Source organism: Xenopus tropicalis, chromosome 2 (assembly GCF_000004195.4).
Source record: "Xenopus tropicalis strain Nigerian chromosome 2, UCB_Xtro_10.0, whole genome shotgun sequence".
Taxonomy (NCBI): domain Eukaryota; kingdom Metazoa; phylum Chordata; class Amphibia; order Anura; family Pipidae; genus Xenopus; species Xenopus tropicalis.
The window spans coordinates 72,630,307-72,702,395 of NC_030678.2; the positions used below are offsets into that span (position 1 = coordinate 72,630,307).

The 72,089-nt window shown below is 38.1% G+C and overlaps 4 protein-coding genes across 9 annotated transcripts; 2 read left to right on the forward strand and 2 right to left on the reverse strand.

The window, feature by feature from the left end:
- The first annotated feature begins 4,580 nt into the window (after positions 1–4,580).
- On the forward strand, positions 4,581–23,311 carry LOC100493594 (receptor-type tyrosine-protein phosphatase V-like). 2 transcript variants are annotated; one of them, XM_002933001.5, is made up of 10 exons: positions 4,581–4,742; positions 6,094–6,187; positions 8,624–8,714; positions 13,387–13,463; positions 14,502–14,636; positions 14,811–14,933; positions 16,881–17,041; positions 17,669–17,804; positions 21,519–21,584; positions 22,970–23,311. In XM_002933001.5, exons 1-10 carry the CDS (start codon positions 4,732–4,734, stop codon positions 22,979–22,981), a joined length of 906 nt encoding a protein of 301 aa, XP_002933047.2. In that variant the 5' UTR covers positions 4,581–4,731; the 3' UTR covers positions 22,982–23,311. The 2 variants fall into 2 exon arrangements, with proteins under 2 accessions (XP_002933047.2, XP_004910712.1); XM_004910655.4 differs by lacking the exon at positions 21,519–21,584.
- ube2t (ubiquitin conjugating enzyme E2T) lies at positions 21,496–36,640 on the reverse strand. 4 transcript variants are annotated; one of them, XM_004910659.2, is made up of 7 exons: positions 36,384–36,544; positions 32,024–32,136; positions 24,154–24,223; positions 23,179–23,284; positions 22,738–22,836; positions 22,294–22,377; positions 21,496–22,195 (listed from the first exon to the last, which is right to left on the reverse strand). In XM_004910659.2, exons 2-7 carry the CDS (start codon positions 32,130–32,132, stop codon positions 22,106–22,108), a joined length of 558 nt encoding a protein of 185 aa, XP_004910716.1. In that variant the 5' UTR covers positions 32,133–32,136; positions 36,384–36,544; the 3' UTR covers positions 21,496–22,105. The 4 variants fall into 4 exon arrangements, with proteins under 4 accessions (XP_004910716.1, XP_031752729.1, XP_004910714.1 ...); XM_031896869.1 differs by having other exon boundaries at positions 36,452–36,531; XM_004910657.4 differs by lacking the exon at positions 36,384–36,544 and adding an exon at positions 34,245–34,293.
- Positions 36,641–36,941: 301 nt separating this feature from the next.
- rbbp5 (retinoblastoma binding protein 5) lies at positions 36,942–53,253 on the forward strand. Of its 2 annotated transcripts, none has more exon segments than NM_001030509.1 (14): positions 36,942–37,208; positions 39,357–39,382; positions 39,936–40,108; positions 40,377–40,517; positions 41,096–41,258; positions 41,385–41,494; positions 44,450–44,569; positions 44,760–44,913; positions 45,480–45,551; positions 46,649–46,766; positions 46,922–46,991; positions 49,121–49,350; positions 50,847–50,924; positions 52,530–53,253. In NM_001030509.1, coding segments are annotated over 14 exon segments (1,506 nt in total). In that variant the 5' UTR covers positions 36,942–37,189; the 3' UTR covers positions 52,562–53,253.
- An 8,003-nt stretch (positions 53,254–61,256) lies between these two features.
- gpr37l1 (G protein-coupled receptor 37 like 1) lies at positions 61,257–65,261 on the reverse strand. Its single transcript, NM_001079055.1, has 2 exons — positions 64,547–65,261; positions 61,257–63,912 (listed from the first exon to the last, which is right to left on the reverse strand). The coding sequence occupies exons 1-2, from the start codon at positions 65,123–65,125 to the stop codon at positions 63,136–63,138; spliced, it is 1,356 nt and encodes a 451-aa protein (NP_001072523.1). The 5' UTR covers positions 65,126–65,261; the 3' UTR covers positions 61,257–63,135.
- Between the last annotated feature and the right edge of the window lie 6,828 nt (positions 65,262–72,089).

Consider the following 72,089-nt stretch of genomic DNA (forward strand, 5'->3'; position numbering starts at 1 on the left):
GAAAAGGTAATATAAATTAAGTAAGTCTAAAGGCATTCTTTTTAAGTACTTACTGCATATCTAAATTCCCAGATCCCTGCTTGCTTCTCTGAGATATGGTGCTGGCAGCCTACAGCAGTGTGAAGACTACAGTTACATCAGTGTTGGACTGGCCCACCAGGATACCAGGAAAACTCCCAGTGGGCCCAGGTGTAAGTGGGCCCTCCTGCTTCTGACCATTTGGCCTGTTTTCTAGCCATTCCCTATTTCTGAATGGGAAGAAAGAGGAGAAATAGATGGAAGAATGGATGTTAGCATGTAAATAAAAGAGACTAGGAGAATAAAGAGGTTGGGTGAGGAAAGGAGGAATAATAATTTGGACTGTGGGCCTATGGTCTAAGATAGTGGTTCTCAGCCTTCCTAATGCCACAACCCTGTCATACAGTTCCTCATGTTGTGGTAACCCCCAACCATAAAATTATTCCTAAAACCATCGGAAATGGTCTTAGGTGACCCACAGGTTGAGAACCGCTGCTCTAAGGTTTTCTGGTGGGCCCCTGGGGTCCCAGTCCCACACTGAAATCTCTCTCCCCTTCCTGTTCTGAGCTACACATGACCACCAGCCAATCAGAAACGGATCTGCCGGGGGGGGGGGGGGGGAGGGAATGAAACACATGAGCAGTATGAAGCAAGGAGGGAAAGGAAGGGAAAATACCTTTTTAAAGATGGCTGCCTGTTCAAGAAAACAGATAGAAAATGTGAAGTAAGTGTGACTGAGTAAATATTTGATTAGGTGAGCCAAAAGTGTGGTGTTTTTACTAAACAATAGGAGGACTATTGGGCAGTATGCTTTTTAAATTTTGACTTGCATTCTCCTTTAAGAAATTGTTCTAATCTGCAGTTGTTTTGGGAACAAGACATGGATCAGGGGGGTTGTTTTAAAGCAAGGTAATAGCCTTAGATCATTCTTAAGCTTTATACACTCTTAAGTAACAACTCCTCAATACCAAGTATAAGAAAACAGTAGTATCACACGGTTAAAGTTTGTATTTACCACAAAATGTTGTGATTAATGGGCCGACTTTCAAGGAAAACTGGCTAAACACCAGTGTAGGACTGACCCACCAGGATACCAGGAAAACTCCCGGTGGGCCCAGGTGTCAGTGGGCTCTCCTGCTCCTGACCTTTTGGCCCACTTCATGGTCATTCCCTATTTCTGAATGGGAACAAAGAGGAGAAATAGGTGAAGGGATAGATGCTGGCATGTTAATAAAAAAAGACTAGGATAATAAAGTGATTGAGTGAGGAAAAAAAATTTGGAGAGTGGGCCCATTTTAAGGTTTTCTCATGGGCCCCTGGTGTCCCAGTCCGACACTAATCAGACAAGTTTAAAAATTCCATTGGTACTAGGACCGCATCAGCTTGTTGATGTGGTTCTTGCCCTGATGGTTTACATTCTTGTAATAGTGATGCAACCTTTTGCCCCTAGTGCGAAATTATCAGATCAGCCCAATAACACCCACCTCAAGGTGTGATTATAGGGGAAGTATCTGCTTGTTTGGTGACCTTGCCAAATGAGCAAATCTTTTTTGAATTCCTTTCAAATCTGTACTTATTGAACAATACCTTGCAGACCCATCCTGCTGCTAAATCACATTGCTTGTTTCTGCTAAATGTAGCATGCATAAGTACCATTAGGTCCTTCTTTATGACGGACATGTGTAACATAAATTGTGGCTTGCATATTTTTGTCTTTCAATCTTGATAAATATAAGGTTTTGCATTTGAATCTCATCTGCCTCTTAGCTGTCCATTCTACCAATCTGTCCAGATAGCCTTACAAGAATTTCACATGCAGAATTCAATTAATTGTCCTACATAGTCTACATGTCTATGGCAAAAATAGATTAATGTATCCCCAAATTAATTACGTTAAAGTAAATGGCTTAAAGTTAATGGCTATCTATATAAACTGTATTAGCATTTATGAAACAAATAAACCAGTTTTATCAGTGCAGGAAAACAGTACATTGTATTTTAATCACTTTAAAATGCTTTCATTTTTTAATGTTACTGTTCCTTAAGAAACTTTCAAATAGCTTGCTCAGATGTCAGACATTCAGGGCTGTAATTGTCAGGCTGAGATCCCAGTCCCTTTTCTAATTAATGGTATTACGTTGGCTTTCCTCCAATCCATTCTCAGCAGGTATGACATTTATTTATTTCCTGTTATATATATAGCGTTGACACATTTTCCCAGCGCTTTACAGAGATTATTTATCCTGGTACCTACGAAAAATCAGAAAAAGTAGCCTGGCTAAAGCATCCCTTGGAGAAGGAAAGGTAAAAACTAAGTAAGCTTTATCAGAAAGGTCTATGTAAATACAGCTAAACACACTCACAGAGAGTCCTCTATCAAAAGAAACACAGGATTACTTGTCTCCTTTTTTTAAACATGTTCTTGGGTATCTGACTTCCTCTCTCAGAAAAATTCTTCATTCCCGGGGCCAGAGTCTGTGCAGTTCTCTCCTCTCTCTCCTCTCCTGTTCCCCCCTCCCATAAGAATTCATAAAACTCACGCCCACCACCCTTAGGAATGTTTAATCTGAGCTATAACGGCTAGAGTTGCAAGCAGGAAGCTATGAAGACCAAGCTAAAATAGCAGCTGCTATCTTAAACAAACAGCTACAGCTTCTAGGGCTTTTTACTCAGGTATGGTAAAGCTTTCTGCAGAATAAATATATTGTTCTTGGTGGCACTTATGTGGTGAATCTATTAGCAGTAAAATGCCAAAATGACTTTCCTTCTCCTTTAAGTCCTTATTTTACATTTTTGCCTTCCTGATTACAGCTTAAAATAATTGGAGTATTTATTAGTCCTAAATACTGCTTACAATAATTGTAGTATTTATGGGTCCTGACTTTTTAGCTAAAAACCTCCTGTCCCAATCCACCCACTGAAGTAATGTTTTTAGGGTGCCAAAGTTTTCTTTCCTAGAATTAAGGTTAGTGGCACACAGGGTTGACAATTGTTTTTCTTAGGCTACAGGTTCTTTGCCAGGGATGGGTTGCACCTCAATGCAAAAACACAGACATACCATTGGCATAATAATAGAGGAAGCAGACCCCACGGTGGCAGGGGATGGTGGTCTTGATCACGGGGTCTGCTTCCTCCAGTGTTGCCTAGAAATCTCTGCTCCCTGTAAGTCTCAGGTAGGACAGCTGGTGGGGAGCAGGGATTTTATGCAAGTGGGTTGGGGGAATGCATTAGGGCAGGGCCAGGTGGATTTGCTAACGCTGTGCTGGGTCCAGGCACACTGGCAGACTGTATGCAGTCACATGGAGTGGATTTTGGTGCAACGCTGTCAGATGAAAACAAAGATGGGAAATTGTTTTAAATGGCCGACATACACTGCTACTCAGGAAATCGATTTTACAGAATTGGCCCATAATCCGCACTAATCCTGAGTTATCATGATTGATCAATGGAGGAACATCCTTTGGATGAAGACAAAAAAACTTGACATTGAAATTATACACTGATGTTAGTAAATAAAAGTATTTCTTTCAAAAACATAAAAATGTGGAACACTATTTTTATACACATGAATGCATGCATGCGCACCTTTTGAACATCATTTTGATGGGGGAATTACTTGTGGTGGTAGGATGAGGCATACCAACCATTGGGATTTTTGCCCTGAGCTAACCACTGCCTTAAAGCAGCCCTGGAAAAAAAAGAGAGCGGAAGGTGAATTGATGTAATAAATACTGAATAGCAATTATAGGATTTGTGGGGGGAGGGAAAACCTGTTTGTCCAGACACCCAATACTGTCACCTAGTAGTTCTAATCTCTATTAACCTATAAGGTGCCAGTCTCTTATTCACATTTTTTTTATTAAAAATCTGGAAAAGTGTCCTGTTATTACAGCTACATAATTTTGAAAAACCTTTGGGCAGATTGTACATTAGCTAAGTATCCTATAGAAAGTATTAGCTAAGTATCCTATAAAAAGGAAGCATGCTTTAACTTGTGTTTATTACAGTAATCTTTCTTTTTTTCCAGAATTGCATGAATAGCAAAGAGATCTGAATGATGGTATTCAAATTTGTATCTAAATTGGGTGCAATGTAGGTACATTTAAGAAAGTTATTTGTTATTTTGTGTTATGGATTAAGTTAAGAGCATGGTACAAGATATTTTAGGTGTTTACTTGCCTTTTTAGAATTCCAAAAATAAAAAACCAAATCACCCTCCACTGGCCCATAGAAATGTTTGAAGGAGAAAGGTTATCAGATTGTGGATACAGCATTCACCAATAAGCTAGTATAAATGAGTTGTCATTGTATTAATACTCCTGGTAGAATTTCTAAGAAGTGTCACAGTTAAGATCTACTTCTATGGATGCTCCAAAAGGCACCTAAAGCTCTAGGTAGCACTAGCACCTTCTCAAAGACACACAATGAGTTAACATGCTTGCTACTGACGAATAGCCCCAGGGGTACTGGCTGGAAAAAATATTTACCTTTGAATAAGGTGACTGGGAATAATTATGGGTTAGTCTGGGTTTTGCATAAGATAACCACACCCCAAAGAATGATCACAGTTTTCTTTCAGTGTAGTGTACCTTTTGGTATATAGATGAAGTGCTGATGGCATTGTACTATGGAATTGGAATTTTATAAATAATTTAGCATTTTTAAAAGAACCAGTTTTATTTAAGTGAAAGGACAAATAAATCAAAGGCATTAATGGAGTCAAGGTAAGTTGTTGTAAACAAGCCATAGTAACTGTAGATAATTATCTTGCTACTGTGCTATACTCTATGCTATGATTACTGTGCTGTGATTCACTACATATCCCTCTGCTTCATATATAAATGTATAAAATGTTTGAATTTTAGCAAGAAAAATACAAGAAAAATAATTTTACATTACAATAATTCTTCAAAACCCTGTACAATCCACTGTGACTGAAAAATGTATTGCACATACCTACCAAAGTAAAGTACTGTAACAAGGCTGTATAAGCAACCAAAAATTCTAGTGAATTGATTTGAACATGTAACTATATAGTTCAGTGGAACAGTAGGTAGGTTCTGAACTTTGACCTTCAGCCCAGAAGTTTCCCATCAATTCATTGCATCAGTCACAGATCTCAGTCACAGGTATGGATGTTTTAATAAACAAAAGAAATTGAGTTTTATTTTTAATTTAAAAACGACTTTTATTACATGGCTATTTATGTCTGGATGACAGATCCCCTTCAATGTAAATCATTGGTGGGAAACATTTGTTGTGAGGCAACTTTAGGTGGCAGAAAATTCAAGCAAAAGTTTGGGTGACAAAACATTGCTAAGTTGACCAATTCTACCACAATATATTGAAATTGCTAATAAATTAGGGCCCACCTTCTTCCCCTGTAGTTATGCCCAGCAGATGTTTGTGCTACAACAACATTAAACTTAGGCTTGGATTTGCATATAGGGCGCCCGTAAGCCCCCATCTTGCTGCATCGCCTTGCCCCCTCCTCTGCTTGTACATGCACGTGCAAATTTCTTTTGACGGATACAGAGCACAGGGGATCAGTGTGCAGGTCACTTGCACTTCCCCAGTGATCAAAACCCAAGTTACAGGCATCTGGGCAGACTGCTGCCCTAGGTCTGGGCCTTTGTGTCCTCACCACAAATCCGGTTTGATTAAACCATTGTGTTTGCTTTTATTGAAATATACACTGAAACATCACCATTACAATACACACAGGGACATATTTATTATAGTGTGTAAGCCAACATCACCAGTGATATTGCCCATAGCAACCAATCAGCAATTAGATTTAAACGGTCACCTACAAGTTAGAAAACAAAAGCAAAGATCTGATTGGTTGCTATAGGCAACATCACCGGTGATGTTGGTTTACACACTACATGCAGACACTGGAAGAACCTAAAAACCTCCTTGCAGTGCACAAGTCAGACTTAAACTCTGCACCCCAGTGCAACAAAACAAAAGTGCTACCAAAGGAGCCAATGTGCCATCTAGTGATATTTGTTTTTGTTCATTAAATTCTGTTCATTTGTTTACCAAAAGTTACAGTATGTTTTTTTCTTACAGAGATTTCTCTCGTGCAATGCCAGTGTGCAGTTTTCAAGAAATGTTTTATATGAAACAAAAAGATGAAAATAATATATTTATAAAAGAATTTAAGGTAAGAGCATGTCCTTAGATACCTAATTATTAGGTATGAAAAATATACAATACTGTAAATATAATAACTTCTGAAAATATCAACATGGCATTTAGGATACTTGTATTTGGTGCAACACAGCATTGCAAATCAATGTTCCTTCTAAGCTGTGCGCTCATGTGAAAACACTACATTTTGTATCCATTCTGACCTAAGTACACTATTTTTAAAAATGCACACACAAAAGAATTTCTTTGTACAAATAGTCAAAATGAATTGTACAATGTATGATAACATACATAGCGGGTTATGCAATAAAAGGCACTAAGTTTGCCCAGGTGCATTAACTCATAGCAACCAATCAGCAGGTACTATTTAGTGGTCACCTGTTTAAATGCTAAAATCTTATTGGCTGCTATGAGTTACTGCTCCAGGTTAAACTTAGGGCCTTATAATACTTATTGGGCATAGTAGACAAGTTGAAATTCAGCTCAACACCACAGGACTGATTTACTGATGGTAGGGCTAGGTGCATAGTGCACAAAACAGGCACAAGCACCATGACTTGCAGTCTGTGGCTGTCTCAGTGGGAATAGATAATAGAAAAACACATCAAACACAAAATATAGTGTAGTAATTAATGATAAACACACAAAAAATGCAAAGACCTGGCTAATTTTGGCCTATGATGTGAAGTGCCACAACTTTCAAAAAACATCTTCCATGTTCAGGAAGTGGAACTTACAGTCTTATAGCCCATACCCCTGCCAGTATGTTTTTGAAGTGTGGAAAGAAATTGGAGTACCCCAAGGAAACACATGCAGACACCTGTAGAACATTTAAACAGAAATGAAATCCGACTGTCACTGTGCACACAGGAAAGGTTGTGGACCAGAAACACTCAAATTGATATTTCTGGGGCAAAAACTATCCCTTGTGCACAGAAAATTGCATTCCTGTGATTGCACATAAAATAAGAGACATATTTACTAACAACACACAACACATCTCATATTTACTAAAAAATAATTAGTATACAGTTTTGAGAGAAATGTGGCTAAGTTTCTCTTGAATTTTCATAAAGAATTAACTCCACCAGTGTGATACCAGCATAATACAGTGTTAGTGGTAAAAATTCACCATCAAGAAATGACGTATACGTAATATCATCAAGGAGAAGAGATGCAAAAATGAGTGCTCTATCTTTATAAAGGTAGTTTACCAGTCTGAACCTGGAAAAAAAGTTCATTTGTATGCATTTTGTAAACTGAGAAATTCCACCTATTTAAAGGGGTTGGTCTTCATTTTTTATTATTTGTAGTTTTTAAGTTATTTCATTTTCAGTTCAGGAGCTCTCCAGTTTGGAGCTAATTGGTTGCTAGGGTGCAAGTCAGGGAGTGGTTTAGATGAAAAACTAAAATATGAATCGAGAATCTGAATAGAAAAATAAGTTATAAATATTAACAGTAACAATAAATCTATAGCCTACTGGAGCAATAGTTTTTTGGCTTCCAGGGTCAGTGACCCCCATCTGAAAGCTGCAAAGAGTTAGAATAAGCCAGCAAATAATTCAAAAACTATAAAAAAATAAAATGAAGACCAACTGAAAAGTTGCTTGGAATAGGACATTCTATAAAAGACTAAAAGTTAACTTAAAGATGGACCACCCCTTTAAAAATAATTGGTGACCAAAGATCATGGCTATACAGATGGAATCCTGTGGTTCAATTGAAGCTGTATTAAATATATTTGGTTATTCAGGTAAAAAAGCGTCTATACAGTAGTGACTGCCATTGGCCTGAAAGGGACTCACAGATCACATGGGTTCAGGCTGACTAACTGGCCCCAGAGGTGGGTCGCAGGCCAAATTCTCACTACTCAGCTTTACCAGCGGGATTTCTTCTGCACCATGCCAACCCCCAAATGTGACAGGGTGTTAATATACTAATGCCCTCCCCACCAATTATATCAGAGAAGAGGCAGGTTGGCATATACTGTATAATATATAAATTGGCTATTCACAATGGTACTTGCCTTTTTGCAATCACAGAAAGTAAAATGCAGTAAAAACATGCAGCAAGAACTTTCATGCATTTTGCCATAGTGGGTGCTAATTTGTATTTATATTGATGCCTTGCATGTACATGAAGCTATCTAATGGGCACCCACTGTTGTGCTAGACTTTTGGGGAAAATAATGCTGCAATTTGGTAAAATGTAGTAATGAATGAACATGTGGCGTCTTGTTTTTTGCATAAAAGTTTGCTTTGGAAAATGTTTTGGAATTGGTCTGGAAAGCATGCAATCAATAAGTAGAAATATTAGCTGGTTAAAAGCAAACACAGCACCTTATTGGATGATAAGGTTTGATAGACATGGACAAGTTTTTTCACATTTTATTATGTTGATTGTAAACTAGAAGGCACATATAACTTGAATTATATTTTAAATTCTCCAGGAGCTGACAGATGTTGGGAATGATCAGTCAAAGGAGGCAGCAGAGACACCAGCTAATGCAATGAAGAATAGATATGCACACATCTTACCGTGTAAGTTGCACTCTGAAATACTTAATAACAGTGACATTTTCATCGTTTATCCATACTAAAAGATTCATTACAAGAATAACTGTGCGAAAGTCCTAACCCTCTTATGTTGTTGCTGGTTGCTTGCAAAGCATTACTATCCCTAATTATGTAATAAAAATATTATGTATACCCATATACCTTGAATTTAAAATTAACTCTACAATAACAGCCTCCTAGGTTGGAGCTAAATGCCATCTATTTGTTCTTAAAAGAGGGCTAAAGCTTAACTAAAGACATAGGCTAGAAATGTTTTAAATTGTTTTGTGCCTCTGTACCAGCCCAAGGCAACCACAGCCATTTAACAATGATGTGCCCCCAAACATGCCCCCAGTAGCTTCCTATCTAATTGCTAATTCCCTGCACATGCTCTGTGCTTCTGTCAGTTACTGTCAGTTTAGGGACCGACTCACAATACATTGTATATATAGGACACAAATGTCACAAAAGGCTAATTAGTAATTAATACAGCTGATTACTGCACGGCAGCTCTGAAACCAGTGCCATTAGCATCAGACCATCAGCCTGTTAAGATCAGCTTATATGACAGACAAACATAATTTTCTTTGTGTGATCATTTCCAATGACCCCTAAAGGGAGAGTGGTGGTATCACTCCAACTTGCAGCTCAGCAGTAAAGAGTGACTAATGTTTACCAGAGCACAAGTCACATGGCTGTGGCACCCTGGGAAATGAAGAATATGGCTAGCCCCATGTGAAATTTCAAAATTAAATATTAAAAAAATCTGTTTGTGCTTTTTAAAAACAGATTTCAATGCAGGATTCTGCTGAAGAAGCTCTGTTAACTGATGTGTTTTGAAAACACAGCTGAATTTTTTATAGGAAGAAAGAACATCTCCTATCTGTCTATAACCACCTCTAATATACTTGTAATCATGTCCCTCGCAAGCGCGTTTATCCAGAGAAAACAAGCTCAGCTATGGCAGTCTAACCTAATAGTTTAAATCTTCCATCCCTATTTTAGTTGCACATCTCTGCACTCTCTCCAGCTCATTAATATCCTTCTTAAGGACTGGAGCCCAAAACTGCACTGCATACTCAAGGTGAGGCCTTTTTTTTACACTGCGTATTTTCTAATTCTCTCGGCGGCTGAAAAACGCATGATATCATCATCCATAGAAATAACTTGAAAAGACTCGAAGCAAACCACACAATGCGTAAATACGCTAGAAAACACCTTACCACGGATTTTTCAAGCATTTGCCAAAATACGCCAGTATTTGCACAGCAACCTATTCCTATGTATACACAAAGGCAGCTGCCAGACCTAGTGGAAATACGCTGCGTTTTTTACTATTTCGCACTATTAGCACCATGGAAACGGAATTTGTTATGTCACCAGTACTAGGCTGAAAAACGCCATAGTCAGGGGCTGTGTGGCTTGTGCTGCGTTTTTAGGCTGAGAAAATACGCAGCGTAAAAACGCCATGTGTGGCATCAGCCTTACCAGAGACATATAAAGAGGCAAAATTATGTTTTCATCCCTTGAGTCAATGCCCTTTTTTATACAAGACAGCACTTTATTTGCTTTAGTAGCCACAGAATGACACTGCCTGGAATCAGACAACTTATCTACAAAAATCCCCAGATCCTTCTCAATTAAGGCTACCCCCAATAAGTACATCATATTTTAATTATCTTTGTTGATGAAAGATAGCTTTGAAGTTGTAGAACCCTGTTCTTCAGGTTGTTGTATTGGTAGGTTTTAAGAATAGGCTGGATGCCTTTTTTAGAATGTGAGAAAATACAAAGAAACTGAAAGTTGATTCAGGGACTGGTTCTATTGCCCTTTTTTGAACCCTCTCAAGCTTAAATTTCTTTTCTGAACTTGATGCACATGGTTTTTTTTAACCTCAACCACATTGATGTTCTTTAAGCATTGATCCTTTGTCCAGTACATTTTGTTACATGGACTGACATCTCTGCCTGTGGAAACAGCATGCTCTTCTTTCACCCTAGACACATGCTGTATGCTTTAGGCTTGCAGAACACTGGCATTCTCCTAGTTCCATATTCGAGTCCCATTACAATGGGGGAAAGAGAAGATGGTCTATTTTATGGATCAAAAAAGGGGAAAAGGTCTACAGAGATATGGGTAGGGTTTGATGATTGTGCATAAAGGGGTATGTTTAGGCAGATCGGACACGTGGAGTGGTGTATTCTATTTAGTTATTAATTGGACAGGACCCAGCTCCCAGGAAGTACTAGTATATATGTCTCATAAATATATATTACAGAATATATTATATAAACAAAAATATTATAAAAACATTTCTAGTAATAGCAAGATATAGTGAATTTACTGTTAATGCTGGTGGGCATCATTAAAATATTAACTTCATTTTGTGGTGTAATGCATTGAATGTGCTTGGACAAAATTCTAATGGTGGAACTCATGGGGGTAGTTCAGTTCAGAGTACAGGGTAAAGGTAGGCCCCTGTCTAGCATAAGAAATTTCAGAGACCCAGACCACCCTGAGTTAGTGGGGCCTGTAGGATCCGCCTGCATAGGCATGTGTGTTCCCTAAACAATATAGAATCTCGACTGTGTCTAGGTGGATAAGCCAGTCTTTGTAGCAAACAGGGAATTATGAAAGATTATTCAGGTGTCTATTAGGAAAGCACCAAATCTAGGATTCGATTCAGTATTCAGAAAAGACTCTGCATTTTTTTTAACAGGATTTGGCTTTGGCTGAACTGAATCCTCAAAATAATGTGACTTTTCCTCACATAAATATGAAAGTTGAAATTTTTAATCGCACGTGCAGTTCTCTTTAACCCCTCTGTAGCCTAATTTGGATAAGCAAGGATTTGGGGTTCAGTCGAATCCCAAAATAGTGGTTTTGTTGCATCCCTAGGGTCTATAAATATTGACTCCAAGGTACCTTGTATCAACCCATTGGAGTTGGGCTCCAGAGGTTAAATGAAGTCTGTCCATTGATAATATAGCAGATTTATCTGCAGTCCAGATAACTTGCCCTCACGCTGCTTTGGTGTACCTGAATGACTGTGTATGCAGACAGAAACCTTTTCAACTAAGTTGCCCGGTTGCAAGCACTTAATTTGGCATGATGTCTTAATCATAAGTAGCTTAATGGCCAGCACAGGGGAGAGGGCAGCCCTGTCTCATTCTCCTACCCATGTTAAATTGTCCTGACAGTGTAGCCCTTACTCATACAGTATGCTAGCTGTGCATAAAGGCTACCCTAATACAGAGAAGCAAGCTCTGTCTTATCTGCATATGCACCTCTAGGAGACAGCTTGACTCAGTGGTGCGGAAGGCTGTGCTGTATACACAGCTGTATATAACTAGTTGCCTTCTTTTGTTACTATGAATTGCCAGCATATCTGTATAAAGCTCCCTAAGATTGAAATTGGTGTCTCTCTTGTGTATATACCTGGACTGGCTGGTTTGAATAGACTCTTCCACCACCTCCTAGAATTTACCTGCTAAAACTTGTTTAGCATTTTAAGATCCACATTTAAGAGGGAAATTGTCCTCTTATATAAGGGTTTTCCCATTTTTTAAGATTTATGAGATGTGCCTATAAATCTGGAATTAGGTTGCCAGTAAGAATGATACATTTTGCAGAGGACAGGTTCAAAGACATTAACAATTTCTTTTGACCTATTCAGCAGCCTTTCTCTTTGCATAGCTGGTAATTTAATTTTTGACATCATGCGCCAGGGGGGATGTTAATTGGTTTACGACTTGTAATTTTAATTAATTTTAGGATAACTGTATATATGTATTGGTACAAAACTAATGTAGCCGGTTGTTTGCCATTCTTATACCCTCTTGAGTACCAAGTGGCTCTCTGGTAGTGGACTTTTTGTATTTTTCTATATGTAATATATATGTAATATGTCTACTGTTCTTTAGGCATGGTTGACCTGGGTTTTACTTTTTACTTACATCCTTTTATGCTCCATACAAGTATCCTTCACTTGTAGAAATCTATATTCAAAGGAAGACTGAACTTTAGTTATTTACATATTTATAACAGTGTACCTGTGTAGGAGAGCAGGGAACGGCCAGAGCAATTTAGATCTATAATGAAAGTGGTAGTTGACTTTAAAATTAAATTTTAGAATGATGGAGAGGGCTTAATTCCCCTTGCAACCAGTCAGAAATATGGAAACTGGAAGGGAAGATGAATAAGAGAGCTTGAACAGTGGCCTTAAAAATCAGACAGCACTTTCAGGTGCATGCTGGAAAGAAGCAAAGTAGAAGAGAATAAAAAAACATGCAAAATTAAAAACTGGAAAGTTGCTTGGAGAGGTCCATATCCAGCATAATAAAATGTATTTAAAAGTGAACATCTCTTTCAAGAAAAATAAGAAAAATAAAAAGAGGATACGTGAAAACCATTGTGTTTTATAAATTTGTGCAAGGGAACCTTTAGGAATCGGAGTAATTTATTTAAAAGGAACTGGCATTACCAGCCTCATCAGCAAATAAACAATTTTATAATATACTAGTGCCCTGTGTGATGGAATAGAGGGAATTCTTTTGGTCTACAAGGTTACATGTCTATTTTACATCTCTGCATATCTGTTATTTTGCCATTTGGCAAGTTGCTTCCTGACTAATCATGCATGTTTTTTAAATCTCAGATGATCACACCCAAGTCAAGTTAAGCCTAATTGATGGGAATCTTGATTCTGGATACATCAACGCAAATTACATTCCGGTAAAAATATATAATGGGGCTTATGCATGGCAACAAAAATGGACACAGTTGTTATACAAATCAACACTGCCTTAAAGTGATACTGACACTAAAAAACGACTCCTCAAAATATGAATGTACATAAAAAAGTTGCCTATAGGTCATGTTGATTGATTTGCTTTTGTAAATAATTGTTACTTGAAGTTCCTAAACCTGACTGTTTTGCCAACCTGACTGTCCCTTCTCAGCCTGTCAGTTATAGCTTCCAATGCTAACAGCCTCCTGCTGGACAAATATGGCAGCCCCCTTATAGGGGAACATGGGGGATCAGACAGGTAATATAAAAGCATTGGGCAAATATTTTTATGGCAAAAATAAAGGTCATGCAAAGACAATGTTATGATATATGTAAAAAAATTTCTGGTGTCAGTATCACTTTAAGGGTGGTCTGAGCTCGATACAACTCACTAGATGCAGCGTACCATGTGCTTTAAGAATGACGAGCAGGCATCATTTTGACTTAAAAATGTCACCTCAGTTGTGTCCTATCCACATTAAAGTGCATCTTTATGCAGGCCCGGATTTGTGGCGAGGCCACAAAGGCCCGGGCCTAGGGTGGCATAAACATAGGGGCGGCATGCCGCCCCGCCGCACGCAAATTTTTTAAATTTTGCTCCCATACGGAGCAATGGGGACCTCTCCCCACTGCTCCGTATGGGAGTTTTAACTTTGGCGCATGCGTGTCAGGCAGGGGAGGAGGAGGTGGTTTGCGCATGCGCGCTCGCACGGCGGGTGGGGGCGGTAGGGGGCGCTGAATGGGGGCGGCCTCGGGGCGCGTCATTTAGAAATCCGGCGCTGTCTTTATGGCTCAGATGCAATTACATCTGAAGAAACTCAGACACAAATATGGGGAAGAATGCTTGCACCCAAAATTGCACTTTGCACACTGCACTGGCGCTCTTAAATTCATCCTAATGCCTCTTAATGCAAAAAGTCCAGTAAATGTATACTGAAAGTGCTGAATAATATTGAGAATGATATAGTAAATTGTTACCACAGGGTTTCGGTGACGGTAAAGAGTATATAGCAACACAGGCCCCCTTGCCTGCAACATTTGTTGATTTCTGGCGCATGATCTGGGAGCAGCGAGTAAGAATTATAGTGATGCTAACTGTGTGTGAAGAACAAGGGAAGGTAGGTGATTTAACATCACTTTTTCATTTTCACCAGATATACCTGAGCCTTTTAGCTCTCTTGCAATCATTTTAATATTTGCTAGCATCACTGATTTGCATATTATTCTGTATTGTATTAGGGCCTTTTAGGATTTCTGTCATATTTTTGTAATGGTGTGTTTTTATTTTATAGGTCCTGTGTGATCAGTACTGGCCTGCAGACACTGTTTCATATGGGCTCATTGCTGTGCACAAAGTTTCTGAGCTACACAGTAAAGACTGGACCATAAGACACTTCACAATACAAAAAATAAATGTAAGAAGAATGCACACATGTACTATGTTCTGTTTCTGTTCTGCCAACCCAGGATTGCACGCATGTACATCATACGGAGCAATGGGGACAGGACGTGCTGAAGTTTTTTGCACGTCATGTCCCTTGTGCTCCGTATTTGTGGTGCGGCTGCAAAATTTATGCAGCCCTAGGCCCTGGCTTTTGTGGCATCGCCACAAATCCGGCCTTTCTGCTCAGGGACTAAAAAAGGACAGCTATACCAGCAACTTCTTTAGGACCCTCGTTCTAGAAAGCTCTGTGTAGGCTGTGGCTGATGCTTTGTGTCAAATTTACCTTAGGGTTCTACTCACCAAGAACTGTTTTAAGAAAAAAAATTGTTTTAATGAGTTGCTATCTGATAACTTAATGCAAAAATATTTCTGCCACTTTTGAAAAATTTTCATAGAAAACTGTAAAATGTATGCTAATATATTGTCATATACAGTTGTTGTTTCAGGAAATTTCTGACTTTTATGGGTCCCAGTAGCACAGAACCCAATTTTCAAAGCTGCACCAGAAATCAGCGTTCCTTAGATTTCAACAGAAATTTCACTAAACTCAGGTTTACCCCAACAAATCATATCCAAGATATCTTTCTACTCCAAATAATCAACTGCAGTCCTTCAAAGCTTCACATCAAAGCTTACATTTTGCAGCATCTTCTCTCCCACATCTCATTAGATACCAAGATAAAACATCCTAAGGTCTACTAAACAGTTTTTACAAATTATGTGGTGTGAAAATATCACACATCATTTGTCATTTCTTGCACTTCAGATACTATAAAACAACACATTTACTGCCCTTTTTGTGGGGTAAATCCAAAAAAAGCCTAAAGCTGCATTTATCTTTTCTAACATACAAAGACAAAATATGGTAAAGGGTCTGCTTAACAAATTGATGTCCAATATGCATTTACCAAAGTATGTGGCAGTGGCACAAATTTATGTTATGCTAAACAGATTATGCTGACTGGAGCAACATTCCAGGGTATTTATTACAGGAAGATCTTTGTACAAGTCATTCACAATGGAGAAAGCCAGTTGGATGACTGGCAAAAGTCTTCAAGAAAAAAAAAACACACACAGCAAGTCCATTTGATTTGACTTATTACTACAGACCTACTGTATGGACACTTATGCTCCAAATAATGAATAGCCTAAGGGCTACCTTACAACCCCTATCATGAATCAGTGTTTCAAACTGGACCTGAGTATACTTCTAAATAAAATAATTATACAGATTTTCTTTATAATACAAACTTTAAAATACTAAACTCTTAGGCTTAGGAGGGGTACTTGAAATAAGTCAACAATTTAGTCTAACAATATTGATATTCATAAGAAAAGGGAACCTTAAAGCGGACCTGTCACCCTAAGAAATAAGTCCAAATTATTTTCTATATTGTTAGTTGAGCAAAATAAACTTTACTTACTCTATATAAATAATATAAATCTTGTTTCCTTCCGTCTTGGAATTACTCAATCAAAGCAAGCAGGCAGGCACCATTTTGTGGACACTGTTATTAAGGCAAGCTTTGTATCATGCCAAAATCTTGTTTATGTGATAGAATGGGGGGCCTGATGCCCAGGCCCATGCACTGGCTACACAGTTAGATAAGGAGGAGGGAGGGGAGAAGTGAGATGTGCAGTGACATCTAGGAAGTGCTGAATGGAAAGCTAAAGTTACTGTCTGCCCCGCCTCTATGCCTAAGGCATAGAGGCGGGGCAAGCAATATATGATTGACAGCTGTGATTTTTAAATGCCTTTATAATGGGTTTGGATGTGTTAATATAAAAATGAATTTGGGTTTCATGTTTAATTTGAACAGAACTTTTATTATACAGATTTTCATGTCTGGGTGACAGGTCCACTTTAACATAAAGAGCAGAAAGAGCATCAATTTATGTGGTTTTCTATTTCTTGCAGAACGCAGATACCTCAGCTAGATCTATTTATCAACTGCATTACACAACTTGGCCTGATCGAGGTGTCCCTATAAACCCAGTTTCACTGGTTACATTTGTGGAATTTGTACGAGAGCATGTGCAAGCTGTGAAGGATTCTGGACCCACAGTGCTGCACTGCAGGTTAGAAAATAATATAGCCATGCTCATTGGCTGATTATATGACACTAGTATACATGCCTAGTAGTGCAATACCATGATTTGTATTCATTCACTTGCTATTATTAAAAATATTACCCTCTGGGATTTAAGAACACTAACTTAGCTATCATCAAAAAATATGACCTTTTTTTATGTGTGCCATAAGCAACGTGATTCCTCTTAACCAGCGATGGCTGACAATCAAAATATCAGGCGCCCATGTGACCTGACTATATAAAAGAGTATATCATGTTTATGTGTTTAATAATAATGTACTTACATTTTATTTTGTGTAGCTAGCATTGGTGCCATAGCTGACTACAGAATGATTGCATGTTGGACATTAGTGCTCTAAACTATACTAAAAAGGTATTAGAGACAACAGCTGACATATTGTCTTCAGTGATTTACTGCAAATTGGCCAAAAAGTGGCATAACTGGAGCTGGTCAGTTTAAGAGTTGGGTGGGTAGTTTTGAGATGTAGTCTGGACACACATTTTTCATCCCAGCTGCAATGGTTTGTCTTTAAATGGCCCCTTCCTTTCCAAACACATAACCCACTGTTCTCACTGATGTTTTCTCTTTTGTATTTACTTTATCTTTCCTCAGTGCTGGTGTTGGACGCACAGGGACGTTCATTGCTCTAGATGTGGCCCTACAGCAGTTAAATGCTGGACAATGCATAGATATCTTTCAAACAGTGCATAAAATGCGTCTTAGCCGGTACCTTATGCTGCAGACTGAGGTAAGGAGAACAGAAGACTTGAAATTTAAACACACATTTTAAAATAATATTCTTCCATTTTAAGTGAACTAAAATGTTCTATTTTGTTGAAGACTTTTGGAATTTACATTCTCCAACTGCCTTTCTGCACTCTTGTGAAAATCAGTTGGCAGTGAGTTCTAGATACTTAAAATAATATCTATATTGTTATACTGATTTTTTTTTTAATGTACAATGCAGGAACCCCTTAGTCGCACGCCTATATATGTAAATGTCATAAGGTTGTGCTGTCCTTAACAGACATCCCTAGGGGTTATCTCTAATACAGTCTGTTTATAGATATGTATGTATGCATATCTTTATTTATAAAGCGCTACTTATGTACGCAGCGCTGTACAGTAGAATACATTAATACAAACAGGGTGTTAATAAGATAATAGATAAATACAAAGTATAATAATAAATACAGATAAATACAGCTGCAATAAGTTAAAAGTAGAGGACACAAGAGGAAGGAGGTCCCTGCCCCGTAGAGCTTACAATCTATATGGGAGGGTAACTTACAGACACAAATAGGCAAATATAAGTGCTGTAGGTCACAGTGGGTGACACTACAATATAAGTGCCAGTTCCCAGATTAGGTGCTGGGCGAGTGCTCCAAAAGGTAGTCTTTAACCTTAGTTTTAAAAAGACTGGGGGAGGATTATCTCCGGAGGAAATCAGGGAAGGCATTCCAAATGTAAGGGGCAGCAAGGCAGAAAGGTTTAAGGTGGGAAACCGCAGTAGTAGTGGGGGGTGCAACCAAACGATTGCTCTGCGAGGAACGAAGGAGTCGGCCGGGAACATACGGAGACACAAGGGACGAGATGTAGTGAGGAGCAGAGGAATGGAGGGCTTTGAAGGTTAGGAGAAGGAGTTTGTAAGATATTCTTTGTTTAATAGGAAGCCACGATAAGGACTTTAGCAGGGGGAAGGGCCTGAACTCTCCTGGATGAGAGGAGAATTCTGGCAGCAGTGTTTAATATAGACTGTAGGGGGGAAAGATGGGAGTTAGGGAGGCCGGTTAATAGCAGGTTGCAGTAGTCCAGTCGTGACAGGATGAGAGCATGCATAAGCAGCTTAGCTGTTGCAGTAGAAAGAAAGGGACGAATTTTGGCAATATTGCATAAGAAAAAGTGACAGGTTTTGACAGTGGTGTTAATGTGGTTAGAAAAGGAGAGACTGGAGTCAAAGATCACCCCCAAACAACGCGCCGAATTGACGGGGTTGATGAGGGTGCCATCAATAGAGATAGAAAAGGGTGGGGGGGTAGGACCAGGCTTAGGCGGAAAGATCATTAGTTCAGTTTTTGTTAGGTTGAGTTTAAGGTGGCGTTGGTTCATCCAGTTAGAGATGGCCAGGAGGCAGTTAGAGATTTGAGTCTCAGTTTCAACTATTAACGAAGGGGTCGACAGATAAATTTGGATATCATCAGCATACAGATGGTATTTGAAGCCAAATGAACGGATAAGATCTCCCAAAGACAGCGTGTAGAGGGAGAACAACAACGGCCCAAGTACAGAGCCTTGAGGTACCCCCACAGTAAGAGGAACTGGAGATGAGGTTTTATTAGCATAGGAGACAGTGAAAGAACGGTTAGAGAGATAAGAAGAGATCCAGGATGCAGCCTGACTACGGAGACCAATCGAATGCAGAATTTGCATCAGGAGGGAGTGGTCAACCGTATCAAACGCAGCCGATAGATCTAGGAGAATTAGTATGGAAAAGTGACCTTTGGCTTTGGCAACCTGAAGATCGTTTGTAACTCTGCACAAGGCTGTTTCAGTAGATATGGTATTTTGCAGTTACATCTGTAGTGTCATAGGTAGAAGTCTCCTTTCTGTGCCATGTGATCTACTTTAATATAAGTTGTAGTCCATCAAGTTCATGCCTAACTTATCCAGAAGGATAGAAAAAAAATAGCTGAATATTCTTTTTACCATAGCTTGCCCCCTGACTCCTAAAGGGGGCAATTACACCAGTGCCTGGATCAAAATTAATTTTACTAACTTCTGGAAACTATCTAATGTATCTGTTGCTGACTGGATTTATTATCCACAATTGCCCCTCGGTCCTCCTTGATGAGATGTCAACCTTTATCCCATTAAGGGTATAAGTGACAATGCATATTATTGTATCCCGAACACCTAACCTTACATTTATCGACGTTAAATCAATCAGTTTGCGAGACCCCCTGTAAGGATGTCACATACTGTTCTATTAACAACCTTAGCTTAAAAGTTAAGTCTTTTTATTTTACTATGCCAAAAACTACTCTAAACGCCCCAAAATGGCATTCCTCTGTCCCCTGGTATATTGAGCCTTCCTTCTCCTTTAAATAAGAAGCCAGTCAAAAAACAGTCTACTGTGCATTCCTGGCAGATTTCCATTGGAGCAGGAGGCAGCAAGCATGAGCAGTAGATAGCCCTTTGACTGGCTTCCTATTCAACGGCAAAAGGAAGGCTCAGTATAGACAAGAACATCAGACTCCATGTGGGTAGAGAAGTATGTCATTTTTGGGGGCTGTTTAAAGTGATTTAAAATAAAAGATTTACTTATCCTTTAAAAAACAAAAAAATAAACACAAACATTTATGTGCCACCGTACAAAAGATTTGCAAAAATTTGAGTAAACCACATCTACTGGAACCCCACTGTCCAACTTCCTATTTAATCATAAAAAGCTATTTTGTCTGGCATGATCTGTGTTTCTCAAAGTCATGCTAATTACTAATAATAATAGCATTATCTACTAGAAATTCATTTTAAACCTTCCAATTGCTTGGCCACTCCAGATGTCAAAACCTCCAGGTCTATAAATAACTATTACTTTTTATGTATTAGTATTTCACCAGCTTTCCTCCAATCCGTAGGTACCATGCCATATGAAAAAGTGGAAAACGATCAGAAAAAGTCACCTTGCTAAACTTTGTTCTTCCACCAGGCCCTGTGCCTTCATTTACATCAATATTTAAACAATATTAAAGTACCAAATTCTGCACCAGCCACTGACAGTTTCTATGAGTGGCGCCTGGAGCACCATAGAGCAGGTCCTCAACCCTCTTTTAAATTTCTTCCTTAACGAATACATTGAGAACAGTAATATTTTAATATTATTTTAAATTGCAACAATTTATGTTCTATGTTTAGCTAAACACCTTCTGCTCCAATCCATCCACAGAAGTGATGTTTTAATGGCGCTAAAGTATGCTTTCCTGAAAATCTTGTGCTGTTAGTATTATTGCTCCGGTCAATATCTAGTTAATTAAAATCCCCCATTTGTAAGATTTTTCCCAACCTTGCAGCACTTTATTTGCAACAGGAGCTGAGCCTCTTCCTCTACAATTACTTGTCCCCTTACAACCTATAAAATTTTCCCCATAAGGCCTTAACAGTCTCATTCCCCTCCTCTCTTAATAATGACTTTTAAATTGTGCTTAACATACCAACATACTCTTCTTTTTATACTTTCCCTATAGCTCTGAAACAAGGTACAGCCCTCTTATTTACTGCCCAATCTTGTGGCTTCATCCATGTTTTTACAATGCTTTAAATAATAATAAAAAGAAATGCATTGAGATAGACAAAAGCAGAATTCTGTGTGTATGTTAACATATCTTAAGAAGCTTTTTTTACATTACAGATTTTTTTTCGAATGTTCTGATAAAAGAATGACATTTTATTTTTAATGTTGCAGGAACAATATATATTTGTGCATTACTGTATCCTTGAAAAAATAGTACAGAAGGTAGAACCTCACACAGTAAGTAATAACTAGCATTAATATAACCTTATAAGCAAATGGTGTGGGATAGAAATATAAGGGTGAATATATACATATCTACAAGTACCACTGGAAATGAGGAGAAAGTCACACAGGTTCACATTCTGCCACATTTATTGGAGGGTAAACTTCTCAATTACAGATAGCTCTGAAATTGGCCCTCCAGAATACGTAATTAAAAAGATAGGTATAGAGGTGGGGCAGGCAACATATGATTGACAGCCCAGATTTTTAAATACATTTATAACAGGTACAGATTTATTAATGAGCAAGAAAAAAAAGAATTTGGGTTTAATTTGCAAAGGACTTTTATTATACAACTTTGTATGTGTGGGCAACAGGTCTCATTTAACATAAATGCCTAATATTTTATTTAAAAAGGTATTGCACAGTAAGCTTTCTAAAAAAAAAAAAAAAAAACTAAGTATATACAAATATAGATTAACTGGAAAAATATATGCACTTAAGGAACAAAAAAACACAAACAAACCATAAATATATTAGGTTTCTCTGGCAAATTTTTTTGCTTCTTCAGGGATTTCCGCACTTTTGCGTTTGTGTGTAGTTTCTTGTGATTCTTTATTTAGGCCCTACAAAAAGGAAAGCAAAAGGAATCTGAAATTTGAAGAGTGAACTTTTCAAATGTTAAGCAAAAAAGAAAAGTCCTATGGATGTCAGTTTATTTCACCTGTGCCTGCGGCATAGCGTGTTTTTCTGTCCACTTCCTGGCATTGGAAAAGAATACTGCCCTGTTGTACTTGAACTCTGATGACTGAAACAAAAGTTTGAAAAATAAATAACTGTATTGTAACATAGAAAATTGTATAGAATACTCACTTTTGTGCATGGAAAAATATAACAATAAAACTATAAAACAAAGTAAACTGTGGATACATAAAAGAGCAAAGGAACATTAAGCCACGTTTTCAGATTACAGATCCAAAAACAGTACTGTTTTACTGAATCAGAAACCAAACACTAAAATTTATTGTGCATAAAAGTTTCAGTCGATCATTTCTCCACCAACTGGGACTCAGCTGCAGACAGCTACTTGCCTATACTGCCCAAGCAGACCCACACCATATCCACCCAGGCAAATATGAACCCTAAGCATAACTCAAGTTGCACTTACAATATCGGCCATAAGAGGGTCATCAGGGTTAGGTTCACTCATCAGAAGCTGGATGGAAGTAAGAACAGTTGATATATTGAGAGCTGGTCTCCATGCGCCCTGAAGACAATAGAAAGTTGTCACATAAAAAAATTAAAAACGGTACATTCTACAAAATGAGCACAAGTAAAATGGCTTTTTACTTTTTTTTGTCTAAAAAAAGACATTTAATTGGTGTATGTTTTAATTGCAGGCTGTACAATGACATTCCCTCAGATGTATAAAAAATGGATTGTTAATCCACTGTGACTAAGAAGAATACAAAAGTTAAATGAAGCAAAATAATGTCATACTCAGATGCCGAATTTGTATGATACATAAAACAAAGAGCAAATACAAGGCTCCAACTAAAAGCTGGAGTACAGACATTGCTGTGATATTTTAATGTTCCATTCATCTCACCTTTGGAGGCAATTTCAGAATGTCCAGACAGATTCTACCTGCAGAATCAATGTTGGGATGATAGATAGGAGTAAGGAATCTAATCTTTGGTGGTTCAAATGGATATCTATAAAATAAAACAAAATTAATTATATATTATTTGTGTTTTCTTTAGTAGTCCCTGTTCTAATTCTAGCATTGCAGATTCACGGCAGATTAAAACCATATTATCTATTTGCTTGAGTGGTTCTGAAAGCTGAATTCTGCCACTAAGCAATATTATATGTCCAGTGGCTGAGGGTACACGCTCCATTTCCTCTTTGTATCTATAAAGCAGTCATTGTATTGCCTCACTCAGCAAAGCATATAGAAAACAACTTGGCAATAATAAATAATAATAAACAGACGTATGCAGGGTAAATATTCATTTATGTGACAGAAATAAAAAAAAACACTGACAACATTAAGGGAAACAAGAACCTGAAGGAAAGAATGATTATTCTAATGCCTCTTACAGTATATCACTTCTCAGTAGTTTCCCACAGTCTGTGGGAAACTTCTTTTTTTCAATCAGTTTATGAAATGGAACTAAAATAATACGGACATTAGTTGCATTATAAATACAGTTACAGAAATACTATAGGGGATTTATATATCCCCCTAGGTAGAAGTGCAATTCCTCATTCCAGAAACACTTCTGCCTAGGGGAATAGTTGTGCTGAGCACCACGTTCTGTCTAAAAATTCAGGGGTCATCCCTGTCCATACTACCTGCATCATCTCCTGTTAGGGGATGAATATGGGCGGTAGTGGGATGCTTAAATGCCTGCCCACCTCATGAATATAGTGCTAACAAAAGCATTTAGTGGTATACTGTTCAGGCAGCCACAGGTCTTTGCACTCTGAATTGAAGCTCAGACCCGTGCCTATTTGTCACAAACGGGTACATTAGACACTGCCATGGTCATAAATGGCCCTGTATCTCTCATATCCATACCTCTCTGGGACAATGATTTCCAGGTTGAAGATGCCACCCTCATACGGAGACCCTGATCCACCAATAATCTCTAAAGAAGATATTTTATAAAATTATTATTTAGTTACTTGTATCTATATTAAAAATTTGCAAACTTGTATCAAAAGCAAAACTTAGTCAAATGCAAATAACTCCTTCACTATACAAGTACTGCAAACACTAAGCAATAAAAATATCTCCTGTGTATACCAAACCAGGATCATTCTTAAAGGGAAACGAAAGGTAAAGTCACTTGGGGGTGCCAAAATGTTAGGCACCCCCAAGTGACTTTAACCGCTTACCTCGTACCCCGGGCTGGTGCCCCTGTTGGGAGAAAACAGCACCAGCCCGGGGCACCTGGAGCGCAGCGCTTCCGTGTTCTGGCTTCCTCTTCCTGAATGCCAGCGGTGGGCGCATGCGCAGTAGAGTGAAAAGCCGACTTTTCGGCTTTTCTCTCTACTGCGCATGCGCGCGCAGCGAAACAAGAGGAAGGAAGCGCCGGCAGCTACCCCGGGCTGGTGCTGTTCCCTCCTCACAGGGGCACCAGCCCGGGGTAAAAGGTAGGTGGTCAAAGTCACTTGGGGGTGCCTAACATTTTGGCACCCCCAAGTGACTTTGACTTTCTTTTCCCTTTAAATGGCATCTTTCTATGCTCATTGCTGCTGGTTCAATGCCACATGTATGCAGTTGTGGAACAACAGTTCCAAAGTGCATACCTCTGTTGTGGTTGTGAGGGAATTGCCACTTTAGAGGCTCGTGTTAGAGCCCTAGAGGAACAAGTTGCAACACTGCGTTCGATTGACAATCTTGAGAGAAGTCTCTCGCTAACTGAGCAGGAGCTAGCGGGGTCAGATAGTTTTGGGGGGAGGGGAGCAGCGAAAGGATGATAAGGCAGTAAGCCGGGTGACAGACAATCTAGCATGGGGAAAAGGAAGAGGGAGGCTGAGCCAGGGTTAGCGCATCCCAACAGATTTGCCAGATTGTGTGAAGAAGATGGAAACGTGAACACTGGACTGTCGGTTCTAGATGAGGCTGATCTCTCTAACAGCCGGAAGACCAGTTTATCTAGTAGTGGTGGGGAGGAGAGCAGAGCTAGGCCTGTTCGGCACGTGGTTGACAAATTATTGGGTGGGGTTGGGCATGACCCGGCTGTCTTGGTACATATCAGTACTAACGACAAAATGAACGGTAGATGGAGGACCTTAAAGAGTGAGTTCAGGGTTCTAGGCTCTAAGATTAAGCAAAGGTCCTCCAATGTCATTTTTTCGGAAATTGTGCCGGTGCTTAGGGAGCTAAATGCGTGGCTGAAGTCTTGGTGTAGGAAGGAAGGGTTTGGGTTCCTAGAGCACTGGGCTGACTTTTCTTTGAGGTACAATCTATACAGCCGTGACGGATTGCATCTCAATGGAAGGGGATCCGCTGTGCTAGGGGAGAGAATGGTTAAGAGGCTGGAGGAGTGTTTAAACTAAACAGGGGGGGTGGGTTAGCTAGAGTTTTATGGGAAAGCTAGTGTAGACGGGGCAGTGGGACTAGCAAAGGGTTGTGGGGGAGGAGTGAGGGGGGCATATAAGGGAAACGGACTAATTTTCACCTTAGCTCTAACTCTCCATTAGCTAATGTAAACATCAGAGGGAGAAGTAGTAATCTCCACTGCATGCTGGCTAATGCGCAAAGCTTGTTGGGTAAATTAGGGGAGCTGCAAGCTATTGCATGTATTGAATATTATGATTTAATTGGTATCACTGAGACCTGGTGGGATGAAAAATGTGACTGGGCCGTGAATTTAAATGGTTATACACTTTTTAGGAGGGACAGAGAGATTAAAAAGGGTGGAAGGGGTTTGTCTTTATGTAAAGTCAGATTTAAAGCCATGTAATAAAGACATTACCAATGAAAACGTTGAATCTCTTAATTATCCGGACATTGACTGGAGTAATGGGGTGGCTAAGTCAGAAAAAGCTAGTAGGTTTGTAAAAAATTTTAAATCAGGCGGTTCAAGAACCTACTAGGAATGACTATTTTGGACCTGGTAATATCTAATACTGAACTCATCTCTAACATTTATGTGGGTGAGCATTTTGGGAACAGTGATCACAACAAGGTCTCCTTTGAGATAATGCTACAGACACAGCTCTATAAGGATTAACTAAAATGCTCAATTTTAGACGTGCAGACTTTGCCAGTATAAGGGCATCTCTGCAATGTGTCAACTGGGAAAGGCTTTTCATAGGGTTAGACACAGAAGGAAAATGGAACATCTTTAAAACATTGGCTTTGCAGGTATACACAACAGTATATTCCCCTTGTAAGCAAGGTGCGGCATCGCAAAGCAAAACCTTTATGGCTGAATAAAAGTGTTAGTGTCCAGGTTGGTAAGAAAAAACGTGCTTTAAAGCATTCAAGTTAGCTGGGACAGCAAAAACTTTCATCAGGTACAAGGAAGCAAATAAAGCATGCAAAAAAGCTATCAGGCAAGCTAAAATAGAGATGGAAAGGGATATTGCAGCTAGGAGTAAAAAGAATCCAAAATTATTTTTTAATTATGTGAATAGTAAAAAAATTAAGCAAGAAGGGGTGGGAACCTTATTATCATGGGGGGTAAGTTGGTTGATTGGTTGAACAGGGAAAAAGCAGAAATTTTGAACTCTTATTTTTCATCTGTCTATACATCTAAGGAGCCAGATAATGAAGGCTTCCCTTTTAATATGCCCAGTTCTAGTAATTTAGCTATTGACGCATGGGTCACTCAGGAGGAAATTCAAAAGAGACTTGAACATGTAAAGGTAAACAGAGGTCCAGGACCGGATGGGATTCATCCCAGGGTATTAAATGAGCTGAGCGCTGTGATTGCAAAGCCTCTTCAATTAATTTTTCAGGATTCCTTGAGGTCTGGCATGGTGCCGAGACACTGGCGAATTGCTAATGTGGTGCCGTTATTTCAAAATGGATCCCGTTCCCAGCCTGAAAACTATAGGCCTGTTAGTCCTGACATCAGTAGTAGGAAAACTTTTGGAAGGGGTAATAAGGGATAGGGTACTTGAATACATCGCAGTTCACAATACTATAAGTTTGTGCCAGCATGGTTTTATGCGTAACAGATCTTGCCAGACTAATTTAGTCGCCTTTTACGAAGAGGTGAGCAGGAACCTTGATGCTGGAATGGCAGTTGATGTCATCTACTTGGACTTTGCTAAAGCGTTTGATACAGTACCTCACAGAAGGTTAATGATCAAATTGAGGAATATTGGCCTAGAACATAATATTTGTAATTGGATAGAGAACTGGCTGAAGGATAGATTACAAAGAATGGTGGTAAATGGAACATTTTCTAATTGGACCAGTGTGGTTAGTGGAGTACCGCAGGGGTCAGTCCTTGGTCCTTTGCTTTTTAATTTGTTTATTAATGACCTGGAGGTGGGCATAGAGAGTACTGTTTCTATTTTTGCTGATGACACTAAATTGTGCAAAACTATAAGTTCCATGCAGGATGCTGCCGCTTTGCAGAGCGATTTGACAAAATTGGAAAACTGGGCAGCAAATTGGAAAATGAGGTTCAATGTTGACAAGTGCAAAGTTATGCATTTTGGTAGAAATAATATAAATGCAAACTATCTACTGAATGGTAGTTTGTTGGGGGCATCCTTAATGGAGAAGGATCTACGGGTTTTTGTAGATAACAAGTTGTCTAATTCCAGGCAGTGTCATTCTGTGACTACTAAAGCAAATAAAGTGCTGTCTTGTATAAAAAAGGGCATTGACTCAAGGGATGAGAACATACTTTTGCCTCTTTATAAGTCTCTGGTAAGGCCTCACCTTGAGTATGCAGTGCAGTTTTGGGCTCCAGTCCTTAAGAAGGATATTAATGAGCTGGAGAGAGTGCAGAGACGTGCAACTAAACTGGTAAAGGGGATGGAAGATTTAAGCTATGAGGTTAGACTGTCGAGGTTGGGGTTGTTTTCTCTGGAAAAGAGGCGCTTGCGAGGGGACATGATTACTCTGTACAAGTACATTAGAGGGGATTATAGGCAGATGGGGGATGTTCTTTTTTCCCATAAAAACAATCAGTGCACCAGAGGCCACCCTTTTAGATTAGAGGAACAGAGCTTCCATTTGAAGCAGCGTAGGTGGTTTTTCACGGTGAGGGCAGTGAGGTTGTGGAATGCCCTTCCTAGTGATGTGGTAATGGCAGACCTATTGTACAGCGCTGCGGAATATGTTGGTGCTTTATAAATAAATGTTAATAATTCTGTTAATGCTTTTTAGAGGGGCCTGGATAAGTTTTTGAACAAGCATAGTATCCAAGGCTATTGTGATACTAATATCTACAGTTAGTATTAGTGGTTGTATATATAGTTTATGTATGTGAGTGTATACTTACTTACTTCATAAATAAAAAATGTCTGCTATATTGTTCTGTGTGTTTAACATTCATATTTTGTATAGTTTTATAATCATGCTCTTCCATTGAATCCTTGGGTATAAGCAAATGTACTATTCCTTTTGAGATGTTTGGAAATACAATGACAATTTTGCATATATTGAAGTTATGATGGCTACGACTTCTCACAGCTCCTTAAAGGAGAAGGAAAGGGTTTAAAGTGCGACCCCATAACTTGAAAGGCCTCATGTCCCTGTAGGTGATCGCTACTTTTTTTTTAGCTTGATACCCTTGATATATCGCCTGCACTCTCCTACTTTCATAAAAGCTATTTTTCACCTATTGCGGTTGCCATGTTGGATATTTAAATTAGTCCAACATGGCGCAGCGTAAGAAAAAGCACATTTGTGAATCTTCTCCCTTCCCTAGACGCGAGCGCGACCTACTCTACCCGAGCCGCTCCTACTTGTGAGATTCAAAGCGCACTCACAGTGTATGTTAAATGTGCATGCGCTTACTCATGAGCCGGTCTTAGTCTCGGTGCAGGAGAGATGCAATCTGGGAATCTTCTTTACACAGCTCAGCACTTTTTCTTCCTGTTTGGCTTCTGATCATCTGAACAGGCGAAATATGGGGAGACTTAAGGGCACTATTAAGATGACTAATGGTATCCCTGCAGCTTGAGATTAACTCTTTATTAGCCTTTCCTTCTCCTTTAAGCAGTAAATAACCATCATAAATTATAAGAATTTAATACAAGGGATTTGTTGCTACATTCTACCTCTGATACACCCAGGGCCAACAATATAATTTTGCAACTTGTCAGACAAAAAGTTATGCATTGTACTGTCCTTCACTCCCATTATGTCTACTTCAAAAAGAGAGATTTTCTGCTAAAGCATGAAAAGCAGGCATTCAATTTTTCCTAACAAAATGTGGTGCACTTTCGATTAAAGTCTTGAAAAATGTTAATTCTATGAAATGGTCAGAGACAGTATGACATGTCAACTACAGCATTAATAAAAGCATAAACAGTATAGCTGATTTAACAAAAATAAATCAGGGCTATTAAAAATAAATGCACAACTGTGCAGTATAGTATCCATATTTATTATGCGTTCTCTATAAGACTGATTTTTTTGAATTTGCAAACTATGAGCCACTAAATTTCAATGGTTTTTGCCTGTCTGGTTTCAAAATAATAACCATTATTTAGGATATCTTTTAGAACAGGGTCAGTCTGTAATATAGTAATATTCTTTTTTACATTGGCGATGGTGTGTAATTGAGGGATTGACAGAATCTCATATTTTTTTCAATAAATTTTCCGCCTCTTTTTGAGGTGATAGCACCATGCGATTCATCATTGACACCTCTTAAAGAAGTTTGACCTCTGTGTATGCAAAGCCAAGGATGATGCCTGGATTACATTATTTTTATATTAGATCCTTCGTGTAATAATCTATTACGAAGTGAATATTAGTTAGTTACTAAGTCCTTAAAATTAGAACAAATGTGGCATAACCCCAAAAAACAGACTAAATGGTATATGTTTTATTAAATAAGTTGAATGACAAAAGTGGGCACAGAGAATGGTATTTGCCACTCGATCTGGTCTTACACAATCTCTGGTGCTAGGTCAATTTAGATTACGAAATTGTTCATATGGACCAGCACTCCTTTTCTTGTGAATCAATTTTTTTTATTTAGCATACTTGTGTATCTTGTGTTTCGCCCCATATTAAAGGAACAGTAACACAAAAAAAATAACTTTTAACATATCCCTTCTAAATACTTATTAAGATATGTAGCATTTAAAAAAAATGCAATATTCTACAAGGTTTCAAAATAAATTATATTACCAATGCTTTACTCTGTAGAGCTTGAAAAGGCGATACGGTGCCTGCTAGACTTCCGGTTTAATCCGGAAGTTAATATGCTGCATTCTTCCGAGTCCTTTTTGAGTGATTTATGGGCTATTAGCAGTTGGGGCATAGAGAGGGAGAGGGATCAGAGATGTAACGTTTCTTCTTTCAAGCTAAGTCTGCATCGCTGTTTGAAGGAGCGCTGTGTGTGCCTGCATGACGAGACGGAGCGGAACGGAAGCATGGTACCAGACTTGGGAGTGAACTGCAGCCTGTTCTCTATAAATCAATGATAAATTAAGATTTCTAAAAAATCCACTACTGCTATTAACATTTCTGTATGATATATTTGATAATCAAAGTGTATAGAAGGGATATTTTGAATGTAAAAAAATTGTGTTACAGTTCCTTTAAGGCCTATATCATGGCCGAAATGTTGCTAAATAAAAGATACTGATTCACAAGAAAAGGAGTGCTGGTCGATATGAACACACACACACACACACAGACACACACACACACACACACACACACACACACATATATATAAAAAGGCCGAGGCACACACTTATAGGGATAACAACCTGGGTGCAAATCAGATAAACAATGTAAATATGTAAAAAAATGCTGATGCACACCAGGAAAATTTAATCAAAAAAAGATACTTATTTTATTTAGATCTATATATATATATATATATATATATATATATATATATCTATATATAAATAAAAATGCAAAAAAAAAAAGTTGCACCTGCTTATTAGAGATAGTGCTTGGGTGCACACCACAAAAGAGTTATATGACAGTGTATATATGCAAAAAAAAAAAATCCAACGTTTTGAGCACAAACAGTGTTCTTCCTCAAGGACAAACCGAAATAGAAATGTTTATGCAGCTAGTGATTATACAATAGGTATCACAACATGCCCATTTAGACTTCACCTGCCCCCAAAATAGTACCCATGTATCCTGCCTAAAGGTGGCCATACACGGGCTGATTGTAGCTGCTGATATCGGTCCCTTAGACTGATTCGGCAGCTTATCGGCCCATGTAGGGGCGCAAACAACGGGCCTGACTGACTAATATCTGGCCTGAAATCGGGCAGATATCGATCGGGCAGGTTAAAAAATGTATTCGGATCGGGGGCCGCATCAGCTCGTTGATGCGGTGCCCGAACCGACTGCGCCTATTACCAGAGTTGTAAATCGATCGTTTGGCCCCAGGGACAACATGATTGTTTTTCACTGTAAGCTTGATCTATTAATACATACACTGTACAAGCATTTCAACTTCACAGTATTTATTTTGATTTCACTGTATTATATTGTACAAGTATTTTAACATCACCATATTTTTTTTTAATTTCACTGTACTATACTGCACAAGTACTCAGTTTCACTACTTACTTTACTATACTTATTTCAACTTCACTCTAGTTATTTTAACTTCACTGAACATTGTGCTATATTGTATATATTGCACTGCTGTCCCTTGCATTTCTGATTAGATGCTAAATCTCCTTTTCGTTACCCTGTATTTTGTATTTGGTCTGAATTCATAAAGGGACTAGTGGAAATTATGTAAAATAATAAAGTTTTAACGCACGTGCACGGAGGTCATCCATATTGCTTTCATTTTGCCAGCAGGTGACACCAGGGGGTGGCTCTTTATTAAGAAGCTGCAGCTCCCTCTTCAAACGTGAAACTCGCTGCATCTTGCTAGGATAAAAAAAAAAAAAAAAAAAGAAAGAAAAATTAACCCCAAAATACCTCTATGAAAACTAATTAGGAAATCAAATTTACAATGTATTGGTTTTACCTATGGCTACAAAATGAGTGTATATTTAAAGGGTAAAACGAACACCAATATAAAATAAAAGGCAACAATGTGTTCCCTTGGGTGCATAACCCATAGTAAAAATTAAAACATTTTTTAAACAGGTGAGCAATAAAAAATATGCTGATTGGCTACTGAAGGTGACTAGACCTGTACCAAACTTTGCACCATTATTTACATAGCCCCACATACAGTAGATTCTTCATTAAACAGAATATCGTATTATATATTAAAGCTAGAGTCTCACTGGTTACAGTCTGTCCCATAAATCATTAGATTAGCTGACACTGTTGGCAGCTATAACTAAAAGTAAACTCTTTCCAGCAAGTACTATGCTACATATCACACATATAACATTTTTTGTGCATAAATCAATGACAACATTGAAGTTAAGATCATGCAGATGAAAAGCAGCACCACAACAGCCTTACTTTCCCGTAGGCATGGTGTTTGCACAGTTAGACATAAGTGTTACATTTTCTCATCCATTTAATTGCAAAAATGCTGTTGTGCCCACTGACAGTTAAAGGGTCAGCTAATTTATGCACAATTCTAGATAACAGCTAAGCTATTTAAAATGCATGAAAAACTTTAAATAAAATGAGACTGATGCTGTAACTGTATATTCATAAGCTTTTTGTCAGATAAATACAGTATATAAAGAATTCTAACTTTTTTTTTTTTGTTACTGGTCTAAAGATCTACTTCTGGAATGGGATCTCCAATCTGGAAACCAGATACCCAGAAAACAGGCACTACAAGTTAGGGGGAAAAAAACCTTATTTGGAAAATCCCAGGTCCCAGGCATTACAGATAATAGATAACATTCATGTATAACGACTATAATATAGAATAAAATGAAAGTGAAAATATTGTATAAATTAAATCAGCATCATCATAAAATCAATAGATCCCATTTACTTAAAGGGATACTGTCTTCAGAATAAGAAGCGTTTTCTTTTCCTGGAAATAATGTGTAAACTTGTGTAAAGAAGAGTAGGTTTTGGAAATAAAAAACATTTTGTTATACCTTTGTAGTAGTTATGGGGACTTTCTAGTCTTCTATTGGGAAAAGTATTTCTTAGAAACAGATACACACTTAGAATTAGAGATGGTGTCCCACAGGACAAATCAGAATCAATTACGGTCTATTTAAAAGCCTCAGTAACTTTACCACAATGCAGGAAGCATATACCGTATATACTCGAGTATAAGCTGATCTGAATATAAGACGAGGTACCTAATTTTACCTGAACACTGGAAAAACGTATTGACTTGAGTATAAGCCTAGGGTGGGAAATGCAGCAGTTACTGCTAAAATTACATTATATGAGGCATCAGTGGGGTATATGTTTTTAAATATTTATTTATTTCAAAGAAAAACAGTAAATTAGCTCTGTAAGTGGAGGAGTGGGTCAACAAAAACAACGTGGTATCAACAATGATACCTTAAGAGTACTACCCCCTTAGCTCAATCAGCAACCAAGCTAAAACACAAAGAGTTAAAATCCTTCAAAATTATATAGTTTATATAGAATATAAAGTGCAATGTCTAGAGAAGAATGGGACAGGTGAGGATGGTGGATGAAGATGAATTTGGGAGTGGGCCAGGGCACTGGAGGGTCTAGTTGCAGGTGGCCTAATTTGCACACAAAGGACAGAGGGTGCTAGTCTGGAGGGACCCATGGCACCCGACTCGAGTATAAGCTGAGGGTGACTTTTTCAGCACATTTTGGGTGCTGAAAAACTAGGCTTATACTCGAGTATATACAGTAGATAGAATAGAAACAGAAATTATGCTGAAAATATATTTTATTACAAAAAACATTTTTGTTTTTATTATTAAGTACAAACAGATCATTGTTCTGTTTTGACTAATTACTTCCTGCAGCCTCTTTCTGTAATCAGGTGAGTTTGTTTAAAAAGAAATACTGTACTTTGTATTACAACCACCTTGTTGCTTGTGTATGTTTTGGTTTTCAGAGAAAACCTTTGCATTAGTAGTTACCTTCTCCTTTTCCCACTGTTACTTACGATAACCACAGGAAACGGAAAATAGTTTAGCCCTGTTCAATGAAATAAAATAGGCACATATATGTTCAGCAAAATGCCTATTAACTAAACTCTGTTGGTAAAAGGGGCAGTATACTTCCTAGTTCAGCACGAGTTTAACATACAACAGATAAAAAAGGCTTAGCTAAAGGAAAGAATAAGGAGCAATTTATTGGTTCAAGAATAAAATTTTAAATAGTAGAATCAATCATTTGCAAAGTGAACCGTGTAATATAGTAATACAAATATGCCATAAAACCATGACAGAATCCCTTTGCTTATTCGTTTTCACAAAGTCTTGTGCTGGAATGAGTAGGTCAGCAATGTTTGGCACAAGTGTGTTTTACAGGTAGAAAAATAATGCTAGGTTTAGGATCTGACAAATTATTAAATATAAACATTGCTGTCATTTTATTAACATTTACTACAGTATAATGTATTCTTAACAGTTCTTTTTTAAAGCTTGTTTATACTGCATACTTTTAAAACAGAATGCAAAAGAGCTAAACTATTACTTTGTGATAAACATTCCTTGCAGTAACTGCTTCAGGCAAGGGCTACAACCTTCTGTGTGGAGTTTGTAAATTCTTCCCATGGGTTTCCAAACACATACAGGAAGTTTAAAGGGGTGGTTCCCATTTAAGTTAACTTTTAGTATGTTATATAATGTCCTATTCTAGCAACTTTGCAATTGGTCTTCCATTATTTATTTTTTATTGGTTTTTAATTACTTGTCTTCCTCTTGTACATCTTTCCAGCTTTAAAATGTGGGTGCCTGCCCCCAGCAGACATAAGACTATTGCTCTTAAGTTTACAATTATATTATTATTATTACTTCGTATTCCTTATCTTTATATTCATATCCTATTCATATTCCTTTCTTTCATTCAAACCACTGCCTGGTTGTTAAAGGAACAGTAACACCAAAAAATGAAAGAGCTTTAAAGTAATACAAATATAATGCACTGTTAAAACTGGTGTGTTTGCTACAGTAACACTACTATAATTTATATAATAAGCTGCTGTGTAGCCACGGGGGCAGCCATTCAAGCTGGAAAAAAGGCACAGGTTACATAGCAGATAACAGATAAGTTCTGTATATACAATGGTGTTTTATCCGTTATCTGCTATGTGCCTGTGCTTTTTCTCCTTTGAATGGCTGCCTCCATGGCTACATAGCAGCTTATTTATATAAATTATAGTAGACTTTCTGAAGTAAACACACAACTTTTACCAGTGCAGGGTAGCAGCACATTATATTTTAGTTTCTTTTATACACTTTCATTTTTTGGTGTTACTGTTCCTTTAAGGTAAACAAGACCCTATCAATCAGATAGCTGGAGAAACTGGAGAAATCTAAATAGCTGAAAAACCACAAAACAAATAAAAAAGGAAAACCAGTTGCAAACTGTCTCAAAATATCAATGTCCATTTCATACTAAAAGTTAATTCGAAGGTGAACATCCCCTTTAAATGGCTCCAGCTAAAATGAACCAGGATATCTATTAATGCACTAGGGACCTTAGCCATGAGATGTTAATCTTACCAGACTATAAACTGGCCACACAAAATGCTCCACCTCTACTAGTAACAATTAGATATTAAACTGCAATTGTAATTACATAGCACTTAACCTTTATCACAAAGTATTTAGCTAGGCTATGACAAAACACATAATATTTAGGAAACACTGCGCAATACAAGATCTTGGTGCTTCTGCAATCTACCCTTTGCTTCTGACATTCGCCTCTCTTCTCATCTCATCACTCCATTCCATTCAAGCTGCAAGACTTGAGCCGCTGAATGTTACTGGACCTGTAACTGTCTCCCTCAAGCTGTCAGACTCTACCCCCTTCCTCCCAAACGTTCTCTAAAGACCCAGTTGTTTTGAGAAGCTTATTATCAATGTATGTTAATCGATCAGACAAATTATCATCATCCATTGTTTCTATATTCCTTATGTTGTAAATGTACCCTAACACTTTAGCCTGTAAGCGTTTTCTGTTCCATTTTCAGCCCTTTGAAATCCAGTAAAACACCTACAGAAGGCACATAACAGATCATTTAAGTGCCTTACCAAACCAGTCGGGAAAATACAATATAACTGTCACGAACACAAAATAACTTGACTCCCGGAAGCCTGACGTTACTGTGGGCAAATTCGCAGAATTGCCTACGCTGCAGACATTTCGCGGCAATATTGTAATCAAAGTACGGCGTCTCAATACCATGTGACCGACTCACGTGATGCCTGCCACAGGATCCGGAAGCGATGTTTCATTGTCTGGTTATTACGCCTCTACTAGACGTTCAAATCATGGGGAAGATAACAGTTTGAGTTATTTTTACTCTCATCATGGGCCACAAAAGCTGATTTATGGCGCCCTGAGAAAGGGTGTATGTGCCTTTCGCGTATTACACTAAATTTCCAGAAGCGAAGTGTTTCCAGATAAAGTTGTGTATTTTAAGGGTTTCGGGAAAGCAATTGACTAATAACATATAGATACGCATGTGTTTATACTTGTATTCGCGACCCTGTTGATGAAAGCAAAATTATAGTGCTCCGGCAGTTTAGTATTTCAACCAGCTCCTCCCCTGACATAGCGATAAACACATCCGGAACCTTGATCCCTCCCTAGTGTTTTCTGTCGGATCACTAACAGAGCTGCACAGTCCGTAGAGGGCCGGCCTGGAGAGTTTACCACAGTGCTTGAGGATACCAGTGGTTTTCCGTGGCGCTACTTGATTCTTTGATATCGGGTGTCAAGGAGATTTGCTCTTTTGTAGCCCTAGACTCGTACCTTTCTGCGGGCATTGCTTCCATATTGTGGCCCCCGCGGGGCCCCGGGTAGTTTGAAAGGGTTCTGAACCATATACGGAAAGATGAATCTAGAACTACTAGGTAAGTGGGAATGTTGAATGACAGTGGCTTGGTACAGAAATTTCGCGCAAACTGCATTCCAAAAATAGATGAATGAACTACAGCTCTGTACGTTATCACTGTTTCAACAATAACATAAGGGGACCAGTAGGTTGTACATGTGAATTGCCGTATGAGATTCTGATTGTGATTGCATCGTGCTTTTTCTGTCACTTCAACAATGAACGTCAGGACACACAGTGAATGCGAAGGATCGCTGACCGTTAGGTTGTGATTCTAAAAGGATAGTTTTTTAATTACATTTCTTACTATTGGAATCTGCGGGTTGTACCTTTAAAATGGGACTAATATAATTGCTGTATTGCACAATTGTACGTACATGTAGAAAACAACAAAAATATCAATGTCTATTTCATACTAAAAGTTAACCAGAGCCTTTGATTTAATTTTTTACAGGAGACATATACCAATTGATTCTTAATTTGTGATGTGATGCATAATATGTCACCTTAGAAGTAAAATAATGTAATTCTTAGCAAGTTTCCAATATACAAAGTTTCATTAGAATGGTTATTTGTAAACCTAACACTATAGAAAGCAGTATCTGGCAGACCTTTCATATTGTTTGTACTGATGAGTCTGAATCCTGATACAATGTAGAAGCCAGCTGATTAACAGACATGTTGGAGAATTGACTTTGAGAATTGACGGCTACTTTATTTCAAGTCAGACCTAGAATGCAGAAAGGCATATACAAATATTGATTTCAATAGCAATTTACAGATAACATTAAATCCATGAAATCTTTTATTTACTGTATATTGGAAAATTGGTTACTTTTTCTTCCATTATTGAACAAACTGTTTTTGAGTGGAGATTTTTTTATTTTTAAAGGAACAGTAACACCTAAAATTAAAGAGCTTTAAAGTAATAAAAATATAATGCACTGGTAAAACTGGTGTGTTTGCTACAGTAACACTACTATAATTTATATAATAAGCTGCTGTGTAGCCACGGGGGCAGCCATTCAAGCTGGAAAAAAGGAGAAAAGGCACAGGTTACATAGCAGATAACAGATTAGTTCTGTAGAATACAATAGTGTTTTATCTGTTATCTGCTATGTGCCTGTGCCTGTGCCTTTTCTCCTTTGAATGGCTGCCTCCATGGCTACATAGCAGCTTATTTATATAAATTATAGTAGACTTTCTGAAGTAAACACACAACTTTTACCAGTGCAGGGCAGCAGCACATTATATGTTAGTTACTTTTATACACTTGAATTTTTTGGTGTTACTGTTCCTTTAATGTAAACAAATGGTGTTTGAGTAACTGTAGATTCCCTTGTCTGTTTGAATAGCTCTAGACCGCGACAGAAAGCTGGCCATACAGGTCCAAATTTTGTCAGGCAGTTTAAAAATTTTGTCCATACTGTCTTACCATGTGGACGCTTATGGCAGATCTTGCTGTGATTGTGGCAGATGAATTGATGTTTGAAATTTTAAGCGCATGGTGCATCAGCAGATGAGGAAGAGGAGCAGCTCTGCTTCACTACGTGTAGTTCTTATTCTTCAGGCTGCCAAAACATAGATTGAACTCCAGTTATTGTGTATCTGGTTTTATCACCTGTGTATAGTGTGTAGTTAACACTCGTGTTTTACACACTGTTGTTAAAATGGTGGTAGTGTGTAATTTATCATCCCTGTGGCTAATCATAAGTTCTCAAATAATTCATGTGCACAAGCTATAATGCTAAGGGCACACAAGGTGGATAGTCAGCCTGCGCACACAGGCTGACAATCCGCCGCTGGGATTCTAGTTGTGCCTTCATCCAGAACTACTGAATCTGCCCAGGTGCAGACAAATGCAGCCAATATCTGCCAACAAATGCGAGACATGGCGTTTGTTGGCAGATTTAGTGCTTCCGGGTACAGACTCAACTAGAAGATTGTCAGCCTGTGCTTTCCCACACGCATGTCCTATGTTCCCTTGCCCTAAGCTTTGATTCCTGTGAAGTTTTCAGGTTGTTCTTAGGTAAGCATTACATTCTTAATGTTTTAAAAATTTAAAGCCACTATAAATTTTTATATTATTTTGAGAATAATTGTTTTTTTCAGACAAAGGCATTCAGCTTTTTCTGACTAAAACTGTTTGTTTTCTTTTTATTTCTAGAATCCTTTGGGCAGAATTACCCAGAAGTAAGTGTAAAGCCTTCTTTTCTTCTTCTTCTTTCAACTATTGTAGTGTACAGATGCTTAATTGTAGACATGAATTCATTAAAAAAACCAAATCTTTTTATTATAGCTTGCAGATAATACTTTCTTATCTTTCACAAATTAAAGATATTGCATTTGTGCTATTTCGTTATAGTCTTTAAGTTAAATATGTCAGTAGAAGTTATTCTGCGCAAGGAGTATGTTAATGTTTAATGGCCACTTTATTGGCCATGAAAAAATTAAAATTAAAATTTTTACTAAATTTGCAATTACCATGTTTTAGTCTGGTAAAAAAAGTTTGGTAAGAAGTCCCACTAATTTTAAAAGACCACTAAAGCTTATTTGCTCAGAATTTTTGTTAGAGAGCTATGGCTGTTTGAAGGTACAGCAGCACTTTGATGCACTTATGGAAATACACAGAATACTTGCTGCCGCTTTACTACATTAAATATATTGTAACCTCATCTGCTAAATATAATAATAAGATGTATGTGTGATGTAGAGTTTTATTACAAATACTATTTGTTTGCTGCAGGAAGCAGATGGCACGTTGGACTGCATTAGCATGGCCCTTACTTGCACCTTCAACAGATGGGGCACACTGCTTGCTGTGGGTTGCAATGATGGGCGTATTGTTATCTGGGATTTTCTTACCAGAGGAATTGCTAAGATCATCAGTGCCCATATCCACCCTGTGTGCTCTCTTTGGTATGTATATATTCTGACGTAATAATAACATAAAACATATATTTTTCCAATTTGTGATTGGTCCAGTACAGTGTCCTCCAGTATTTGATTGTTCAAGAAAAATCAGTAACTTTTGAAAGTTGTCAAGATGCATAACTCTTGTGAGGATTTTTGTCTTTTAAAACAAAGTGATGTTCTTTTAGGAATGTGAATACAATTTGAGATTGCTTGTCAAATGTTGTATTTTGTAGATTGCACAGCAATTTTTTTTTTTTTTTAACTATTTCAGCTGGAGCAGAGATGGGCACAAGCTAGTTAGTGCCTCAACAGATAACATGGTTTCGTTGTGGGATGTCTTGTCAGGAGACTGTGACCAGCGCTTCAGATTCCCTTCCCCAATCCTTAAAGTTCAGTTTCACCCCAGAGATCAGTAAGTAGAAAGCAGGAGGGAGCAAGGGTTGGGGTTATCCCACAACTTTTTTACAGTAGCATTTTTCAGTTGGGTAGACTTGATTGCAATTAAATCAGTAAAAATTAAATAAACCTAACATGATTGATTTTGCCTCTCAAAAAGAATTATATCTTAGTTGGGATCAAGTACAAGTTACTGCTTTATTATTACAGAGAAAAAGGAAATTGTTATTAAAATGGAGCCTATAAAAGATGGCCTCCCCATTATTCTGGATAACTGATCTCATTCCTCTATTTTTAAATACATTACTTATTGCAAAATACAGTAAAAAATGCAATTTTTGACTGATTTATTGAGCCAAATGTCCACTCTGTACTTGATATTAACTATTGATTTGATTCTAACCATGCTTTTGGGTAGATTTACTCTATAGACAAAGCTTTTTATAGATGTATTGCACCATTGTGAAATAGAAAACTCTTCTGTATTATAGAGATTTATACACATTTCATTAGATTTCTGTTAATAAAAAACAACTACACCTTAAAGGATCAGATGCCCAATATGTAATTATGGGCATCCTCTCTTTGAAACAGGAACAGAGTTCTAGTGTGCCCTATGAAATCTGCCCCTGTCATGTTAACACTGTCTGACTCCAGCCATGTGGTCCTTCCAGTGGATGATGATTCTGACCTCAATGTTGTAGCTTCCTTTGATCGGCGAGGAGAGTACATATACACAGGGAATGCAAAGGGAAAGGTGAGGCATAAACAGTAACACATCAAAGGGGCTGATTAAAAAAAAAAAAAAAAACAAATTGCAAAGGCAATTCTACGTGTGATTAGCTTTGTCAATATCACAATCTGTCTATCTGCCTCTTCTCAGATCCTGGTTTTGAAGACAAACACTCAGGACTTGGTGGCATCTTTCAGAGTAACAACCGGCACTAGCAACACTACAGCTATAAAATCCATAGAATTCGCACGAAAGGGGAGGTAAGAGGGTGCAGAAAGTTAAAATTGTCCCATTAACACTGAAAATTGTTTACCAGGGCCTCATGGAATACATCCTTGGAGAGAACTTAGTTCAGTTTAGCCAGGCGACTCCGGTTGGATGTAATTGCAATTTTTAAAAGGGATTATAATCTCAGCCTGGCAGTTATAGGCCACTAAATCTGACATCTAAGGTTAAAAGATTAAATAAAAAATTATTCTGGAGAATGGTAAGTGATAATCAGCATGGCTTTGTAAAGGTTAAGTCATGTCTGACAAACATTATTTCTTTTTATGGTGTAGTAAATAGGATGTTCGATAGTGATGTTGCAGTATATGTGATATACTTAGGGGCACATTTACTAATCCACGAATCCGTATCATGAATGGGAAAAAATCGTATTGGAAACGAAAATTTCGGAAGATCGCAAATATCACAAAAATGCTTACGAAAAAATCGTATTAGTCACGATAATATCGTATTGGCGATCCGAAAGTCACAAAATTTTCGTACCGAACAATTGTAAACAGCGGTAAAACCTTTCCGATTTTTTCGTGTAAACGTACGAAAAAGTCGTGCGCCGTACGAAAAAGTCGTGCGCCGTACGAAAAAGTCTGCCTGTGTGTACTATACTCTGCCTGCCTTGTGCTACCTGTGCCATACTCTACCTGCTTGTATGTGCCATATTCTGCTTGCTCCATGCTGCCTGTGGGAGGTAAGCCTGGTGGGGGTTTATCGGTTTGTTAGCACTTGGAAATAATTGTTAGGGGATCCCTAAGGTGTTGAATTGTATTCTGGGGGTTGCTGTGCTATCCACGGGGGTGATGAAGCATGGGGATTTAGGGGTATGTGTTAATATGACTTAATAGGAAACATTTGTAAAAAAATGCTGTAGCACACTGATCTGTTACAGTGGCTGCATAAAAAGATTTTAGTGGCTCAAATAGTAGACCCCGATTCTGGCAACGTTTTGGGCCAGAGTTGTGAAGTTGTGAAATTCTCTCCTTGAAGTCTTTGTACTGGCATATACATCAGATAAAAGAAAGGGGTGTATGGCTTTTTAGCAAGTGAGACCATTTAGGGATACTGAAATGAGATCTTAGTACAGAGTTGATCCAGGTGCTGGTCAGATTGCCATTGTGGAGTAAGAAATTTTTTTTTTCTCCCTTTGGGGCAAATTTGAGAGGATTTGGTTGGCGTTTTTTGCCATCCTCTGGATCAACTAGCAGTTTGGCAGGATCAATTTAGACACAAGTTTAAACACAATGGATGTGTCTTTATTTTCAACCTACATTACTATGTTAACTATCACCTTAATATTCTATTACCATTTTTGTGCCAGCTTTTTCCTTTTCTTGGGTAAATTGCCCATTAAATCACAAGTACTAGTAACACCTAAAAATCACCAATGTTGTGCTTAGAGGCTATACTCCATGGGAGATTTGGTGGGTCAGATTTAATCTGATCCTTTATGCAAGAGCACAAGATTTTGTATGATCCTACAAAATCTGATCTGTTTAGACTATAAATTGGATTAGATAAAGTCTGATGGTGTGTTTTGTTCCTGCATCTACATCTGACAAGCAGTGTAATTCAGTGAGAAAAAAAGTCTGTCAGACACCATCAAATTTTATCTCCTCTGATTAATATGCAGCATTCTTCGTTTCCTTCCTATAGGCATGTAGTGTCAGATGGCAACCCTTTCATGTAGTTTACACATCAGATTTTTGTATTGGTCCCATTATATTTTAAGCCAATGCAACTACATCCAACTTGTAGAATGCATTTTTTCTGTCAGACTGCATCATACAAAATCTCCTGTGTAGTTTAGCCCTAAGGCTAAAGTGCCTGCAAGACATTGTTCTGAGGGGAGTATGTGCGTTCTTACATGTGAGTCCTCTGTATTTAAAATTCAAGTATAATTCATCACACATCTGATTGACTGGGAATCCACACCACAAGCATGTTGAAGTACAGCTGAAGTACAGCTGCAAATTATAGTTGCCTTTAAAGGAGAAGGAAAGTCAAAATCCATTAACCACACTATTAAATAGTACTACTATTGCTATGTAAAAACCCTATATTTCTAGCTTGCCTAATGAAAGATTTACAGAGATACACCTGCTACATTCTACATACTTGTTTCAGTGAATGGCGCCGCCATCTTTAACAAGGGATGCCCACTCCCTTTCCCTCACTGTCTCTACTGCGCATGCGCCCCCCAACATCCTCCATATGCCCCCCCCCCCCCGCCGCCGCCGGCTTCTGCCTTCACAGTGTGCCTCTCTCCCCCAGGGAATCTTCTCTACCCATAATGCATCTTTCTCCAGCCCAAAACAGAGTTTATACCCATCTACATGTACTGCATAATGGCATGATCATGGCCTGTTTTTATTAGTATTACTAATGTATTTAATGTTTAAATTTATTTTTTAGTACACATAAAGTATGGAGATCCAAATTACAGAAAGACCCCCTTATCCGTAAAAGCATTCTGAATAACAGGTCCCATGCCTGTATATAGGCAAACAATCCATGTTTTGTTTGAAGGGGAAGGCATTTTTAGTAGCTTAATTCACAAAATGTATTAGGGCAGTGGCACAAAGGGAGATTAGTCACCCGTGATAAATCTTCAATATTGCGGGCGACTAATCTCCCCGACATGCCATCCCACTGGCAATGTAAATCGCCGGTGGGATGGCATACGTGTCACTTCAGTTTTCCAAAGTCGCCGAACTTTTCTTGCGAGGGAACTTCGGGCAACCGAATCAATGAGTATACCATCCCATCAGCAATTTACATTTTTCCCAAAGGTTGTTGTTTTTGTACAATGCCTTTCCTTTTTTTATAATTTACTCAAAGTTTCGTACTAAGATTCTGCTTTGGTTTAAAATTGTATTTGAACTAATTTGTTCTCTTCCTTCTATTGAAAACGTTGTCTCTATTTCTCAACACAGCTGTTTCCTGATAAACACAGCAGACAGAATAATTAGAGTGTATGATGGACGAGAGATACTGACATGTGGGCGGGATGGTGAGCCAGAACCCATGCAAAAGCTCCAGGATTTGGTAAACAGGTATTGATCTAACAAGAACTTCAGGGAACTGGTTCTGTTCTGCTGGACAAGCTATTAATAAACCACATGAAATAATAAGAGGTGTTATCTGAGTTCTCTCAATCGAGAGAAGTTCTAGAATTAAGACATTTTGTGCGTGACTTACCACATAAGTCCTTCTGTTATTCATATTCTTTTTGTTTTATAACAGGACACCTTGGAAGAAATGCTGCTTCTCAGGTGATGGAGAATACATAGTGGCAGGCTCTGCACGACAGCATGCATTATATATATGGGAAAAGAGTATTGGCAACTTGGTGAAAATCCTACATGGAACCCGTGGGGAGTTGCTTTTAGATGTTGCAGTGAGTGGACTTGATTTGTGCTTTGTCACATTACATAGCTTGCAGTGCACCGTTCTCTAGCTTTCCTTATATTGTTCATTTAACACATTTATATTGTCACCCCATATTAGGAATTCTAGACAAAGAGTTTGTTGGGTAGAACAAAAAAATGGGCAAAAGTGTTGGTATACATTGTGAAATTACTAATGAGCTAATTTATTAATGATCAATATATATGTTTGATCCAACACAACCAATTCAGTTTATTAGTGCAAGGATTAATTGGTTGGTTATGAAATGATCTTTTCTTTCCAGAAAAATATTTATTCCATAACTGTATTAATCAAATCCATTGGACATTTTTATTTTATTTTAAATGTTGCCTGTAGCATACTATGTTATTAAACACCTTGGACAAGACAATTTTTTGACTTGTGTTATAATACCAATATATCTGCCTATCATTGTAGTAATGTATAAATATATGAGCATTCTAAATGTCTTTAGGTCTAAGAAAATCACATTTGGTAAGCATCAAATCAGTTCATATAACTTCAATAATTTTTTTTTACCATCTTATTGCTTAGTGGCATCCAGTCCGCCCAATTATTGCTTCTATCTCCAGTGGTGTGGTCTCCATCTGGGCTCAGAATCAAGTGGTAAGCTTTATTTATTTTTTTCAAAAGAGGTATAATAATGTAAAGATTGAAATTTCAACTCATTTCCAATGTGGGGGTTGTAGGGTGGTGAAAAAAAAAAATCTTGCCTGTTAGGGTGTAATAAACAATTAATTTACCTAGATGTGGTCCTTATCCCTCCATAATTTACCAGATTAATAGTTTACCAGATTACTTGAAAATGTTGGCACATCTAATAAATGCATGTTGCAGCCTGCAATGTCTGCATTTAAATTAAACTGCAATCAGTGCAGCCCTTCTAGCTGGATTTTCTAGTAGTGTCCGTGAATTTTTAAGTGACCTGATAACGGGGACATCTTATTCCAAATAATTCAATACTTTTGTAGCACTATATAAATAGACACCTATTTGGGATCTTTTTAAAGACAAATTTCACCCCATAAAACCCAATATTTAAAGAAGAAAGAAACGACACTTTCTTCTTTACATATGTTTATGGTCTTGTGGGTTGAAATTTGTCCAAAACATACAATTCGAACTAGTTGAGCAGCACCTAGGTATTTAAATTGTTTGAAATAATTCTGAGTTTTTGTGTATGTATGTATATATTTAATATAAACGGGAGCACACCATCCAAAAGATCAGAGGCCCTGGGTGCTGGCAAAAAAACAATAATAAAGAAGCAGAGAGCCGCACACGACGTTTCGAGCACCAACAGTGCTCTTCTTCAGGGACAAAAACTGTCCCTAAAGAAGAGCACTGTTGGTGCTCGAAACGTCGGATCTTTTTCAATAAATGCTTTTATCTTTTGGCAAAGTCCCTGTGTGTGCGGCTCTCTGCTTCCTTATATGTATGTGTGTGTGTGTGTATATATATATATATATAGTTTAATGCAAAAGTTTGGGCATCCCTTGGCAAATTACATATATTTTACATAGTTTTGTAACTCTGCGATGGGTTGCAAATCAGCTATGTTGGCTTGACTTGCCAGCAAGATGGAAGTGGATTATGAATTCTGGCGCTTCATCATTTACTAAAAATACCCCCACATTTACACACACAAACACAATCATGCACTCTTCCTGTTCTGGAACTTACCCAGTTGCTCTGCCTTCTAGGAAAACTGGAGCGCATTTGCCCCTGACTTTAAAGAACTTGATGAGAATGTGGAGTATGAAGAGCGAGAGTCTGAATTCGACATAGAGGATGAAGACAAGAGTGAACCTGAACAGACAGGTATCAAATTATATCTAGACTTGGCTTGGTTTGCTACCATTAGCCTTGTTGCAGTTGATGCTATTATGATTCATTTGAATATGGGTGAGTATAGTTTTATCCCAAAAGGATGTATGTAAGTAGAATATGTTACTAAATTCTGCTTTTTCGTGAAGGAGGGGATGCTGCAGAGGATGAAGAGGTAGATGTTACCAGTGTGGACCCCATTGCAGCATTTTGCAGCAGGTATTTCATTTTGTACAGTTATACACTGCTAATATCATGAATGTGTTTGAGTTCTGTCTAGCCAGCCAGTTAGAATTCCAGAAGCTTAATAACTAATTCAGGAGGGGTGTCCTTTGCTCAGGTCTATCACTTTGTTTAAAACAAAAAACTGGCATTACTAAATACCTTTTTGAAACACATCTTTAAGTTTTACTTAAATTTTTCATTGTGTCTCTGGTGAAATACGCAGCGGGTGTGCCTGCTGACAATGCCAGGAAGCAGTCATTGCTTGTAATTGACAGGCATAATATAGACAGTTTAAGTAAAAGTACTGCATGGGTTAAGGTGGCTAACCCTTCCATTCTGAGCACCACAGAACCTCTTGTCGCTATTCTGCTCTACTTTCTCCTCTCTCTGACACCCTCCAGCGGTTTCCAAGTTGCCTTTGCAACCTCTTTGCCTCTTGTTGGCTCACGTAATTATCACTACCCCACTGTTGGTTTAGTTTTTCAGGTCAGACATCTCTGAAGCCACTTTGTTACTTACTATTGGAGCATTTGCAGGCAGAAACTGCCATTCTGTATTACATGCTGAGCACTTAACTTTCAGTTGCTAATTTCTATTTAGTTTGTGTCCCCCTTGTCTTTCTTGCTTTAATATAAGCCACCAGGCTAAAACAAACAGTCCCCACTCACAAGCTAGGGATTGGCTGTGCCTCTTGCAATGTTAAAACCAGTGTGCCGCCTGCACTCCTGGACTACTGAAGAAAGAATGCTGCCAAAGTTGGCAGCTTGGGAAGCGCCTGCAAGGATTTGGAAAATGAAATACTGAAGCAGTACATAGGGAAGTTGTTTTTGACCCCTTTAAACATTTTCATTGTTTTCAAAATTATTTGAAATTGTAAATGCTATAAATTAATAAAAATATATGTCTGGCTATTTACATTCTCTGCACTCCTGGTTCTGACTCCTGATGAAACATCTACAAAGTACCTGATTAAAAGATCTTGAGAAAATCCAAGTTCTGTTACATTGTTTTAATAGTCAGAACCAGAGAACAGAAAGAAGTAAACAGTGCTTTAATTAGTAATTACATTTACAAATCACTTTAAAACCACTGAAAATGGTCAATGAAATATATATTGGGGAAAGATTATTATTATTATTATTATTATTTATTCGAAAAAAATAGTTTTTTAATGGGGACTCATTTAAGAACTTTGTACTTTATAATTAGTCCTCATTCTATATTATTTATATTTAATATATATATTTTTTTAAATAGTTTCTATTTTTGTTCTACCATTCTTGGCTTAGCCTTTCATAGTTACATAGGGTTGAAAAAAGACCAGAGTCCATCAAGTTCAACCGTTCCAAATAAACCCAGCACACACAAACCTATACTTACAAATCTATACACTCACATTCATAAACTATGTATACAAACATTAATACTAACTGTAGATATTAGTATCACAATAGCCTTGGATACTATGCTTGTTCGAGAATTCATCCAGGCCCCTCTTAAAGGCATTAACAGAATCTGCCATTACCAAATCACTAGGAAGAGCATTCCATAACATCACTGCCCTCACCGTGAAAAACCACCTACGCTGCTTCAAATGGAAGCTCCGTTCCTCTAATCTAAAGGGATGGCCTCTGGTGCATTGATCATTTATATGGGAAAAAAACATTCCCTATCTGCCTATAATCCCCTTTAAAATGTACTTGTACAGAGTCTAACCTCATAGCTTAAATCTTCCGTCCCCTTTACCAGTTTATTTGCACGTCTCTGCACTCTCTCCAGCTCATTAATATCCTTCTTAAGGACTGGAACCCAAAACTGCACTGCATACTCAAGGTGAGGCCTTACCAGGGACCTATAAAGAGGCAAAATTATGTTTTTAACCCTTGAGGCAATGCCCTTTTTTATACAAGACAGTACTTTATTTGCTTTAGTAGCCACAAAATGACATTGCCTAGAATTAGACAACTTGTTATCTACAAAAACCCCCAGATCCTTCTCCATTAAGGATCCCCCCAATTATTCTATGGCTTAATTACCCTAGCAGCCAGCCAATAGAGATTGAGTTGTGTGGTTGTGAAGGTGTGTTGTGCGGTATTTAGAAGAAAAGTATATTTTTCCTACAGTGACGAAGATCTTGAAGATACCAAAGCATTACTCTACCTACCCATTGCCCCTGAGGTGGAGGACCCAGAGGAGAACCCCTATGGGCCACCTCCTGATGCTGTTCAGATGTCACTGAGTGAAGATGGAGTTGCAACAGACAAGAAAAGGCAAGCCTCCTCTGATGGTGTTCAGCCTCCAAAAAAGAAGCCTAAAACCACAACAATTGATATTCAAGGAGTACCTAATGATGGTAAGTTTAGCAGTACCTCTGACAAAAGGTTTGAGGGGAAGTGCACAATGCCAGGTGTTGCCAGATAAATGATCACATAGCTTAAGGTGGCCACACACATGGCAATTTTCGATCTTTCTTGCGACCATCTGTCGCATGAAAGACCGTTCCCTTCCTCCACAAATGTTAAGGGCTGAATCATCAGATATGGAGGTAGAAACAATAGGATTTCTACCTCCTTCTGCCGATTCAGCCCTGAAGGTAGATTTTGCTTAGGCAACTTCAATGGCGCCCGATCACAATCTTTTAACCCACCCGATCGGCGAGTCGACCGATATCCGCAGCCTTTTGCGATATTGGTCTTCTCTTTGGTCACCGAATCATCGGCGCGTGTATGGCCAGCATTAGATATATGTTGCAGGTTGAATGAAGATCTTTTTTTATGTCAGTCAGCAACCCTAATTTTTTTATTCCATGTCTTTTAGCACATGCCAATGTATGTTATTGGCTGACATAAGTTTACACAGATCAATGGTCTGATAAGTCTGTTGAAAACAACTGAATTGACAGACCATTTTAGTTGCCCTCCGATGGATGAAAATCAGCCAAAAGTGGTTCGGGCAGGTTTAAAAATCCCGTTGGGATGAGGAGCAACATTTTGACTTATTGGGGATATTGCAATATTGCAGCTGTGAGTTGTATCCACCACAATGACTCAAAAAAAACCAATCCATTGTGGGGGCAACAAACATGGCAATCTGAAAATTTGTGCACTTTGCACATCAATTTTTTTTAACTAATACAGAATTTATATAGATTATATTACTGAGTTGTAAGGCCTAAACATTCATTTGAACAACTTTTAAATTTATTTTATTGTGATAACCATTTACAGATTCAGTGACGTCATAATAAAATAAAAATATGGTCTGTTTGCTAGTCTTAAACTAGGTTTTATCTATCTACTTTTAACAAATGATCAGTCCTGCATCAATCGACTTGCAGGAATTTTAGCCAATTGTGCCATACAGAACAGCTTCAGCTTCAGTTGCTTAGAAGTTACCCTGGGTTCCTTTGTGACCTCCTGGACTATTAGACATCTTGCAGTTGTTATTTATGTATATATATATATATATATATATATAATATATTTTTTTTATTTATTTCTATTATTGCTCAGATTGCTGCCTGTCCCATTAGCAACCAGGCAGCAGTTATAAAATAAAATATTAAAAGTAAATCTAAAATAAAAAAATAACAATGCTAACAATACATTTGGAGTTGTGGCTGGAAATAGGCAAAATGGAAATGCAAATTATTCAAAAAAACATAATGTAGATCAGTTGAAAAGTTGCTTAGAAGGGGTCCATCTGTAACATACCAAATTTTGATTTGAATGAGAACTCAATTTAGGAATTAGGGGAACATATTTTGTTTCATGGTGTCTTGAATGCATTCTGGTTTCAATAATGCAATCATTTATTTTCTTTCTTTTAACTGTGTTACAAATTTTGCAGAAGTTCATCCATTGCTAGGAGTGAAAGGGGACAGTAAATCAAAGAAGAAACAATCAGGCCGGCCAAAAGGAGTTAAAGGTAAAGAAAGAGACTCTCCGTTTAAACCGAAAACATCCAAAGGGGACAGGGGCATGCCATTAGAAGCAGCAATGAAAGGCAAAGCTCCAAGTGAGCTGGCCCAGGTGCTGACAGGTAAGGAGAATTAACACAAACCTGGCTTCTCCCATCTGCTTCCGTGGCTTTGGCTTCACGCAGGCACCACCCCTACACAAGTTCCTCTTAAGTCTGTCACACCAGGTGGCAGCTGGACAAAAAGCACATTCATGTAAATCCACTGCTAAAGGTATACAACTTGACCCCAACCCCCTATAAGAACAGTTTGTAAGTGATACTTATTTACTTTTATTTTTATTTATTTATTTATTTATTTTTTAGAAAGAATACTGTCTATGAAGTTTGCCTACGTGAAATTTTACTTTAGCTCAGTATTACATAGCATCAGTTGCTGGCTTTGAATGGTTTAGTAGAGTTAGACTATTGTCTTTTAGTAACACACTGGGTGGCATAGTAACCTTTGTAGCACTTCTTGTTTTTGTGGGAAAACAACATTCCCTTGCATAATCTAATGGCATCAGACCTCCATTGACATGCAGCAAATCTGAGTGCTCATTTTTTTACCCCAGAGGTTTATATGGAAAATGAATGGGGATCCAAGTGGTACTCTCCATCCTGCAGCCGCTTTCCATTCAAATTAATAGAATATGCCCTGCACAATGGCATACATTACATGTACACAACACATGTCACTGTGGGGTTTGCTTGGGAATATACTGGGTGGTATTCGTAACTGAGAATGCAAACAGCTGCTGTAGGAAGGGTGTCACCCATTTTTATAAATGGAAAGTGGGTAAAGACTATCCCATATGCAGTATTAGGGTATTGGCTAATACAGGTTAGGTTATTTCAGTGGTACCTTCTCATTCCATTCTTGCGATGGAATTAAGACATGAGCTTCATATTTCTTTCCGCAAGCCTTTATTCTCTAACAAAAACAGTTAATTATTTTTGTTGAACTAAGGCTATAGATCTATAATGCATATAGCCTGGCCTATAGCCTATTTCAAAACTCTGCATTTTATACTCCATTGTTGATTCCTTTTTAAATGCAGTATTTTTCACAGGAAATTTAGTTCAGAAAAACCTTGTTTCACTGTTTATATGGCTTTTCACTCAAAGCATTTTGTTGCAGATTATATGTCCCCTTTATTTTACCCATGAGCATATATATTTATATCGGCAATATAAATTTTATATTTAAATATTACTTTGTCAGTTGAACAGTTTATATTAATGGTACCTGCTGAATTTTTTGGTAGCATGGAACTAGCCAAGAAATGATGCCAGTAAAAGTGAGGAGAAATCTCTGTGCCCTTTATAAGAAAGCCTAGTTATTTTGATGTATTTTGGGTTTCAAAAATTTTTTTCTTCCAATTTAATATTATGTTTCAAGGGTAGACAACACAGCTTCTTAAAAACCTGCATAGTTTATATCCCTGTCTGCTTTTGTATTGCTTTATAATTCAGCTGGTGACCCTCTGCTTTGCTGGTTTGTGCCTCCTGCTACCTTGTCCTAAGAATTACAGCCATTTATGACAAAACAACCTGCTTCATGTTCTTTTTCAGGAGGCGGTGCTGCCATCTCTGAGCTTTTATAAGAGTCCAAGCTTTCTCTTGCCGTCGGAAACATACCACCAGCTTATTATTTGTTTTTAACCTTGTACATTACATGGACAGCACATGGAACCTTGTCCTTTCTGATCCTCCTTCATTTAATCATGATATGGATGGACACGTTGCCAGTCACAGCTAATGGTATAACTGTATCATTACAGTCTCTCTCCTTTACAGTGGTAACATCTACCGCCTATGGTTCTTAATCGTTTTTCAGCGACAGATGCATAACTTGTAATGTTTTCTCACATGTAATGTTTACTGTTTTGTGCGTCAAGAAGAAATATGGTCTTTCTATTTTTATACAGTTTGTTTTTGGCTTCCCTTATTTTATTTAAGTTGGGTCAGTTCCCTAGAAGGCTTCTCTTTGGATTATTATTGCTTTTTATCTTGAACATCAATGGAAACTTTGAAAGTGGATTCATTCTTAAAATGAAAGACAATAAACACTGTGAGGAAAGCTCGGGCTACAGATACAAACTCACTGTGCCTTCAGTGCCCATCCTACAACAGAGATTCATTTGAGGTGTCGCTGAGAAGGAGAAAAGGTCTTTCACTGATAATTATTTTTAAATTCATATTTTTTCTCATTTTCCTGATGTGAAGATGAATTTATTCCCTTGGATTTCAGTTCTTCCTTACTGGCAGGGGAAATAAAACTTCCTTGTTTTGTTTATTTTTGCTATTGCCTGTTTCTTTGCAAAACACATGTTAATAATTTAAAAGAGAGGGAAACTCATAGGTTTGCCTTTGTGGGGTGAGCTCCATACCTTTTAAGAAACAAGGCCGCAGATCAGTTGCAGCTGTGCAGTCACAGATCTCTATCACGGTACAGTAGAACCCCGAATTTACATCCCCGGATTTAATGTTTTCCCGCCATTTACACCATTTTGTTTTGGTCCCACCAATTTGTATGCATTCCTATGGGCTCTCTTCCCGGATTTTACATTTGTATTTCCCGCATTTTACATTGTTTTTAACATGCCTCGCCCTAGCAAATCGCTTCATTTTAATCTGAAAAAGGTGCTTACTTTAGGAAGCAAAGTTTCCCCATAGCTTGCGATCGCGGGCGCCATCTTGGGAAGGTCCGCGTCACCACTATCGCCTCATAGTACACACTGTGCATGCGCACCTATCCGGGAGCTTACAAAATATCGCGAGATTTGCACAAGCATGGGGGAATTTGTGACAGAGCAACAGAAACACCAGTCCTTCATTAAAGGTACAAGTTGCAAGGTCCAAGGTGGGGATTTTCTTTAAAATGGTACAGATTTTGGTTTTAGGAACAATACAGTGCTGAGTTATGGATGTACATTTTGAAGTCAATGTTATGTGGTGTCTCTGTGTCAGTGTTACTGTATGTAGCAATGGGGTGTCAGTGCTGAATGCTCTTTGGGTAGGAGGGGGGAAGGGGTGCCTCTATGTCAGTGTCATGTAGCAATGGGGTGTCAGTTGCAAATAAAAAATGGGTACTGTAGTTATGTCCTTTAAATAGCTTACATTTATGTGTCTTTAACACATTTCTCTGATTTTACATTTTCCCTGATTTTACATTTTTTTTCCATGGTCCCCTGAAAAACGTAAAATAAGTTTCTATGTTGTGGATCACGTGATCACATTTCCTCTGATACAAGAATTATACTAGCTACAAGTCCCCTTTTTAAAACTGGGGACATGTAGCTCGTAGATGGACTAGACCAGTCCCCTTTTAAAAATGGAACTGGCCTAGACTGTATTCTTAACATGCTAACATAGCATGAGCATCTGGAATCTCACATTGTAGCATTGCATTCAGCTTTCCAATTCAGACATTTAATTTGGGCCAATATTCAGGAAAAAAATCCAAGAACTATATGATGATCTAAAGGGGGTCCCTGGGTACATTATTGCCATAAGAGAGATGTAATGCTACAGCCACACAAATTGATGGGATGCTCTTCCACTAAGTACTTGCCCAGAAAAAATCAGCCATATACCCAATCCAACACTAAAAAAAAAATGACCAATTCACCTGAACATATTCAAATAAATACCAACACCTGAAGATTTTTAAGTTTGCCCTCTAAACCGTCCCCTTTTCTTACACTTTCTGTGCTTTTGGTGCTGTCATAGGAGAGCTTGTACACTTGCATGATGTTTTTCTTAACTCAGACATATATTGGTATGTATGGAAGAGCACTATGGCCACTAGAAAAAAAAAATCTGTTGAATTAAGACTTTTAAAAGTCATAATTTTGTAAAAAGCCTGCAATTAAAACTCATAATTTTGACATTTAAACAGCAGGTTTTGTACAAACAGAAAAAAAATCGAACTCTTTAAAAAGTCATAATTTTGACTTTTAAAAGTCTTAATTCAACAGATTTTTATTTTTCTGGTGGCCCCACTGCTGTTCCGTAGGAATGGGTCTCTAACTTGATCCAGGTTTTTTAGACAAAACAACCTCTGGAGGGCAGTATTGCATTTTTGTTTAATCTGTCATAATTATATCATGTTTCCAAGGAAATAATCACTTGGTCCAATATTAAAATGCAGCTTTTCCCTCTGGTGGTTATTTCATTTTCTGTTTTAAATGAGTGACCTATGGAACAAGTAGGCTGTCACAGCCTACAGCTAAATGTGATCTAATAACAAAAGGTTGAAATGAAATAACAGCTCAGTTTTCTTACAACTTGAGTTTGTATCTCTCATTTGATATGTTTTACCACTAGTTCTGATAAGGAGGTTAGTTAAATGGCACTAGAGCACAGTGACAAGCAATAAGTTGAAAAGTGTTCATTTAATTAATGCTTTTACTGACCTTTTTAAATCCATTGGTAGTTTTACACTTTTCCTCATTCATAAGGATTCTCTTATCTAAACTAGACCTCTAATATCCACATCAACTGGTTAAATGGAAACAATAATATTTTCAGGGCAGATTTACTAAGATCAGAGGTTTTCGTATAACTTTTTATGGAATCTCTTTTATAGTTACTTGGGTACATAGGAACCTCTAGATCAGTGATCCCCAACCAGTGGCTCGTGAGCAATATGTTGCTCCCCAACCTGTAGGATGTTGCGCTCAGTGTCCCTGAAGCAGGTAGTTATTTTTGAATTCCTGACTTGGTGGCAGGATTTGGTTGAAAAAAAAACAAAAAACAAGATTTACTACCAAATAAAGCCTCCTGTAAACTGATAGTGTGCATAGAGGCTGCCTAGTAGCCAATCTTAGTCCTTATTTGGCACCTCCATGAACCTAGCTTGAAATCTAAATTGGGCCAGTTTTGTTAGGGGAGTATCGCAGGGGTTTGTCCTTGGTCCTTTGCTTGTAATTTTTTGTTAGTGACCTGAAGGTGGACAATTAAAGTTCTGTTTTTGATTATATCAAATAGTGCAAAACTATGAAGTTCCATGCAGGAAGCTGCCACTTTGTAGAGCAATTTGACTATATTGAAAATATGGTAACATAGTAAGTTGGGTTGAAAAAAGACATACGTCCATCACGTTCAACCATAATGCCTATATCTAACCTGCCTAACTACTAGTTGATCCAGAGGAAGGCAAAAAACCCCATCTGAAGCCTCTCTCTAATTTGCCGCAGAGGGGAAAAAAATTCCTTCCTGACTCCTGGTGTTAGGGGAAATTCACTCATAATACAGAGAAATACCAAAATATAAATATGACATGTGACATTATTTAGGCATGCAGTAGACACAAAGAATAATGACCATGACAAACACAATAACGTACAAGAGAGCAAAAATTGCCACTGAACCAGCTGCTAATGCCTTTAAACCATGTTAGTTAAAGTGGACCTGTCACCCAGGCATAAAAAGCTGTATAATAAAAGTCCTTTTCAAATTGAGCATGAAACCCATACTCATTTTTTTATTAACACATCAATACCCGTTATAAAAACATTTAAAAATCCCAGCTGTCAATCATATATTGCCTGCCCCGCCTCTATGCCTAAGGCATAGAGGCGGGGCAGACAGTTACTTTCACTTTTAATTCAGAACTTCTTAGATGTTGCTGCTCTCCTCACCATCTAATTGTGTAACCAGTGCATAGGCATGAACAGCAGGTCCCCCCATACTGGCACATAAATAAGATTTTGGTAAGATACAAAGCTTGCCTTAATAACAGTGTACACAAAATGGCAACTGTCTTCTTGCTGCAATTGTGAATTCCAAGGCTAAAGAAAAAAAAAAGAAAAAACAATTTGGAATTATTTTTAGGTGACAGGTCCCCTTTAAGTAAGTGTTTTTATACTGCTTCTACATTATAAGTGTCATTAGTGTAGTCTTGATATTGTACCTAAACCTTCTTAACTAGATGTGAGTCTAGCACTAAGGGGCAGATTTATCAAAATCTGAGATTAGAGCTCACTTTTCCTATGGAATTTTTAGAACTGTATTTATCCGTGAGTGAAAGTTAAAGTTCACTATTTGATAAGTACAATTCTAAAAATTACATTGGAATGAATAGAAAGTGGGTGAATTTTTCTGTGGTGAGCTCTAATCCCATATTTTGATAAATCTGCCCCAAGTCATGCTGCATAACTTCTTTCTCTTAGTGCTGAAGTTCATAACCAACTATTTTAAAATTCTCATCACACTCACTGATGATGCTGTCAAGCAATATTAAACGATCTGACACAAGGCTAAAGGCCTTCCTAGTGCAACACCTATTAACCAATGGGAAACAGAGCTTTAGCACTACATTTGCTGTCATTCCATTTAACTAGGAGGTGTGCAGCGTCATGAGAAAAGTTGAAACTCCATAAACCGGGGTGTATGATCTCAGGATCATCCACATTGAGAACCAATAGGATTTTTTTTTTTACAAATATAAAAAACAGTGGAAAAGTTAAAATGTTAAAACCTTTGGAGCCTATGAAAATAAGCTGATGCCATATGAACACACATGCCACTAAATCTAATTCATCAGGGGGAAGATGTCTATTTTACTGGTGCCTGCTATATCCAGAGGGAATATAATGATATTATTCTGGTCTAACGTAAGATTACCTTGTCCAGTATTTCCTCTAGAGTGAGGGGTTGTGATATGTAAGGCATGCTGCAGACAGTAAAATGAGAGTGCATGCATAGCCTACAATTAAAAACCTAGGAGAGATCACTGCTTAATATGCATAGTAACTAACAATATCATTTGGATTGGCTAATTTATCATATAAATCTTTTTTTACAACTTGAGCTGGAGAACGGTGCCATTACTTGTGGGTCCTTTTACTGGTGCAGCTTTACTTGGTTCCTGAAGAAGATACACAGCAAGTAAAATAATGACATTATAAAAAAATAAAGATGATGCAAATCTATAATCTTTTATCTGGTTTGGGGCCTATTAGCATAGTCCAAGTTGACAGTGATCCTGGTTGTCTTCACCCTATGAGGACCTATTACTTAGCACTGGATACTGAGGTCTCTGGGAAGAGGGTATTTTTATGTCCACACTTATGGAACAGGTGTTAGACGAGTCTTCTTGAAATGGGGTGCAGGGATCCCATTAGGCTACCTTTTACCTTTCACTGTAGCTCAGCAAGAAACAAATGCATCTGGTGAATCTGGCATGCAAAAGTAAAATAAAGTGCTGTTTGTTAAGTGACTGATTAAAATGCAGAGTAGCACAGTATCAGCAAGCAAAGCTATTTTAGTATTAAACAAATAAGTGCATACAACTTTGTATGGGTCCATGAAACAACTTCATATAAACAGGAAGCAGTAATATCACTGTAGAACTGCAAAATTACAGGAGCCTGTAGTCATGCTAAATAGCTGAAGCAATCTGCTCAGTAAGTTTATACTTAAGCCAATCTAATAAATTGTTGTAGCAACCCAGAACCCAGGCCAACATAATGAATTAGATGACAAGGCCATGCTTTGTGTTAACATACATATATATATATAATCACAAATATACACACATAGATGATGATGGTGATAGAGTGACCAAAGAAGTATTGGGAAAAGTATATTTTGCCTTTAATTTTTCCATTATGAGAGATGTAAGCTCCACTGAAGTTGTTGCTAAAACTGAGAATGACTTTAGCTGTCAGGTCGTGGAAGTTGGAGTATTCTGTAAGAAACCCAGAGTCACTTTATTCCAGCTAGCTTGTATATTGAAGCTCACATTCCACAGAAAGGCTGTCCTGTGGAAAGGTTAGGAAGGTCTCTTTAGCAGGGGACGGCTACCTGCATGTGTCTGAGTGTCTGAAGGATTGAGAGGAAAACCAGGAGGCTGAACAATCTCTCAAAGAAGAATCTTGAATTACAAACATAATTACATCCCACTCCAAAAAAAAATTCTAACCAAGTATATGTGATGGAAACACCCTCCACATTTCCTGGCTGGGTAGGATCACCTCCATTAAAATGAATGTCCTACCAAAAATGTTATACCTATTTAGAACAATACAAATTGCTCTCCAACCACGATGCAAACTCAGATAAATACCTTTTTTGGACGGGGAAACATCCCCAAACTGCAGCCAAGACTCTACAGCAACCAATCTCAGATGGAGGTCTCAGATTAACCAAGACAGGAGAGGGATACTATCCCAGTATAATAAAAACCTAGTCTCTTATCCCCTGACACTATATATTCCTTTATGACCAAATGGGTCACATGCAGATATGCAGATGACCACTGCATCGAAACAATGGCAAGAAGCTGCAGCAGCATTATGTGGTGCCACTAGTTGCAGCAACCAATGGGAAATAACTACAAAGCACCACTCTTAGACACTGCTATTAAAATGCACAGCCAGCAATACTATCGAAAATGTCTGGACTTAGAATCGGGTGTTACCGAACACTAAAATCCTCCAACTAATCTGGACACCACCATGTAAGAGACCTCAAAACCCATATGTTCTACCAACACTAAGACAATACTCAACACCTGGGATAAATTATCATCAACAGGCAACTTTGTTCATTATCCCTCATCTAGGATGTCAAATACTAATTTTTCATATCATATCCAAGACCTACCACTTCAGACAGGAGGCCCTCATGACCTACAAGAAATTGTATAAGCTTTAGATACCCAGGCCACCATGCAACAGATGACAGCCAGAAACACACAATGAACCCATATAACGGCATTTGGTCACCATGGACAGCTTTCAGGGAAAAGGCAACCCTTATCCCAATACAACCAACACCAGACAGTCAATTGCAATAGTGAATGGGAGCCCAATACCCTTCCCCCCCACCCCACCCCCCACTGGTGACAAAATGACTTCCTCTTATTGACCAACCAAAATAAGTGATCGTCAATTACCACCTTTTTTATATTCTCTTCTTATCTTCTTTCTCTCTTTTTCTTCTATAGATATTTTTTCTCTTTTTGGTTGTTATGGATACTTTATGCTCATAAAACAATTGTTACCACACATTTTTTTTAACCCCTACAACTGTAGAGATTACAATATTTAGTGATGTAAATTAATATAGGGTGTTATACGTATCCCACAAATGTAAGAAGAAAAGCATTATAATGTTAAGCTAACTCACTTTCCTTTCTGTAATCTTGAACAAACATGGGTTTATCCTATAGGCTAAAGCTCACCCACTGGGGTTTTAAAGCAGACGCCGGGATAATAGCTGATCAAAGTATCATGAAGAATGTGTTTTGTAGTAGGTAGTCCACAAGCAGGCCAATTTAATGAGGGAGCTCACCAAATGTGTGTAGGTAGTGCCCAGAGCGCAGGATTTATTTTTATATTTTATCTTAAGAAATCTAAATCTAAACTACAAAAAAAGGAGGAGGGAGGGTATATTAGAGGGGGAACCACCTTCTTTGCAAGGATACTCTTTGAGACCTACATAAATTTATCTTTAAAAATACTAACTGCATAAAGGCATTTTTTAGAGGGGGAAGGAGGTTTTTACTGATGGTCTTTTGCCTGGGGTCAAAGCTAGTTTAGTGGATTTAAACTAGAAATCTGAGCAAAATGGAAGCCTAATTTGTAATCCCAACCATTCTAACAAGGAAACTGGAAATCTAAATTCTAAATAAATCATGTAGTGTTCTGCAGAACTGTATGGGTTTATGACAAGTTTGTGGGAAAGCAGAAATATGTCATTGTCCTATGCCAGAATTGAGATTACCACCTGTGGATTCCTGACTTGCCTCATTAGTTTAAGGCCTTTGTTGCCTTGTCTCTTTGATTTGCACAGACACAGTTGATTCTGACAGAGACTGTCCTTTCCATCTACTGCATAACAGTAAATACAAAGGGATTTCACAGTGCACCTCCCTTTGCCAGTTGTCAGGGTCCAATATTTTGACAAAATATTAACCACTCAGTTCTATTAATTCACTGTAAATTGTTAAACAGAAAATGGAGTCTGGGTTTTGGTTTCTGAGGAGACATCACAGATTTGGGCTTTCCCCCCTCCGCCCCCACCTTCTCTTGTCTATTTGTCCCTTGTTGTCGGAGAACCAATCCCCACTCACACATGCACAGGCAGAACAAAGAGCCCTCTTCTTTTGCAAAGCGATCCCTCTGAAAGAAAGCAAAGCTTCAGCTTAACTCCTTCTCATCCTTAGACTTTGCAGTTTGTAGATGCTGCATTTTTCATGAAAGCATCCATTTAAATGTTATTTCTCAAAATATGTAATCCATTGCCCTTCTTAAAAAAAGTAATAAAGCCAACCAAAAAAACTGGTTGTTGTTTTTTTTCTTATTTATTTTATTAAACAATTACAAAATGCCACATATAAATATTCAGATAATGCTGTAATGGAAAAATACTTTTAAGTGTCTTCCCGCCCCAGAATGTATTATTTTTCTAGTTTTAGTGACCCACAGCAACCAATCAGCCGGCTGGTTTGGGTGACTAGACCCCCTGGAAAAAAATTTGGAAAAAAATTTGCACCTGTTTCTTCATTACTCCAATAGTTTGTAATTTGTTGGCTTTTTCCAAGAAAAGCATTTTTGTAGCAAGGCAATAGTTAGAGAAGAGGGGTTTCCTGAGCAGTTCATTAAGTTGACCATCCATGAAGGAAGAAATTGCCTAAATGGCGGTGCCAGGAGAGCTTCAGCGCAAGCATCTTTGATTTAAACTCAAACATATCTAACAATTATTTTACACTGTAGCGACAATTAATGAATGGAGAATATTTTGCATACTGGTCTCTGTCCAAGGGCTGGGGGATGGGGTAGAGCAAAAAAATATTGTTTTCTAGATTTTTATATTCTCTCCTCTTCCACTGATCCACCCCCCGACTAACCTTTGCCCTCCAGTAAACATTTTGCTAACCTACATTCAGTGTCAGTAGGGAGAACAAAGGCGTAATGCAGTATACTTTGTCTGTCCCACAACTGAATATCAGTTTACCTCCAGCTGCACAGTCATGTTGTAGACAAATATATAATATGTTAACAAAGACCCGTGGAGGTTGATTTATATAATGTAATAAGCTATGACACAAAGTAATGTTTTAAATTATCTTTTTGAGAAATCTTGACATTAATAAGATAAAAATTAACTAAAGATCACCAAAAAAAAATTTGAATTAATAATTGAGTTTATCATTTGCATTTTGCAAAATAGCATTTGGAGGTGATGTGGGGACATTTTTTTAATTCATTTCAGACTAAAGATGCAGGTAACTAACACATAACCACACTGGCAGGTAAGTACAGGGGTAAAAATTGTACTGCAGGATTTACTCTTAGAGAGATTAAAATGTATTTACAAAACTGCTACAATATAGATAAACCCACCAATGGTTTCATGGATCCATGGCACATATAATTGTAGGCTCTATTTACAATATTGTTTACTTAATTCCACTAGCTCCACTCCAGGGAACCAGATGGACCAATTATAATTCTAATAATACTTACTATATAGTAAATAAAGATTTGGTGAATCCAGTTTGATCTTCATAATTGCAGATGGCTGATACTTTTGAGTTAGTGTCAGAATTATTGTATAACCCAGTATTGTGCAGCAATTTATTGACTTGACAAAATAATAATCACCTTAACCACCTTTTTGATTTGACAAAAATGGACATGGAATTATAAAAAATAAAAAGAACAATAATAGTCGAATGTTTCACTGATTACCCACACTACACACTACCTACACTAAATTTAGTTTATGTACTTTCGTATTAGTAACTTGTTTACAAAGCTCAAAATTTGAGCAACTTCAATAAATAAAGTTGACCAAAATGAAAAGACATTATTGTTTATGGTCAAAGGCTAAAATCTAAAATAAAATCTTATTTAAGAAAATGTCCTTTAAGCTTTTTATTTCTAATATGCCAGCCTGAGCATTACATTTCAATGCAATATGTTGCATATGCTCTTAAATGATTTATCTCACATTTATTTACTGCTCCCATTGCCATAGCTACACATTTAATTTTAGAACTGTCTCATGCACACTGTCTACTTATAGTGCACCACACACTTCCTTGTGCCAATGCTTCCTTTCCTTTTCTCTCAATGCTGCATCCTGCATCTGTCATATTCTTTCACTAGATCATATACATTTATACTCTGTTTACATGTACATTTTTATTCCCTACTTTCTCTTAACATGGTGTTCCCAGATGAAGCTCTGACTCCCTTGTATTGTATGGAAGAGTCAGAGGCTCCTCTGCTGTTTCTTTCCTCTCTGATACAGTTTGTTGTTTTGAGTCTGACCTAATTGCCTCTTCACAGCAACAGCAGCAGCAATCCAGAAAGGCCTGTCCTAGCTGTTTGGAGAGACATAGGAGTAGGACTGGTGTCACTGCACACTTCAAGAACAAGAAGAACTGAGTGATAAGTGACAGCAGATCCTTTGGAACATCCAAATTTGTATAAGTGATTATAACATTAGTGACATTTTCAGGAAGTGTACAGACACCATATACTGTAGCCAGGCTTGCAACTATCCAGCTGAGCTGCCTTTGGCACTGTCCATACTTGATGTCCTTTGATGTTCCAACAATACGAAGTGTCACCAGTAAAGAAGTAATGGTAAACAGAAGTGGAAGACAAAAGTAGCATCCCAGGAACCACCACATGCGTGCATGTTGGTAGGTTAGAACCAAAGAGTGCAAAACTGGTGGTAGATTTGGGGCAGGAAGCATAACGCATGTATCAATAACCATGCCAGACCCTGGGGATTGCTCTTGTGTGAATTGCCACAGGAGTATCTCTGGAAGAGCGAGTATCAATGACCCCAACCAGATCACAGCTAGTTTGCCTAGAATGGACTGACATCGTTCCACTGGTCTTGGTGACATCTGTGGTGAGGTGATCGACTGAAAACGATCAATGCCCAAAGCACAAAGAGAGAATGTTGACACCCCAAGAGAAGTAACCTGTGAATAAAAGCAGAAGAATAGTTTTCACTAACTAAGACAACAAAAAACATGTGAACACTCAATGTTAAACCAAACTACCTTTTTTTTTTGCTGCGTAATTGGCTAGAAACAGGTAATCATTATTTTCTTTTAGGCAAGCCATATGGGCAACAAATAATCATGCTGGACCCCAGAAAACTATGAAACTGTTTAAAGCTAGCTATAAATAGTTCTACTGCAAAAAGCTTACACCTTATTAAAAAATCTAATTGTATGTCTAAAATCATATATATCAAATCAGCATCTCTTACATAATATAATGTGCCAATGTTAAACACAGAGCTGTACAGAGCTAATCATCACATGCTTCCAGCTTTCATAGTGCCAACTTTTATGTCATGGGTGACAGCATGTGTATTGTTTACACAGTGTCATTCAATATATGCACAATGCATCTGTCTTCTATCTCTTTTAGTTATGATTTCTAATTGTAACTGTTTGAATTTCTACTGTGAAAATGTTTGTTCAAAAAGGCAAGACAAGGCAAAAGAAAGTATTGCTTTTAGGACTGGAATAGCCTATGAGTTATAACAGTTCTTTCTTGTGTTTTTGTGAATTGCTAAGATTCTAGAAATGAAGGGATATATCTTACCTCCATATATGGTACAACCCGACAGGACACTACACCAAGAAGTCTACGTCGAGTAATCTCTTGAAAGACAACCACTGGCAAACAGAAGAAGAGCAGCATAAAATCCCAGAGAGCAAGACCAGCCAATATAGAGTCCCAGGCACTCTTCAAATATAAACTATGCCAAACAATGCACATTACGGATAGGTTGCCAATGATGCCAACAGCAAAAACCACCAAGGATAGTAATAGCACACCATAGGCACTAAGTGAGCTTTCACCTAGAGGATAGAGTGGGTTCTGTAATTGTGGGTGCCATGTAGAAGTTAGGGCTGTATCATTAAGAATCTGATTAAGCAAAGGTGTCCCACTTGGTGGTGGATGGATGAGCCTTGGGTATCCTAATGCCACCTGATCCTTTTTTGGCTCTTGCTGCGATCCTCTTTTTGCCCGAAACCTTATAGGTTCGCTAGTTTCTGCTGCAAATTTTTCCAATTCCTTATTGTGTTCTTTTTCAGACCTAATCAGAGTTACCAGGCTTGCCAGCAAAATGCCCACAATTACCAACAGGGATGTTCTCTGAACCCTTGAAACTCTCATCTTCCTGAGTAAGAAGTTTACACTGGGATACAGAGGGAACAAGTGTGGGGGTTGAAGAGAGAGATGCAGAAAAAAGAATGGCAAAAAGGGAGGGAGAAAAGGATCCCAGCTGCAAAGACGCACAATACAGCTCTCATTCCCCCTCTGAATGCTTTACAGTGTCTCCCACGAGATTAAACACTATGCCAGCTTTTCCTCCTCCCTACTCCTATGTCATGGGTACCAGTCTCTGCTTTTTACCCTCTGGCACCTCCAAGTGGTGACAAAATACATTTTCTTTATGCCTAAAACTGTAATTTTGAGTAAAATTGTGTAAATATAATTTGCTCTTAATTGACTGACACTTTTATAGAACTGTATTTTATAGTAAAGAAAAAAAAAGATAAAATAAAACACAGTCTAATATCTCATTACACAGCTTCCTCACAGAAATGATTTGTAAGTCTCCTAAACTAGTTATTTTGTTCTTAACCTAAACATTTTCAAATTCAAATATGAATGACCTGGAGAGTACACATTTTCTCAGTGGATCAGTGTAATTTTATTGAGACATCACAGCACTACATGTTTTGGCTTAACAGCCATCTTTGAATTTGAAAATGTTGTACAGCCAACACGGGGTCTGTAACCTGATGAGGAGTACCTACTGATGGCAGGAATTTAAATTTATCTTAACCTAAACATAACATGCCTTGAAATACGGCTAAGGTTCATAACCACATTTACAACAATAAACAAGGTTTACTTTATAAAAACAAAAGTTTTTTGCTTGATAATCTTGCATCTGTGCTCATAGCAGTGATTTAGGGCCTGAACAAGAAGTAAACGATAGAGGCACATCCCTTGGGTACAACTAGAGAGAGGTGCAATTGCAGGAGTAGCAATTGGTGGCGATAGAAAAAGGTAAAAGTGTCAATGGTGACCAAGCAAGCCTTGGGCACCAGTACTCCTTGGCCTGATTCTGAGTGATCCTTGTTCGTTTATTTACATATCTACAAATTAAAGAGTGAAAATGCAAAAGCCAGTTGAAGTAAAACAACTGAAATCACTGTACCAGTTGTACAAACGATTGTATATGACGTAAGAAAGGACAGTGCAGCTGAACACTGGCAGTGCTGTATTCATGGGAGAAATGCAGGTCTTTGCCTTTACTTGTGCAGTGCATAGACCATCATCTAGGGTTATTTACTGAATTTAGAATGATTTAAAAGTGGTCAGCAGCAGCAATTTTTATTAATTGTTTATATTTTTAACACATTACATTTTATACATGTATATATATATAATATGTTGTTAATTGACAGTAGACTGACCAGTCACTGATGAATTACATGTATTGTTTTTTACACAAATTGAAGGGAATAGTGTTTTTAATATAAAAGGTAACTATTTGGGTGCTTTAACCTTGAGAATGCAAGCTGCATTAAAAAATGCATGATGAAATTTTAGAAGGGTTATGCTTAGATTATAAATAGTAAAATAGAAATATGCATTTGTCTCATTCCCTCCTTCCTCCTGAAATTGTTGTAATTCATCAAGAAAAAATAGCTATAAAAGTTCCATGCTGGATAATGCTGCTTTGTAGAGAGATAGACTGAAAACAGGGTCAATGTAAATGCAAGATTACAATATGTACTAGTTATACACTAAATGGGAGTGCGGTGGGGGGGTCTCAGTAATTGAGGAGGATTTTTGAGGGGGGGTATGTAGTGAGGTTTTTGGCTTCAGTCCTTAAGAAGCATATCAATAAGCTGGAAAGAGTATAGAGATGTGCCCCTATACTGGTAAAAGCATACCCCCCAACTGTCCCGCTTTTCGCGGGACTGTCCCGGTTTTTACAGCGCATCCCGCTGTCCCAGATAGTTCAATGAATGTCCCACATTACGGAAATGCAGAACATTCATTGAACTATCCAGGACAGTGGGATACGTTGGCTGGAGCTGAGCGCTCCGGCTCCGGCTTGTTCTGTGGCTCCTGCTTCTTATTCAGCTCCTTGTACGGCGGTGACAGGCCCTTTTATAAGGTTGCACCCGTGCATACGTGTGATGTCACACAAACGCACGGGGCGGCAACCTTATAAAAGGGCCTGTCGCTGCTGTAGAAGGAGCCGCATAAGGAGCAGGAGCCACAAGAAGCAGCGTCTATGGGGGGCACTGTGTTTTGGAGGTACTCTCTATGGGGGCAATTGGGGGCTACTGTGTATTGGGGCACTGTGTATGGGGGGTACTGTCTATGGGGGCACTGTGTATGGGGGGTACTGTGTATGGAGGGCACTGTGTATGGGGGGCAGATTCTATTTGTTGTGATGGCAGATTCTATTAATGCCTTTAATCCTCTCCCTACCAGTGGTTTTCTAAGATAAGCGTGCTTCATGAAAAGCACGTTGCTAACTTTTTAACTTTTCCTTAAACCCATTTGTGCTTACTTACAACATAGCAAATGGCAGACAAAGGGTTAAAAGTAGCTATGATATCAGATCTGTATATATGTGTGCGAGCGTTTTGCTATATTTTTCAAATAATGTATAGACTCTGACCCAGTTGAATACTTAAAGGAGAAGGAAAGTAAAAACTAAGTAAGCTTTATCAGAAAGGTCTATGTAAATACAGCCATAAGCACTTACAGTAATGCTGCATTGAGTCCTGTATCAAAAGAAACACAGGATTTCTTGTCTCCTTTTTTTGTATACATGTCCTTAGGGTATCTGACTTCCTCTCTCAGAAAAATACTTCATTCCTGGGGAGTCTGCACAATTCTCTCCTCTCTCCCCTCTCCTGCTCCCCCCTCCCATAATAATTCATAAAACTCACTCCCCCCGCCCTTAGGAATGTGTAATCTGAGCTATAATGGCTATACAGCAGGAAGCTACTGAGACCAAGCTAAAATGGCAGCTGATATCTTAAACAAACAGAGAAAGCCTCTAGGGCTCTTTACTCAGGTATGATAAAGCTTTCTGCAGAATAACTATAGCATTATAGGTGGCTCTAATGTGGCAAATCTATTGGCAGTAAAATGCCAAAATGACTTTCCTTCTCCTTTAAAACTATAAATTGCTTGCTTTTAACATACTACACATTGCTTGCTATTAACACAATAGCTGAGATCATGTTTGTTTGCTTACAGGGTTGTTTTCTGCATCTGGCAATTCAATATATTATGGTTCATGCACATGCATTCACCGAACATTCACCTACATGCATCTATAATTATGTGCTACTTCTCCTGCAGTCACTAGACTGAGACATGTTTTACTAGCAAAGTAGCTCATCAAAAGCCCTCAGCTATTTTTAATCAAGTGTACACAAATATAATAAATAATTTAAGAAATAACAATTTAAAGTTTTTCTTACAACACTTGAAACTATAACATGTTTTAAAGATTATGAATATCAAAGACAATGGTCTTTATTTCAGGGTTCTTACTTTTATTATCTTACCTATAACCATCCAGCTTTTCTACCTTACACAACTGTCCAAAAATGCTCTAATACTGACAATGTATCCCCTATTATCTAAGCCAGGGGTCCTCAAACTTCTTAAGCAAAGGGCCCTCAGACTGTTGGGGGGCCCTGCTCCCCCGTTGTCAAACTGTAGCCCACTCCTGCATTCTTTTCCAGCATCCGCCCCCCCACCCCCCTGCACTCCGTCCGTCCATCCATCCACCCTCTCACGCTCCGTTTGTCAGTCCACCCTCCTGTCTCCTGCACTCCGTTTGTCCGTCCACCCTACCGCTGAGTCCTACCTCTTCCAGTTCCCCCCGGTCTGCCATCCGTCTCCCTTACTTTCTGTAAGCGCTGTCCGTCCTCACTCTCAGCTCCCCCGTCCCACTCCCTGCTGAGTCCTCTCTCTCCGTCGCCAGGGGTGAGGATGCAGCAGGGGACCGGGTAAATTCCCCTGGGGGGCCCGCGGGCCATAGATTGAGGACCCTTTATCTAAGCCCTCAAGAGTCTTACAGGTTTGTTCAAAAGCATTTCTTGACCTCAGCCATGTTTTCAGAGGGAGACTTTTTGTAATGCCCACTTATTTTGGACAATATATGAACTTACACAGCAATGAATGTAGCTCTTACATCAAGAGGAATGTCCACCCAAAAATGTGAAAAAAACTTTTTTTTTTGCATAGTAAAAGAAAATGTAATTCTCAGCAGCTTTCCAATATACATTAATTACAAAATTAAATTATGTTAAAGTTATTTATAAATGAAATTATATTATTATATGTCAGTCTATTCCATCCTCTCACTTTGCAGATGCCCAAAACTAGGGATCAGATAAACACATGCTTTAATTATCATCATAATTTTTGCACTGTATTGAAAAAAGTGTTTCTTTTGCAATGGCCATTCATACATTTTTAAAATATTCCAGAAAACAAACAAACAAAAAAGAAAGACCAAAAAATTAAATATTTGATTTTTATTTTCCTAATCCACTGTGTGAAAACCTTTGGTAAAGAGCCAGTTTGTTCACACCAACCACCAGAGGTCACTGTGATTGCATTAAAGACTTTTCAGTTATCTTGACCTCAAGATACACACACAAGGGTGTGGGTGTCAAGTATTAAAAGGTTTTAGCAGCACAATGTACTTTCTTGCAGTCTAGTTTCTTCATTTACCATAGTTAACTGTTTTCATCACAGTGTTCCTCTGCAAGTTTCATTACACCAGCAGCAAAGGGTTTTTACCTACACTGGCAGCAGCTACTACCCACTGTGGCACATTATAGGAAGAATGTTGCCTTCTTTGTTCTCCACTGCTGCATGTTATAGGGTACTATATTTGATGGAATGGAATGGGAAGCAGCTGTTAGTACATTGGAGCACTTGAGCACAGTAGTACCTTAGTCATCAGTAGTGATGAGCGAATCTGTCCTGTTTCGCTTTTGTCAGCATCTTTTTTTGACGCAACCGCAACTAATTTGGCACGACTGCACCCAATTTTTACGCGGCCACGCCTATCTTGCCGCAACCGCGGCTCTTTTTTGATGCACAACAATTTTTTCTGCGCAAGTTTTGCGAAATTCACTGCAAATCCATTCCTGGTGAAAAAATTCGCTCATCGCTAGTTATCAGTGACAATATTCTGTCTCTTTTGGTGTTGATGTCTTTTCAGCAGTAACTGGTTCTTTCTGGTAACTTCTCTGACACTGATATTATGTTAATAGTGCTCCACACTCACAAACCATTTTATTTAAAGAGGATTATAATAGAAGACTAAAGACTGACAGGAGGTATTTCAGAGGAAACAAGGAGGGCTATTGAAGAGCTAATATGGTTAAAAAGCACATCCACTAAAGGAGAGGACACATATTAACTAAACCAACAAGCCGATGTGAAACACCCCCTGTGGCACACAACACTGCTAACAGAATACAATTGTCTTGTAGAACAGAATATAATCTGTGGGTTTCTACTTTCAGATGACTCAAGGCAGGGTAAGGTGGCTTTATATAATACTGTGCAGCATATACATATGTTGACTTTTCACTACACGGTCAAAGCGATCTAAGCAATAATTAATACTATACGCTTAAAAGGAACTATTATAAAAATGAAAATTCCATTTTTACCATACTGAGCAGTTGCACTGGAGGAGAGCTCCCTCCCTCCAAACACACCTCATTGCAGTTTGAATCGGCAGCAAATCACCAGCAAACATGGGGAAATCAAGCAAAAAAAAACAACATTTTCCCTATACATCCTTGCAAGGCTCACAACAACCACTCCCCAGATTTCTAGACAAGTCCTCCAATGAATCGAGTAGGCCCAAGATGGTGAAAGCTAGGCAACGCAGCCCAAGTCCAATGGGTTCCATAGCCTCGGGCACCAGTTCTCCTTCTCCTGAAAGAGAATTACCCACTGTAAAAAAAGTTTAATTGCAACAAAGGCCACATTTAACATTATGATAATCACACTCATTTGATGCTTCTACTACATATTAAACAGCAACTATATTGTCAAATGCCAGAACTGGACTAGCCAGTACCAGGCTCTAGACCTGGAGAACTGGTCTCCTCAAAATTAATGTCTTACCAAATTTTTTATATCTAGATGGAGTTTTTTCCCTTTCTCTGGGTCAACTAGCAGTTAGGCAGGTTATATATAGGCATTAAGGTTGAACTTGATGGACCTATGTCTTTTTTCAACCTAACTTACTATGTTACTGTGTTATTCCAAACAAACCTGTACTCAGAACAGGAGTCAGCTGTTTCTCCACTGCTGTTTCCATTGTATAGCAAAACAATGGCCAAAAGATAAAAGTGATTTAATATTGCTATATACTCTGCAAATATGGGATACATTAGCTCAGTCTAAATCTTGGATAAGTAGCCCCTTGTCTCTGACTCCTTTTCTGGGCAATCCTAACTTTGTACCAAGTCTTAATCTGGAAAATTTTACGGACTGGCAAATAAGGCCACACCAAGGAGTCTCCTGTTTTCTCTCCACACACCCACTAGATATTTTTTGTTATAATCAAATACAACACTTTATACATACACAGGAACTACTGAAAACAGTAACTAAGACCTCCCACACTGATAGAGATCCCTTGGAAGTCCAGCAACCTGCCTACAAGGACTATCTCATATATATATATATATAATTAACATTTATTTATAAAGCACCAACATATTCCGCAGCGCTGTACAATAAGTGGGTTTCATACATTAGTTTGAATTTTATCCTGGATGGTAGGGGAAGCCAGTGCAGGGATTGGCAGAGCGGCATTGCAGAGGAAGAGCAGTTGGAGAGGTGTAAAAAAATTCTTGTGTATTATAATTGCATGTACAACCGGCGTTTCAGTCCCCCTTGGGACCTTTTTCAAGGTGCAAATACATACATCAACTCTGTTTAAATAGTCTCCTTCCATGAATCCAGGAAGAGCCAGTGACATCATATGCAAATTACCGCCTCGTGATCATTGATATCTACAACATATAAGCATTAATCAATAATACAATTTTGC

Coding starts and splice junctions, on each gene's coding strand:
- LOC100493594 (XM_002933001.5), top strand. Junction 6,188..8,623: donor TATTTATAAAAGAATTTAAG/GTAAGAGCATGT, acceptor TAAATTCTCCAG/GAGCTGACAGATGTTGGGAA. Junction 14,934..16,880: donor TCACAATACAAAAAATAAAT/GTAAGAAGAATG, acceptor TATTTCTTGCAG/AACGCAGATACCTCAGCTAG.
- ube2t (XM_004910657.4), bottom strand. Junction 24,224..32,023: donor TATGGATGACCTCCGTGCAC/GTGCGTTAAAAC, acceptor TATCTTCTTTAG/AGATTATTGGTGGATCAGGG. Junction 22,196..22,293: donor ACGCTATGCCGCAGGCACAG/GTGAAATAAACT, acceptor TCCTTTTTGTAG/GGCCTAAATAAAGAATCACA.
- rbbp5 (XM_012963788.1), top strand. Junction 40,109..40,376: donor CACCCTGTGTGCTCTCTTTG/GTATGTATATAT, acceptor TAACTATTTCAG/CTGGAGCAGAGATGGGCACA. Junction 46,767..46,921: donor GAGTGAACCTGAACAGACAG/GTATCAAATTAT, acceptor TTTTTCGTGAAG/GAGGGGATGCTGCAGAGGAT.
- gpr37l1 (NM_001079055.1), bottom strand. CDS start 65,125: ATGAGAGTTTCAAGGGTTCAGAGAACATCCCTGTTGGTAATTGTGGGC. Junction 63,913..64,546: donor GGGTTGTACCATATATGGAG/GTAAGATATATC, acceptor TTTTATTCACAG/GTTACTTCTCTTGGGGTGTC.